Genomic DNA, 72,089 nt, shown 5'->3' on the forward strand with positions numbered 1-72,089 from the left:
TGAACCTTTGCACCGGTGCAAGTGCAATGTTTGCACGGTATAAGCACTAGGGCAAAGTATGCCCTATTTTTAATGTGTCCCAGTATTTTTAAAAATAGGGCAAACTTTGCACTAATGCTAATATTGTGCAAACTTAGCACTTGCACCGGTGCAAAATTTCAGTAATCTGGCCCCTGTTATACACAATGGTGTCTTGGTTTCATTCCTATTTGTCTAATCTCATCCTCCTTACTTGAAAAGGCCAGATCACTGCTTTTCTACTTCAAATGGTACACTGTGGCCACAGATCACAATGTATAGGGCTGATTCTCACTCAAATGCCTTGCTAGCAATGGAGCAGGGTCATTTGCTACGAGAAGCTATTACAAATGGAGTACGAATGCTCAAAATTATTAATGAAGCAACACTAAACTGAAATAGCTAAAATTTGTCCTAGTAATTTTCCCCTTTGTATCATTTTATTAACACAATTCAACTTAACATTGTTTCACAAATTCTTTTGTTTTTCAAAAATTCGGTACTTTTTAGGTATAGAATAGTACCGTCTATTATTTAAACAGCTGCAGTGTTTGATAGAATAAATGCACCTTAGTTGCGGCTTCGGGTATTACGAAGTAGTCATCTTCCATAGACAGTGGTGTATCTTGAGGCCTCTCAATTGCTCGTTGGGTTTGGCTAATGTCGGTTACATGTCACCTCTACACCGTAGTACATGTGTCCATATTTTTGGTTTCCTTTATTGTCAGTAAACGCAAACATTGTTCACAAAGAGGGCTGTCAGCATTATAAACCTATTCTACATGGTTGATGCTTATGGCCTTAGTACACGCCTACAAAGGATGATTGGAACGGTAACTTATTTCTATGCGCTTTAGGATCACTTACTATCAAGTAAGGGCAGGCGCGCTCTCTTTGATCACTGTATTTTTTCCTAAGAGTGGCCTCTCCCATTGCTGGACAATCTTCAATACCCAGCCTTTTGATTGGTTGATCTGGCTCGTCCACTGCTAAACCTACGTCACTTGTTGGTGGAAATTCCATTTTCATGACTGACAGGAAAGTGAGGGTCTCCTGATCTTCTCACTTGAGAATCGAGGTGCTGTACTCTCATACTCACCTGATCAAGATGCACAGACTGCAAACTAAAGTTTATATGTTCCTTGCCCTTGTGTTTGGTTATAAGTAGAGTCTGATACACATTTCCCGAATTCTGCATTTTAGTCCAACACATATCAATAGATATTCTGGATCTGTGTGAAATTGCTGAGTTGCAAAATCTGACCACCAAAAGTCCGTTTTTTTTTTCTTTTCTTTTTTTTCAATTTTTTCGTATATATATATGTATATGTATATATGTGGGGGGAGCCCCCCCCCACCTTACACCTATACATTTTTAATAACTTTACCCACCCCCACATATACATATGCGAATAAATGGGGGTCGGACTTTCGGTGGTAGGACTTTTCTATTTAGGTAATTTCGTCCTAACCCGATATTCTACATCTGGAACTCTAGCATGTATGCATGTGTGCATGTGTGGCAATTATGGCACACATCTAGAGGGGAAATAACAGAGCTCTGTACCTAGGCTCACATCCGCTATTTAGTAGCAACAGAATAGGTTCAAATAAATATAATCACAGGGCAGTGATGTATGTCAGTGTTTACACTGGATCTCAAGTTTTGTACAAAAAGATTTTAAAACTATATTTGGCTCACTTCTTGAACCTCTCGACATCTTTCCAGAATTTTTATAACTAATTTTGGGAAATTAACAGAGCATCTGACCTTACATTGACTAATCTGCCGGAATACTGGCAAAGGGATGTACTGTTACTGTCACTTGTTCAGGTGGATTTACAGCCGGATTACACGTGCTGGTAAGCAGAGTTTCTGCCCATTTATTTTTTGAGTCCATAGTGGATTTTCTGGCATAAAGTTGGAGGATTTTATCTCCAGCATGGTGTGGCGGTATTTTATCTACTCCAAGGCCAAACTCGGAGTATGGTGCAGCAGTATAATTGGCAGTAATCCCATAACGGCCAATGTTCTACCACTGCCCCCTACTCGTAATGAGGCCCATCTGCTTTGGACCTGTTCTGTAAATCCCCCTCTGTTGATAGGCAAGATTAAATGAAGCACCTGCCTGTGGTTCAAGGCACCCGTCTTACCTTTAAGATGCAACATAATTCAATTTATGCATGTTGTGAGTTATCTGCATTGGGAGAGCTCATGGGGGAAACAGTTTTAGAGGTGTACTTTGTAAATGGTCAGCTGGGATTGCAATCGTGGGCAGTTCCACTAACATTTGATTTGGCCATTACTAAAGCAACTGATTTCTCTGTAACATATGATGCTCTCCTGACATAAACAAGCATACATTATCATTTTCCCCATGTTTAACCAATATGTATTGTATAAGTTAGAAGAATGTTGTCCATTTACTCTGTGTGCTTTGTCCTTTGTTCCACATAAGCAAAGGTGCTGGTGCCTAGGATAGTTGTAAAAGAACAGGGCAATTAAATTAATTACATCAACATTGGCCAAGAAATCCAGGGCTTGGAATATGTGACTCGTGGAACATAGCAAGCTAGGAGATTGATTATTTACTAAAATACAGGACTATCAAGCAGCAGAGGCGTTGCTAGGGGGGGGGGCTTTAGGGAGCTATAGCCCCAGGGTCTTTTGGTTGAAGCCCCAGGTAGAATCTCAGGGATTACAACCAAAAGGCTACCTAGCCCCAAGTCCGGACAGTCCCGACATTAGCATAGCCCCGGATCTTTTCCAGACCTAGCAACACCCCTGTCAAGCAGGTTTTTCAATTTGAAATCAATATCTGTATACATGCTTCATTGATTGGGCACATTTCTGATGAATGTTTTCCTTTGGTCTGCACGCTGTTATCCTGGTCCTCTTGGATGACTTCAGCCTCATTGGGTGCCCAATGGATTCGGTACGCAGCAGTTTTCATTCCCATAACCGCAGCTCCCGGTGGTGTCTTCAGAATCCAGGCATGGTCTAAAGTGGCACTTGCCGTTGTTAGCCAGGCATATGAACGAGTCCTTTGCGTAATGTGCTGTGGAACAAAATAGCAGGTCAGAGTTGATTTCATACTCTAGGTACTCTATTCTTTCTAACAGGTTTTGTGAAAAGACATGCATGACACAACTTTCTGCATAGTTCTAAGTTGCCTAAAAGCCTCTCTGTGCAATGGGGGACAGGTAAAAAGATAGGTGCAATAGAAGTCTTTACCATTTGCAGTATTGTCATACCCTTTAATGATCTCAATTCTCAATCCATAGGTGTGATGCTGCTTATGTAGATGAGTCCAATCCTCCTGACCCTTGCTCATCTCATTAAATCAACCCTCAATCAGGAATAATGCACAACCCCCTGCTTCTGCCTCATCTCATTCAATTACCCCTTCCTGGATCCCTTGTGTCAATCAGGAAAAATGCACAACCCCCTGCTTCTGGCTCTTCTCATTAAATTAACCATTTTTGGATCCCTTTTGTGAATCAGGAAGAATGCACAACCCCCCTGCTTCTGGCTCATCTCATTAAATGAACCCTTTTTGGATCCCCTGTGTCAATCAGGAAAAATGCACAACCCCCTGCTTCTTGCTCATCCCATTAAATTAACCCTTTCTGGATCCCTTGTGTCAATCAGTAAAAATGCACAACCCCGCTGCTTCTGGCTCATCTCATTCAATGAACCCTTTCTGGATCCCTTGTTTCAATCAGGAAAAATGCAAACCCCCCTGCTTCTGGCTCGTCTCATTAAATTAACCCTTTCTGGATCCCTTGTGTCAATCAATCCCCTGCTTCTGGCTCATTTCATTCAATTAACCCCTTTTGGATCCCTTTTGTGACTCAGGAAGAATGCAGCATTTGGTGACCTGCATAGCCTTATTTACTTTGGAGTTCATATGAAATTGCTCTTCCCTTGACTAGTGTTATCTTTGAATTACACCAGTGAACCTATACCCCTCTACCATTACCCAGATTTACATCAGCTTACTACGGGACATTTTCTGGGTGCCACAAACTGGGAAAAGTGGCGATAAACTTTTACCACCACTTTTTCCAGACAGTAGGATTTTCCTTTATTTAGTAGGCAGAGGTGGAGGGCAGAGCAGACCTAACGTGTCCGCTTTCGCTTCGCTGTCCTGTTGTCAAAACTGCCCGGTAGGTTCATGCTGGTGGAAAACCAGTTAATCCCTGTGGAATCCGTCTGACCTTACCACCTGACAAAAGCAGATGAGTTCGGTAGCAATTCATTGTAAATACCTACTGCAATAGTTCATTGCTTGAGGAATTTACACTTTTCCACAAACGTAATGGAAAAGTAAGGTGTAAAGCAGATTGTGCCTGTTTTCCACTATTCCACTACATGGTGGAAAAGGTGAAAATTGCATTGAGGGACCTTTTGCACAGAAGTGAAACAAAAGGTGGACCGCCCCATTGCCATTTAGTTTTTTTTTTAAATGACTATCTTTGACATGTATTGTCAGTATATATATGTTTGCATTTTCCTCTTTATTAAATACAGGCTGAAGTTCAGCTCCTGCACCAGTGCTCAGTATTCTAGGGGTATATGTTTGGGTGGCCAGCTCATTAGAAGTGCTAATCTTGCCTGACATAGAATTTAGATACATTTGAAAAAAACTATCTCAATTTTAATCTCTCCTACAAGGGACAGATGAAATTAAATGAAGTTGCCAAATAGGATAACAGTAAAATAACTAACGTTTATAAATACATGATGGGGTGTACTTCATAAAGGAATTGCATTGGAAGCTATCATACTTGTGCCTTGAAAAGCAATAGAATGTACATGGCAAAAAGCCCGCAAAGTACAAGTATCCAAACATGTATGTTGTGCATTTTATGAATTGCACAAGTGCTGGACATACTTTGCATATGCAAAAATGACAGCAATGCAGTTTTCATGTTCATTCTCGTAGTATGTCTGTGCATGTGGAACTGATCATGGGAAGTACAGAAGCATATGTAGGAAAAAGGCTCTGTGGCACTTCTGGTGAGTAGACGATGCCACTGGTTTTGTGTCATCGGCAACTAGACATAGATGAATACTATGAACGGGTCATTCTTTGGTGCATGGTGTGCAGTACTGATGACATTTTCAAGATGGCCTCCAATGAAGGTCCTAACATCGTCAATATCTATGTTATTAATGGACACATTTGTATTTCTAAGGTCTCATTTGAAAGATATTGTCAGGCGTACAAATAAATTGTCCTTACAGCATTTACTCGAAAGTCAGTGTCTACATGATGGTAGAAATCTTAGGTCCCATCTGTAATTTGTTAAATCCTATACCGCACAATTGGGGATGGTGGAACTAGCATAAAGTTGGCTATAATGCTGAACCCATACATTATTAGAGATAGGATTAGCCTGCCACCCAAGCTAGTTCTTTTCTATACACCCCTGTCAAGCAGGAGGCAACCGTTTGAGTCTTGTTTGGCCATTAATACCTTTAGCATCCCCTCGCTATCCTGCTGTAGCAGATCAGACTTATGACGAGTTTTCTGTATCAACCTTGCTTCAACCGACCCCTCTACTAAACTCCTTTTTATATTTTTTATTTCTGCTCACTTTTTTTGCTGTAGCATTGTGTGAAATACACAAGCGTGTGACGATATCCTTTTAATACTATTGGCTCCCAAGCTCCTGTTCTTGTTTGTTTGTGTGTTTGTTTGTTTATTTGTTTATTTATTTATATAGCGCACCAGACCCAGGGGCGCGAAGGCAATAAGAGGATTGTTCAACTTAGGTTACAGGTTACAGATTTAAACATAGGGGTACAGCTACGGTTACAATGCTGTAGGCATGTGAAGTCAGGAGTCACAAAGTATATACAGTGTCTTTACAATAAGACAGAGGTAACATATAAGTAAGGCAGAACAGGTATATAGAATATACATGAGATCCTAGATGTCAGTAAGGTGAGGTTAGGTATCATGTTCTTTTAGCCGTTGGATCAGATTAGATCTGAATTGCCGGTAGGGGAGATCTTCCCTTAGGGCAGGAGGAAGGGAGTTCCAATATTGTGCTGTTTTGACAGCAAAGCTACTTCCCCCAGATTTAGTGAGTTTGAATCTGGGTACTAGTAAAAGGTTAGAGTTGGCTTTTCTTAAGGGGCGAGAGGCTGTTTGTCTAGTGAATCTGTCTATAAGATATTGCCGGGCTGCTTGGTTAAGGCATTTATGTGTAAGGGAAGCTGTTTTAAGGAGGATTTTGTCTTTTGTAGATAGCCAGTTAGTAGATCTCCTGAGGTCTGAGATGTGGGCATTTTTAGGGAAGTTTAGGGCGGCTCTCAGGGTGTTGTTTTGAAGTGTCTGTATTTTGTCGGTGATTTGTTTGTTGCTGCCTATGTAGAGGGCATTGCAAAAATCAAGTTTCGACAGGATTAGTGCTCTTGCTAGTGTGACGCAGTTACAAGGAGAGAGGAAAGGCTTGGCTGCTCTAATTAACTTGCAGGTGTAGGAGGTGGCTGAGGCCATGGCACTCACTTGTTTACCGAAGGAAAGCATAGAGTCTATGTAGAAGCCCAGGGTTTTGACTACTTTGGCCACCGTAATGATATTGTTGTCAATTATGAAGGAGTCATAGTTAGGGCCTAGATTTTTGATGTTGGAGGGGGTGCCTAGGATGAGGAGTTCCGTTTTGTCATCATTCATGCATAGACTGTGAGAAGCCATCCATGCCTGGATGATGAGGTAGATTCTATTCACAAAGGCCAAATCCTTGTCACAATCTCCCGTCAACGGGATGAGGATCTGTGTATCATCTGTATAATTAGTGTAGGTGATACCTAGACAGTCTAGATCATCGTGAAAATATTGTAAAGGGTAGGGGATACGCATGATCCTTGGGGTACGCCGCATGAAATGGGTGCAGGGTCTGCAGCTGCTAGATGAGAGAAGACTCGCATTGTCCTATTGTCTAAGAAGGACTGGATCCATGCGACAGCTTCATGGGAGAAGCGGGCTACCGTGACCAGGTGAATGCAGAGTATTGGATGGTCTACCAAATCGAATGCGGCAGAGAGGTCGAGGAGTAGTAGGAGTGATGTTGAGCCTTTATCTCTTAGTGTATCTATTTGGGCTTTGAGGTCTAGGAGTGCAGTCTCCGTCCCGTGCTGTGGTCTGAAGCTGGACTGTCGAACTCCTAGGAGATGGTTAAGTTCCAGGTGGTGCTTAATTTGTAGATAAGCTACTTTGTCTACGATTTTCAATAAGAACAGTACAGTGGTTATGGGGCGGTAATTTGTTGGGATGGAGGGGTCCAGGGTTTGCTTTTTGAGGAGGGGGAGGACCCAGGAATGTTTCAGGTTGTTGGGTATTGTGCCTGACATGAAAGAAGCGTTATGAGTTTAGTGATGAAAGGTGACAGTTCACGGGTGGCGTCTTTTATGATTTGGGCTGGACATGTGTCGCCCTGGCAGTTGGAAGGTTTGAGAGTGAGTCTGACTTTCTCGAATTCTTTAGTGGAGACTTTAAGAAAGTAGAAGATGGGATGTCTAGTGAGGGTGGGGAAAGGGTGGATTTCAGAGTTGGTAGTGAATTCATGTTAGCCTTGGAGGTGGCAATATTTGGGGCAGTTATGGAGGCTTCTTTGCTGTTGATCATAGTCTGAAGCATTGTTATCTTGTTGGCTAGGGCGTTTTGTATGCTTGTGCACCAATTCTTATCCTTGAGGCAGGAGTCGGGAGCTTGGATGGGGGATTCTACCTCTTTTAGGATGGCGAACAATCTTTGGTGTTGGATTTGGCTTGGGTGATGCGGGTGTTGTAGGATGTTTATTTCGCATGGATGATTTCTTTTTTGTAAAGGGTAGCTAGTTTCTTCAGGTTATTTTTATTAGTGTCTCAGGGGTCTGATCTCCAGGTTTTCTCGCTGAGGCACTTCTTTTGTCTGATGTCTTTCAGTAGGGATGTGAACCAGGTATTTAGGTGTTGACAGGGTTTGCTCTTCCTAATTTTCAGAGGTGCGATAGTATCGAGGGAGGCAAGCATCACTTCATTGTATTTGTCTACCATGGAGGCTGGGTCAGACTGATCAGAGATGGCGTTTAAGGTAGGGAGAATGAGGGGCATAAGATTCTCAGTGGTAATGTTTTTTTTAAATTTCTAGTGGGTACAGTGGGGGCTAGGATGCTATTATTCATGGGTGTGGTGGCTTCTAGGGTGAAGGATACCATATAGTGGTCGGACCATAGCTGAGGCATTATAGAGGTAATAGTGATTGGGCAGTTATGTTCAGCAATCCAATCCAGGGTCCTACCTTATCTCTAAGAAACACTGCCATTAGGTTAGGAGAATAGGCTATGCTCTTCCATTCAAAAGTAATATTGCAGTAAGCTTCTGCAATTAGTTGATTAAATGTATCAACGTTTTTATTGTTTCAGGTCACTCTATTCTCTGCTGCATTTACTATCAACTCGCTTGGACAATTCAAATTAATTTCTTTACCTTTAATTGCAAACTCAGCAATTGGCATATTACATTGACTCCAATTTGTTTCCTCTATTTTAATGGCTTAACATTTGTGGAAAAGATCAGGCATAGTATAGTCATCGTCAATACATAAGGACGACTGTCCCCTGTTGGATACCTATGCAGTTCCCCATAGACGCATTCATTACGCTTAATGAAACACCAATCATTCAAAATACAGAGGCCCACTCTGATCCATTGAGATGCTTACTTCTTGCACACACGTATGCAACTTCATCCTCTTCAACAGCTACATTGGGGCAATATGAATTAAAATGACCAGCAATCAGAACATTCTTGGTAATAATGACGCGTTCTTCCTATACAATATGCAATTCCCTTAAGCAATCTTTAAATAAATGCTTTACAGGATTCCAATAGATATTATTAATTAAAGATCAAATCTTAAACTGGCAACAACATTAATTGCTGAAATACCATCACTGTTTGGGTGTATCTTTTCAATGGTAAAACCACACAGATTCTTGATGGCAACCAGGAGCCCACCAGAGGGTATTCCTACAGTGCCTCTTGTTGCCAGTTGGAAAAATTGTTGAGTAACCATGCAAAATTGAAGTGTCTCACAACCAAGCCTCCTATAACATAACAATTGAGTACTTCGGTCAATAGGACACATAATTTGGAGTCTGTTAACAATTGGCAATGCCCCCTTGTATTCCACGATATGGTTTTAAACGGCCAATCTTACTACAGGTAGTTATTTAATGCTCTTATAATGCTCTTTGAATTCAATAGAACAGAGGCTAGCCAAGACCAATCCGAACTATGCACATCCATTTGCGTAGGGGACTCATTGGTCCCTGTGACTTCTTCCATGAGACCAGGACCCTCCTGGCATGTAATGTTCAAGTCAAACATATCTCTCTGAAGCCGTGTTTTCACTGTGGCATTGTATATATAAATCATGACCTATGGTCGTCATTGTACAATGTTAGGTCATAGTCAGTCGATCGAAATGACTCCGTTTCAGGTAAGATCATGCCAAGCACAATCTTGCATTGTGTTTCCATGGTGACAATATCAGTGCATGTTATGTCTATGAATTCAATGAGAATGATATCTTTAGATATAATTAGTCTTAATCTCGGAATATCATGCATAAGGGCTTACCCAGTTGATCTATTAAAAAGGGATGATTGCCCCCCTGCAGTTGATCTTTATTAAGAGGATGATATAGAGGTTAGCCTGTGTAGAATGCCCCTGACTAGCTATATTAGCAATCATTACATCTTGCTTGTCTGCCCAGTCCCGAGATTGTGTTGCCAATCTCTGGTCATTTCTTCTTCCTAGAGCAACCTTCTCAAATTGAAGTGGGGAGAGTAGGCTCACAATAGCCGACTCCATTTGTATACCAGTATATGTTTTAAGTTGTGGCTCTATGATCTTTTTTTCGCCACAAGATATGAACTTGGCTGCCTCTCCATGTTAACCTCTACTTCGTTCGCCTCAACAGGAGGTGAGTCCTTGTTCTTTTTCTTAAAATTCCTTGCTTTATTTGGAACACATTACGTGATTTTAATTTGCCTTGTATCCTTATTGGAGACATCATTTTGCTATTTTTCTTTCAGAAATATTGCACAAAGACATTTCCTAGATGATTTATATGTTTTGCCCTTTTTTCTTTTTTTCTTTTTGGTCTTCTTTCCTTGAGGTCGGGTGTTAGTTCACTTTCTAGCGCACTACATCATTTCGTTGTCCACATTTGTCCTCTCTGTATTTATAGGGTTAAGAGATGAATTTTCAATGCATGGTTGGGATCCCTCAGATGACTTATTAGGGAGCACACTATTCTGTTTGTCCTTTCCTTTTGATGTATTACCTCTCCGTCTCACAAGGCTATTTCACGCCTGCAGGATTTTACACAGTTCAGGGCTGATGTAATCATATTGAGCAAAGTAGGATGGTATTTAACCTCTACATGTATATTATCATAGAATTTTACAATATAGTTAATTACCATATTTAGAGGCGATATTGATGCTGGACCCAAGTTGGTGTCTTCACTTAATTTCAGAACCTCAATATTTGTGGACATATTGCTCTCCGTATTTGATGTAATGCAAAAGTCAAGAGACGGGTCCATTAGAAGATCTGTAAAGATAGTAGGAGTATCAGGTAGCAAGCCAAAGGAAGCATGACCCTTAGATGGTTTCCTATTTTTGGGGGATGGTTTCAAGCTCCTGGAATCTCTTTGTGTATCCCAGGGCAAACCATTCTTACTTTCTAGTTCCTTATCTGGCTTATTGATTTTCCTGGCACAGGCTCCTGCGCGTCCTCTTTCATTGGACCCCTATTACAATAGTCGGCTGTAATCTTTTTATAGCTGATTTCTTAGAGGGGCCTGGGCGCATGGTGGAATTACCTTCAATAACTTTCTCTGTATTTGCCATTGTCTACTCCTTTATTTGATGGGGAAGACATGGGACCAACGTATTGTTTACCAGATTGCAAGAGGCAGAGGTCCTGCTACATCAGTTGTACATTTTATAGATGTTACCTATGACACATGTTAATTCGACAGCCTGTAATCAGCAAATACCATAATGGTAAGATCTATATTGATATGGAGCCTGTTGAACAAGGACAGGCAACTCCTTACGAATTATTAATTGTCCACCTCTTTAAGCACAACTGCATGCAACTACACTCAGTTTGCTCTCTGTGGCACTATTGGTTTTGGATTTGTAGAGGTCTGGTAGAGTTCCAGAGCGAAACACGTCTCTGGTTGCTCACAGTGCAACTGCACTTAATTTACACTATGAAACACATGGTATGCCTTCTACCTGTTTGTCAAGAAGCATCCACGTGCAAGCATTCTTAATAAGCTAAATTAATATTTTATCATTAATATTATTATTAGGGAATCGATTGAGCACAGAGCTAGCTTCAAAAGCAGTGGAGCACTTAACAGGGGATAGGGGTAAGTACACAGTGAGGGAAGCACAGATACAAGGAGTGGTATATAACAACAGTAGAGGCAGATGGTGGATGGGAAATTTGCCAGTAAAGCACCAAAAAGCAACTAAGGTAGGAAACAGGGGGTGCAGAACACCCAGTCCCATAACCTGTTTGATAAGGTGGAGCAATGTCTTGAAGAGTAGAGTCTTGTGTGCCTTCCTGAAATATATAAGCAAAGGAGCATTTCTTGGGTTGAAGAGGAAGAGGTTACAGATTATGCAGCATAGACAAAGAAGACCTGCGTTATGGTTCTTTACTTGCTGCAGCAGTGGAGTTCAAGTCTGCTCATGTCCTTACTTCTGGTGGAACGTAGGCCTCTGAAGATGCAGGGCTTGTCAGAAAGGTAGTATGGGGACTTGAACGAGGACGTTGTGGATAATTCAGCAGGATTTTAAGTTGATCTGTGCTTGCAGCCGGAGCAACTGTAGTTTGATGAGGGTCAGGCTGATGTGGTTGAGTTTGCTAAATCCCTTGATAAGTCGTGTTGCAGCATGTAGGAAATATCTCACGGGCACCAGGACGGTCACCTAAAGGTCTTTTAGAAGGGCACAGATCAGAAGTTGTTTCCTGGGATGCCATGCTTGCTTTCCACAGAAGGGAAAGTTGATACCAATCTGTTTGTGTCATCATTGCTATGTGCTCCTAGAAGGAGAGGTGTCTGTCGATGTCGAACCCAAGATAAATGGCACAGGTAGTTAACTGCAGTTTGAAGCATTTGAGGTCCATACAGGAGAGCTAGGTCTGGATGTTAGGCTGTTTTTTCTTTTTTGGTTAGCAGAAGGAATTCTGCCTTGGTGAGGGTGAGTTTCAGGTATGAATTACAAACCAAATGTACCAAGAGATGGTATATTGAAGACCTGCTAGCTACCCTGTAGCAATGTGATAGTCCTGAACATAGCTTCCAAATAACACCATAGACATTCTAACCACTCCGTAAATAACAGAGCTAGTGATGATTTTATGAATGTCATTGGCAGCCATTCTGATATCTTTGTTCCTACACACCATGCGCCATAGTATTACACTAGCGAGTGATACAATTACAAGTCCAGCCTTTCCTTACTAAAATGGCCACAAACTTACAATTGCTCCCCCAATACTGATGTTTGCAGCCATTCTATCCTAACACCAAGTCCTGAGGCTGTCAGAATGGTTATATATGATTCAATGTTACAAACCTTTTAATGTACATGGGTGGGTTGTAAAAAATGAAATGACCCAAACCCAATGCCCTTTATGGAAGGCATGTGTTGTGTGGTGTGGTGTATGATGTGTGGTCGTTCTTATGTTCCCAGTAGCACATTCTATTTTATGCAAAGCATGCTGGAACCATCATTGATGCTATTTGCCTCTCTCTCCTTCTCATAGGAGTGTTTGCGAAAGAGGGAAATAGGAGTGTAAATGGTTGTACATCCTCTAATTAACTTTAATAAAAAAATATTTAAGTGGTTAGTCTAGGGTTTTATAAGGCACCTAGCTCAGTAAGAAAGTTATAACTTATTATGCCTACAATATATACTTGAAGTCATTGTTAGAAATAAACATTGTATAATTGTAAAAAGAGCCAGTTTACAATGTAAGTACACTTAAATACTGTTCTTTCTTCTTTCAAATTGTTGTGTTTTCTAAATAAACGCAGCCCCCAGACAAGATATCTGTTTTTTTCTGTGACTTTTAAGTGAGCCTGCGAAAGGCAGGAATAGTTGGACAAACGGAGGGCGCGAGAGCGAGATGAAGACAGAGAGAGGTAGGTCTGATAATATGCTCGTTAAAGATGGTTCACCCGAGTAAAATAAAAAATGTATCGATGTTATACATTAAAACATTAATTAAATCAAATTACCATTGAAGGCACCTTCAGAATCAAAAGGAATGAATTTGAAAACCAGGCAAATTATCCATTGTATATACACATAATGAAAGTGGTTGCAGAAAAGCAGCAACATATTGTGAAACCCAAATTAGAACTCTATGACACTAACTGAGTGCTCATTCAGAACAGTAGAGTAAAAAAGTGCTTTTACCCAAGACAGGAGCAATCTATATGAGAGCCTGGAAAACCAGGTTTACAGTATCCAAAATGGCAGCACCAAGATACAATGCACGTATCCAGAAGGATGAAGGAATCGAGTCAGAGGTAGAGTCACATTGTATTGAATGTTCAGAGAGGAGGAAGTTCATGCAGCATATATTTTGCAATTCCTTCCCCCAACCCTAAAGAAAGAGGTGTTTCGGAAGACATAGGTCACATCCAAAACCTAGCCAGAACATGCCATCGCAGTCCAGGAAAAGTGCTTGCATTACTTTTTTGAGTGTAAAGGTTTTATTTTATTTAGTACCAGGATAAACAATTACAATCTGAGTATATTGATTGTATGACATAACATTTCACATAATTAAAATACATTCTGTAATATAATAACTAAAAACAAATACGGCACGAAATTCATTAACTTTGAAGATAAGTTGTAATGTAGTAACCAAGAACCGAATCATCATGAATATATTTACATATACGTAAGTTAATCAGATTGAATAAGAGGAAAAGAGGGATAACAGGGCAGATGGGAAGAAAAAAGGGCTAAGGTGTTTTATTTCAGAGAGTTGATAAGATAAAGAGAAAGAGCCATATAACTGTAGATATAATTAGCAATACAGGTAAACTTCAACATTTGTATTGTTTAAATATTCAACAAAAAAGTGCCATCTTCTATCATGTCTGGAGGAGATAGAGGGTTAGTTAGCGATACACTTCTCCAGTCTGTGGACATCACATATATTGTTCCACCAGCCCTTTATGGAGGTTTTAATGAAATCTTTCCAGTTTGATGTAATTATGTGTATTGCCAGAAGTATAACCAGGTCAAGGATAACAATGGATGACCTAATCTTGCCATCATTGAGAGCTTGGCTACCAAGTAGGATATTAGTTAAATTTAAGAGAAAATTAATTTTAAAGATCTGTCGAGGAAAATTCCAAACTTGGTTCCAAAGCATATTTAACAAGGGGCATTCAAAGAACATATGTCTAAAGGACCCAGAGGTTGAATGACAAGACCAGCATAAATCAGCGTCTGACAATTGTGATACAGTACATTTCTTGGGGTGATAAATGCTCTATGGATGAAAAAGTAATGGGTCTGGGTTAGATTCGATGTAGATATAAGTTTAGTCTTGTACCAAATCATGGACCACAATTCACCCCAAAGTGAATACCATAGTCTTCTTCCCATTGCAGATCAAATGACCATATATTATTGGGAATTATTTCTGACCTTATAACCTTGTACAGATTTGATGCTTTGATTCCATCAAGGGATTCTATAATACCCATTCCAGCAGGTTCTACAAGTAATTGCTGGGAATAATTTCTACTGCTAGCATATAAACATGCATTAATTAAATTAAAATATTGACTCAAAGGAAATGTTGGCAATAAGAATTTGGTTTTAAATTCTTCTGTGAAGAGGATATTGCCATCTACAATTATTTGATTAATGAATTTGATTCCTTTGCTAATCCAGATTTTGCGGGAAATAGGTTATAGACTTATTGCACCAAATAAAGGAAGAGAGTGCCTTGGCCGGCATATTGATTTGATGAAACAGAATGTCCTTCAAGTAAGAACTAGGAAGACAGATTGTTTTGGAGAAAACCAATTTAGATCCATTGAAAATATATATTGTATCTTTGATAGCAAACAGTGAAACAAGATATTTTTCAACAATTAACCAAGTAGGTGGGTTTATAACTTCATTGACGGTGAACCAATTTCTGGCTTGTTTAAGAACAAAGGCTCTATCATTGTTTTTAATTTTAATTTTAATTCAGGAAGTTGACACCACCATTGGCAAATGTATATCTTAGTTTGCTAGCAGCAATTCCTTTCCTTTTCTTAGAACCCCATAAGAAATGTATAAGTATTTTATCAATAGATTTAAAAAATGAAACTGGCAAGGGAATGTGAAGCATTTATAGGTTGCACAAAATCACAGGTGTGAACATCATTTCAATGGGCTCTAATCTTCCGTACCAAGACAGGTAAAAGGGGGACCACGTGTTTACAAATTCATTTGACTTTGATTGTAGTTTTTGTAGGTTAATTTTAATCATTTGAGGAAGTGGAGAGGCAATTGAAATACCTAAATAATCAATTGAGATAGGATTCCAGCTAAGACCAAAATAGACCAGATCTTCTTTAACACAGTAGGCATTAAGTGGAAGCATTTCTGATTTATCCTTGTTCAACCTGTACCCCGAGAATTGAGAAAATAAATTAATTGAATCTAGTAAGTAAGGAAGTGTTGTGGTCAGATTATCAAGGAAGATCAATATGTCTGCATAAGCAGCTAACATAAGTTCAGATCACCCACATCTAATACCAGCAATATCTTTATTGGCTCTTATTATATATGATAGCGGTTCCAGGGCCATCCCTATGGAGGGAGAATCTAGGAGGGAATGTATTATTAATAAAAACAGAGGTTTTTGGGTCTGAGAACAAAAGTTTAACTAACTTAATATAACCATCCCAAATGCCGTGCCATGTTAGGGCTTGAAATAAGAAATCCCATTCAACACGGTCAAAAGCTTTTTCAGCATCTAGTGCAATTACCATATAGGTTTTTTTGGGGTGATTCTTCTTTTGTATATAATGCAAAAGGTTCATAAATAGTCTGGAATTTGCTGAAATAATTCTGCCTTTGACAAAGCCTACTTGATCGGGATTCATTAATTTGTACATAAAGGATTCGATTCTATTGGCCAAAATCTTTGCAAAGATCTTGCAATCAGAGTTAATTAATGAAATTGGTGTATAGTTTTTGGGCAATTCACTGTCTTTATTGTGTATGGGAAACCGGATCAGAAGGGCTTCTGTGAAGGAGCCTAGTGACTTATCTGCCCTAGAGAAAATTGTATAAAGTGATTCTAGCTTAGTTGAAAGGGTGGAAGAAAAGTGTGGGAAAGAAATTCATATAAAACCCATCAGGCCCAGGGGCATTGCCTTTTTTAATAGCTTTGATGGCCCTGGTGATTTCATTGATATGAATAGGGCCGTCTAGACTACTTAAATCCATATTAACAGGGTGGTTGTGTTTCAAGTGATAAAACAATTCATTGAAATTAACATTAGAGTTAGTATGATCAGAAGCACATACATTTTCATAACACTTTGTGAAAACACCCATGGTATCTGCATCAGAGGTTACTATTTTGCTGCAGTCATTTTTAATAGCATATATCCTGGATCTTTCCTTTTTGATCTTATGATGTGAAGCCAAAGCTTTACCAGCTTTATTGGATGATTGGTTTACTTTGGACTCAAATTTCACACCACACCACAAACTTGTTCCATGTACTTTTTATTAATAGAAAAATGAAGAGTTAGGATTTGTTTAAATAAAGCATCACTAGCTGCAGTATTGTATCTTTTCTCTAGAGCTCGTAAATCATTATATAGCGCATCTAAATCTTTCCTGGCCTCCTTCTACTTTTTGGCTACAAATGAGATGCTATGTCTCCTTAGGACAAACTGATAGGTATCCCAATTATTGGCCAGATAGGTGTCATCAACCTTGTTAATATGGAGGAAGAAATGGTGAAATCGAGAAAATCATATTCTTATATTATTTTTAACGCATCCCAATTCTATATTAGTGACTACAGGAGAATGGTCTGATATTAGTGAGCTGTATATAGTGGAATCAATTATTGTACATGCTAAGGATTTGGTGACACAAATGTAATCGATATGTGATAGTGAGTTATGTGTGAAGGAGTGAAAGGAGAAGTCCAGATCAGTAGGAAGTGAAAGCCTCCAAGTGTCAACAACTGCTATCTTAGCTAAAAAGTTAGCACAATTGGTGTGTGATTTGCTACATTTGATTTGACATGTGGATCTTCTATCCAGAAAGGGGTCAATAACATTATTAAAATCTCCACATATTATCAAATTAGGAAGGTCTGAGTGTAAAATAATTTACTTCATTTGCTTCCAACACTCAGGGTCAGGGTTATTGGGCCCATAAACATTAAGAGTTAATTGATAATTTCTCTAAAACCCATCTGCCATTTGTATCTGTGTTCTTATGTAGGACCTGATTGTTGGTACTCTTTTTGATTAGGATAGCCACTCAGTTTTGTTTACCATCTGTCTGACTAGCTATCACCTCACCTACCCAAAATCTCTTCAATTTAATGGATTCTTGTAATGATAGATGTGTTTCTTGCAAGCAAGCAATAGTTGGTTTAAATCTACTGATGGGAGCGAATACCCTTTGTCTTTCAATTGGGTTGTTAAGACCTTTAACATTCCATGTCATACATCCCTAGGCCATAGTCTAGAAAAGGGTAATAATAGTAATATTAACACCAGGCAAACATGAAAAACGTGTCCATCGTCAAAGTGCCTTCCGCTTATCCAGAGATTTTCAAACTCTAGAGCAAAGGTAGGGTTCCAAAATGTTTTATAAAATGATATAAATGAGTATTAAAAAAAGAAAAAAAAGACCAACATTGCGATGTCTGACAGTAGGGGTCATCAAGTAGGAAGTTGTAGCTTGATGGTGATCGATATATTCCCATCCTAGTAGATATGAGAGAATAAAAGGCTCAAAAATCAGAGTCGCAGTGGCAAATGCCATAATGGGGTGTAGTCGCATCCCACAGAGGCCGAAACAGCGAAGAAAAACCAGAGGAAAAAAATCAGCTCCAGAAGATCCTTAAATTGACAGTTCCAGAGGGATACTTATTCCAAGGAATTCTTCTCGAAGTAAGTGATGAGGCGGAAACCGGTGAGGAAGGAAGGAGAATCTGGTGTGACTGGTGTTGCCTGTATCCATCGCTTTCATCTTTTGCAGTCTTATGTAGTTCTTTAAATCAAATGGGTCCTCGAATGAAGATGCCTTAGCATTAATGGTGACCTTGAAAGTGAATGGGTGGATTAAACCATATCTAGCATTTAGCTGCTTGAGCTCAGGGCGATATGAGAGTAGTTCTTTTCGCCGCTGGGCTGTGATTTTGGACACATCTTGTGAAATAAAGATCCTGTGGCCATTCCAGATTAGATGATCCATCCTTTTAGCATGTTGCAGAATCAATTGAAGTTGAGTATATTCAAGGAGCAAGAAAATTATTGTTCTTGGTGCATTTTTCTTATATGATTTGAATATTAAAGGCAATGGGCTGTTGCAAGTTCAAAATGTTTGGAAGGGTTTTTTAAAGAAAGAGAGCTACATCCTCCCCTTCCACTCACAGGTTATTTCTACGATTTCTGTTCTCCAAATCTTCATTTTGTTTCTGAAGAGTAAGGATGGATTGTTCCATATGGGTAAATCTAGTAGTAACATCTTCAGCTACGCTCACTCTTTTTTCTACTTCCTCAATTCTGCTCTCAATACTCACCCATCTTTCATCTAATTGATGGAGTTTAGTGTTAGTGGTTTCCATAAAGGGCTTGAGTGCTCTAATTTCAAGTACAATAGTTTCCATATTTGATTCCAAAATTGTTTGAGCAGGAGGAGGGGAGTCACTTTTGGGCCTTTTCAAGGTGGCCGTTGCTGTCTCTTTATTAACAGAGACTTTTATTTGACTTTTTTGTGAGGACATCTTGAGATGTAGCTCAGGGCAGCAAGGGCACCTTAAAACTGCACCAGAAATGGCGAAGCTTATACGTCTCCAGTATGTATTAAGTGCTTAGGTCAACAGAGCTTATCATGCCAGGTTTGGGGTGAAGTAATTTGCAGAGGACCGCCATTAACTCAACTTGAATAGAGGATGTGTAAGGCACAAAAAAAGCACACTGTGCATAGTTCATCCCAGAAGACCAGTTAGCCACCTCTCTTATATGAGAGCACTGGAATCGTTTCCTTATAGAATATTTATTTAGTCATTGGATATTCATTTATTGAATAAAATCAATTGCGCAATAACAGTTCCTGATATCATTGACTAAGCAGGTAAATGTCACTTATTTTACGTTTTAAAATGCCTAGTGCCAGTTTTGAGGAGATATAACCAAATAAGAAGCCGATAAAATCCTTGTTCATGAATTAAATGTACCTCAAGTGCTTAATTGAAGTGGAAAAAGCTGTTATTCTGTAACACCCTTTGTTGTGGAGAAATTGTGTTTCCCAGTGAAAGTGCAGCATCTTCAACTACTGGGCACCGGTGCTTTGGACATCATCGCTTCATCCCTCAAAACAGCAAGCTGGAGCTGGGAAAAACGTTCCCCATATTCCAGAGGACGGGACTTCAGGGCATATGAGGAGGAAAGGTATTAATTAAAGACTGAGTCCCACCAAACTTAAAGGAGCAGGAGCTCTGATTCAAGCTGCCATTCTGTGCCACACTTGGCCACGCCCCCCCTGCTTGCATTTCTAACGTTTGTGAAAGTGGTTTCATTCGAATGAACCATTTGCACCACTGTTATATCACAGCTAGGAGTATGTTGCACTTGCCGGCCCTGAGCTATGCGGATGACGCCGTTCTCTTAGCCTAAACACCAAAGTCCTTGCAGATTTTGGTAGATGGCTATACAAATGTTATGCCTCATCTGGGACTTAAGGTGAATGAGGGAAAGTGTTATGTTATGTCTTTTACTGTAGGCAAAGAACATAACCCCAGGGTCTATCTGCATGGCCATAAACTTTCTTCCTGTAAAGACTTTGGCCCTCATTAGGACCCTGGCGGAGTGGGTTACCGCCAGCGGTAATCGCGGCGGACCCGTCCGCAGTACTACGAGTTCCCTTAGCGCCATGGAGGTTTTCTCCGCCTGGTTTTACCGGGCGGAGAAAACCATGGCGCTACGGGACCTCGTTGTTAATTACGCCGCCGTACTTTACGGCGGCGTAATTAACTCCTTCCCCACTCCCATTATACCCTATGGGGCAAGAATGGGAATGGGGAAGGGTAAAATGGGGATTGGGGATTTACCGCTCCGCCAAGGTCGGCATGGGGTGGTAAATCCGCCAACCCCCATGGCGCTATCGGCGGCTTTCCGCCATGCTCCGCGGTGCATTTAGCACCGCGGATTCCGCCAGGGTCGTAATGAGGGCCTTTGACTATTAGGGGACGGACTTTAATAGTCGGCTAACATGGAAGGACAATTTAATGGCAAAAAGAATGAAAATGAAGCAGACTGTAGGTTACCTGATTAGATTTGCTAATATTCTACAAAATTCATCAGTGCCACATTTACTTATAAAGGCAGAGTGGGCTGAGAGTGGGCACCTGTGGCAGTTATGGGGTACAAGGGATCATATTGGGCTACAGACAAAGGAACATCTTTTCCTCTCTCGACTTTGGAAGGTGCCTAAAACAGCTGCAGCCCACATTACACATTTAGAGACAGGGTTTTATCACTGATAAATTGCAGCTAAAACCGATCCTATTCTGGCACTCATTGTGGAGCACAGATGCAGACTGACATCATTTTTGCTGAACACATTCTAACTTTCAGCAGCTATTATAGAGTTGATTGGTTAATTTATATTAAATGGACTCTTAACTCCGTAGGCCTGTGTTCTTCGTTCAATAATCCCCAGAGTATCACAATGGTTCTGATCTCTGTTCTAAAGTCACTGGTGCTGGCACATCGGGCCAACAACAGAGAAGAACACAGTCTTAACCTGTCTACGGTTCAATCGTACCTGCCACTCTCTCTTTCTGAAGGCATGGCCCCATATCTTAATTTTGTGATGAATTCATAATACAGCTCATTACTGCCCTGTGCGAGTCTAAATGTAATACCTGTTAAGGAAGTAGTTGCAAGATGGGCTGCAAGGCCCTTGATACTGCCTGTTTATACAGCGCTGTTGAAACATTGGCTCATTCAGTGATCTTTTGTTCTTTGTATAAAAATTGGCGTAATTTCTTTCTTTATGATCTTTATGATTTAGGCAATGACACCATGCCTTCCTACTGTTGTTGTCAGCTATAGACGCAAACTGTGCTTTTAAATTTGCATTGTTTTTACAATCTGCTTTGAAAAGAAGAACTTTGCTTGACGGATTACACCACAACACTGATTGATTGTGATATTATTATTTTTACGAAGGTCTGTAATGAATTTTCTGTGTTTGTAACTTTAGATGTGATTGTATTGCAATGTTTAACATGAGTTTTATGACTGTATATATGTATGTTTTATGGATATAATTTGTATCTGAAAATTAACAGTTGCGGTCGAAATATTTATATTTTCATGAGACCCATGTCCACACCGAAAAGTTCCTGATATTGCAGCACTCCATCAGTGGGACAGAGGACTGAATATCAGATAAGATATTGTGCAGGTATCTTTCACCTGAGCATAAATGTCCACAGTTTTCATGACTTACAGATCACATCTCTCATTTCTGTCAATGACGTTCAATACTGATGCTGAAGACCAGATATCAGTATCTGTGAAGCCGATGTCTGTGTTTTGGTTACAACTGCAAGATGGACCAATGTGACCTACAAGACCACGTGGCATCACATGTTAGCAGGAATGCAAATGTGTAAACATAACACTGAATTCATCTTGTGCATATAATTCCTCATTTTTTTGTGTGCTCCATAACAAGCTCCTTCCCCTTCAGTCATAATAGTGTGGTAAATTAGACATAGGAGATGGACAAGAGTACATGCTTTAACAATGATCTGTATTGAGAAATTAAATAAATCCTCCTCTAACCCTATTTATTATGAAGGGGTCCCTATTCTACAAAACATATGGGTGCTCACCAGGACGTCTCACAAATAAATAGTGTCCTCTGTCCACATCTATTATAGCCTATCAAGTAACCTACCACCAATGAATGAAAAGAAACGAGAATCTAAGCTTGAGATTAGGATAGGCTTGTTTCCACCTGTTAGTAACTTAGTAGAGGCTGGCATTCTGACCCTCACCAAAACAGTTGCTACAATCTCCTCAAATTCTGGATTAAGTGTCAAAGTTACAAAAAAAATGTCTCTCAGCTTTCTTTTAGGTCAAAACAATGGGCCCCATTACAAGTTTGGCAGTAGCCTTGCCGGTAAAACCGGCAGGCTGCTGTCAAACTTGCAAATGTTTCCAGCCCCTGGCAATGGGGAAATACAGGGCCATTACAACCCTGGCGGACCCTGTATTTCCCCATTGCCAGGGGCCGGAAACTTTTACACTCCAAACCCATTGAGCCCCTATAGGGCTCAATGGGAATGGGGAGGTCGGATGCACCGGCACCATTCAGAATGGTGCCGGAGGATCTGACATGCTCTGCTCACGGGTGCCGTTCCGCCCGCCAGGTCCAACCTGGTGGGTGAAAAGGCACGTGCGAGCAGAACTCGTAGTTCGCTGGCCCGGTAACTACAGTACCGGCAAGCTTACTGGTACTGTAGTCACTGGACCGGCAAACTTGTAATGGGGCCCAATGTCCTTGTCATGTAATCCAGACAACCTTTACTTTATCACATTTCTTGTGAAATCTCTTCTGAACCGTGACAGGTTGGTAGTTACAACTTCATTCCTCGTCTTGTCTGAAAGTTTCTCGTTGTCAGCTTTAGGCAGGCTTCAGACTTGATCAGCCTGCTTGGTGTGTCCTTTCATTCAGCCCCCTGTGGGGTAATTAGTAGCTTGTTTCTCTCGACCTTTCCTGGGGTACTCGTGTGGTTAGTCCTACATGGGCTATGGGTCTGTTAAGCCCTGCTCAGTATCTTGCTTTGTTCAATGCCTCATGGGGTCCTTGCATACTCTGCCCTCCATGTTCTATGGGCCTGCTCAGCCATGCCCAGTAGCTTCTTTCTCCCAACCCCTTCTGTGGTACTCTTAAGCTCAGCCCTGAGTGGGTACAGGCCTCTTCATCACTGTCTGGTAGTCTCGCTCAACTCCCTCCTGAGGTATTCTTATGCTCAGACTTGCATAGGCTTCTGGTATCCTTAATCCTTCTAGGGTCCTGCACAGCCCTTCAACTCCCTTTTGCGGTATACAGATGTGTAGCCCAGTCTGGGCTTTGCAATGGCCTCTGGCGATAACCCCATTAAGGAGTGTGCCAATGGTGCTGCGAGCCATTGGACTTAACACTGGTTGTGAGTGGTCACTGTTCGCTGAAGGTTGCTGATAGTGTATCAGTTATTCTTCAGACATGTACTTGTATTAATATCAATCTGACTGGCAATATATGACCTAGACTACGCTTATTATGATGACAAAACCCTCCAGGTTGTCCTTAGGGAGCAGATGAATCTAGGACAGGGGTCTGCAACCTTTGACTCTCCAGATGTTTTGGACTGCAACACCCTCAGTTATAGCTACCTGTGGGAATAATTAAAGGCAAATGAAGACTACTCAATTCAAAGCGAGAGGCGCCGAAAAGTTGCATTGCTTCTTCAAGTATGACACATATGATCCAACTGTTTGGATTAATATTGCGCTGACAAAGCAAGTGAACAGATGCCTCTTTTTGAAATGAACAGCAAGTGATACAAGAAATTGAGACTGCCTCAGAGTAAAGTCAGAGGTGTCAAAAGAATGCATAATTGCATTCATTAACATTTTCACCAGACACTTGATTCCTTGAGAGACAGCACCTGACATATGGTTTAGATAGTGCCAAAGATTAAATCTCCCCAGTATAAGGCCTTGAGTATATGCCTCCCCAAAGACAAAGGTGGTCATTACGAGTTGGGTGGTAAGGGTTTACCAGCACCGTTAAGGATGCCGGTGCTGGTAAAACCTTACAGCCCTATTCCGAGGTACCTTAGCGGGTCCCAGCAGGAACGGCTGGTCTGACCAGCCGTTCTTAGCGGGACCCGTTGAGGGGCCTAGGAGCTAATAACAGGCCTACAATTTGTGGCCCTGTTATTAGTGCCTTCCCCATTCCCATTGAGCCCTATGGGGGCTCGAATGGGAATGGGGAATGGTATTTGGAATGGGGACTTACCGGGTCCGCATAGGTCGGAATGTCCCGGTAAGTCCCCATTCTGCCTACACGCACCCGGACCCGGGTTTGGAGGCAGCCATGGCGCTAATAGGGGGGCCATTGCTCAGACGCTTTTAATTACTAAATTTGCCATTGAGAACGCAGGCTATAGCTATGTTGGGAGAAGCATGCTGTATAGACAAAGCTTAATGCCGACCATTGTCTATGTCTGGTGGCAGTAAGTATGAAGTACATAAAGGGGCTAAACAATATTAAAGGAAGCTTCTGAAAATCAGTTCTGGGCTTAGCAAGATCTGTACCGACTGAGCAAATCCGATTGGAATTCAGTGTAATGTCACTCGCAGTTGTAGTTCTGAAAAACAGGGGTATGGTGTATATTAAGACCATGAAAGCAACAAATGGCATCTTGCTTCAGGATTTGGGCAATGAAATTATTAAATTAGTCAAAGGCACTAGTATCTGTGCATGGGCAAATGTAGTACTAAGCCTATTTTCTAAAATTGAATGGGCCCCTAATTGGACAGAAGAGTATTTTGTATTGAAAGACTCATTCGAAATAAGAGCTTAAAGATTTGGACTGGACCAACAACTACAGTCATATGGAGCTATTGCGCAGATACCCGACCCACAGCCTGAAACAAAATGCATACCTTAAGCCTCAATGTTACTTGAAGAAATGTTTGGTGGTAATCCCCCGTTCCGAGCAGCCTCACGGCTGGATGCCGCCATCTTCCCCCTCTGGGGAATGTGGTAAGTGGTGTCCCACTTCCCCTTTCCCCTTCCACCTCCCCCATCCACAGAATTCCCTCCTCGCCCCCCATCCCCACTTACCTTCGTTGAAGTCCATTTTGGAAGTGGACACGCTGGTAACACTTCTGTTCCCAGCACGTCCACTCCTGATCTGTGACAGGCCATCACGGAAAGGAAGAAGGGACTACATGTAGCCACTTTTCGCCTTTCCATGGCACCCATTTGTTTTGTTTACATTTTTTAATGGGCGCCATGGAAAGAGAGAATGGACTACATGTAGTACCATCTCCCATTTCCATGGCGGACATTTTTTCTCTTTCTTTCAATGGTCGTCATGGAAAGGGAAAACATACTTTTTCTGTTCTGTTCCTAAAAGCCAGAGCATTTCGGAACAGAAAAAATATACTTTTATTACCCCAGTCTTATGACCAGGTAAACTAATAGCAATAGGGCACATGCAGGGTGGGCATTACCAATTCAGGTAATGCCCCGGGGCTTCACTCGGGCCTATAACGATGGGCACCATGTCTTTACCTGAAGTTGTAATGCCCCTACTGCACGGGGCCTATTGCTTAATTAAGATTCAATCACTTGCCAATACTAACGACATAAGACCTCATAGGGGGTATTCCATGATTCCAGCGGACATGTAGAATATTCAATGATCCCTTGATACAAGAAAATGCACGGCATGTGTTGACAGGATCTAAAAAGTTATGTGAAACATATAGGAAACTATTCGGCATTCTGGAGATATTGTATTAACTCTGACAAAAATAGCTTGCTGAGAGCTTTATACAATGGGCCTCATCACGAGTGGGGCGGTAGCCCTTAAATGCGGTATTAATGCTATTACTGCTTCATTTAAGGGTCTGCCCAATCACGAGCCTGGCAGCATTTACCCCCAGCTCCAAGCAGGGGGTAAATGTGCCGACTTAACGCCCATTTTCGGGTGTAATTAGCGGATCACTATTAATGTGCGCTAATTGCACCGAAAATGTCCCCAATGGGAAATGGGGAATACCCATTACCACCCAACCCGTGATCCGGCGCCAATAGGTGGTGGCACTCTACTAGCCTGGGCGGTATCCCGGCAGTAAACTTGTGATGAGGCCTAATGTGTGGAAATTGAATGTTAGGGAGAGAGTCCAAGGACATGACGAAATTGGTTAATAGAGGAACGATTTTAGCTATGAAGATTATAATGTAAATACTAATGGCATGTCTGTGTCATAGGATGTGAAATAGTTCTGTGAACTAATAACATATTATTTTAAAATAAATACAAACAAATGAAGCGTTATGTAAGAATTCTATCATTGTCTGATAAATTGTGCGACCCGGCTTTCCATGTTTTATTCATCTGATTGGATTCACGTAGATCTGGATTGACAGGCCAATTCATGGAATTAACGTGCACCGAAAATTGCCGCACAAGCGTGCGAATCGCAGTGCAAGCATGAAAATCGCAGCACAAGCGTGTGAAAGTCGCGCACATCGATTCATGGGAGTCCGTGCGCGTGTAAATCCTGGGATGTGCGCTAAAATCGTGCGTGGTGCACGCGGGTGCAAACGTCATCAAACGGCGTGCGCTACGCTCACAGCGAAAGCACACATAGCGCGGTGCACACAACAAAAATGGGCAGAGCACAGGGCGTAACACACGGAATGGGGAACAACGCCTGAAAATGTGGGCGTTACGGGGGAAGTACAGGAGGTAAATGCGCGGAACACCCACACGCGCGCCTACAACACGTAATCATGGAATCGAACAGGGGAAATGCGTGCGCCAAATAAGACTCACTAATCCGAAAACACGTACGCCAGCAGGAAGCAGGCGTACGTGGCCCCGCGCAGCATAAAAGTGCGTGCAAACAACAAACAAGCTCAGATGCTACAATGAATATACCATTCCTCGCAGCAGTGGTCGTGGGACACCGCAGGAGGAGGAGGATAGCCAGGCCCAGAATTTTTACACCCAGGACCAGCCTGTTTGGGATGCCTGATGACCAGGTGTATAGGAGGTACAGGTTCCCACCACACATAATACTCGACCTGGTGAGTGAGTGGGAGGATGACCTCACATCACCCACCCTGTGCTCCCAAGCACTGAGCCCCTTGGAAAAGGTGCTCAATGTACTGCACTTCTTGGCCACTGCTTCTTTTCAGCGGACAAGTGCCATAGTGGGGGGCTGTGCACAGGCCATGCAGTCACGCTGCCTACACCAGGTGTTGGCCATCATGCCTGCATGCTCTTCAGTCCACAGGCACATATACATGCCCAGAACACCTGCAGAAAGGCAGGCTGCCGTCCAAGACTTTTAAGGGGTGGCACACTTCCCCAAAGTGCTAGGTGCCATTGATTGCATCCATGTGGCTCTACATCCTCCCAGGGCAACTGAGCACATCTATAGAAACCGCAAGCACTGGCATTCCATCAACGTGCAGGTAGTATGTGATGCCAAGGGAATCATCACCTCAGTATATGCCAACTATCCAGGGTCCACCCATGACAGCTTCATTTGCAGAATGTCACCCCTAAACCGGGACCTAGAAGCTGGACAGCATGGCAATACATGGCTGCTTGGTGAGTATAAATGCCTCTGCACATGCATGCATGTCAGATACTGAGTAATGTCACAACCCCACTAATGATACCCATCATCACCTCCCCAGGGGACAGTGACTACCCTCTGAGCACCCACATGATGACGCCAATTTGGAACCCCACCACACCACCCGAGGTAAGATATAACACAGCTCATATTGCAACTCGGGGTATAGTGGAGTGCACATTCGGAGAGCTCAAGTCACGCTTTTGCTCCCTTGACCGCTCTGGTGGGCACCTGCTATACGCGCCCCCAGTAGTGTGCAGGATCATAGTGGCAGCATGTGTCCTGCACAACGTTGAAACCCGCCGGGGCCTGCCGGCGGACATGGTGGTGCCCCCACATCCCCAACCACATGCACGGCCGCTGCGCATGGGAGGGGAAAGGGCACGTGGTGAGGCATCCCGTACGCAGCTGCTGGCTAATAACTTCACCTAAAATCACACCCCTGTGGAGTGCACACAGCCCTGGCACATACCAGCTGACAATCAATGATGATGACATAAGGGACAGTCAACTGTCACAACCATACCAGCCTGAGATTGGTCACCTGGAAGTGTTACATTGTGTGCATCCCTACCTACTGAAAGACAACCAATGCTGTGTCACAAAAAATACACACATTTATGCTGCATGAATGACTACCCTCTTGCAAAATACAACAGGAAAATAGTGCCATGTCACACAAGCCCTCCCCATCTCAGCTACCTAACACACCATGGCATGTCATGCAATGTGAAAGCAACCAAATGAATGCGCAACACATGACACAAGTGTCACAAAGTGCACTGTCCCAAATGGAAACAGGCCACAGACAATATGCTCCCAGTAATCAATAACAAACAGCACACATGAACAAATACTTACCAGCAACACAATACAGCAACACAGTATGAAACAGTGGCAAAATACGACAGTACAAAATCAAAGTAGTGCAAGTCTTACAACCTGAATAAGCCAGCACATTGACCCCTTCCAACAGCAGAGTGTTGCTGTCAGGCAAATGTGTCAGTGTGCTGCATACAACATGAACTGCATCTGCAAAGGAGACGGCCTTGTGAAGACATGAAGAAGGTACCTGTGAATAAGGAGGAAGACATGGATGCACAAGCACATATCAATACACCATGCAGTGTTCAATACAACAACAATCCCCACTAGCGATATCCACACAGTTTTGACTACAGACTGCCCACACAGCTCATGGGAGCCCAATGTCACTGTGTAAGTCACTGTCACCTGGTCACACCCTTTGCAAGCCCATGGAAAGGGGAAGCAAGAGGGGTGTGTGTGTCATGAACCCAAGCATCTAACCCAAAGACAGGACAAGCCTTCATGTCCCAGCTGGAATGTGCCCAGCTGGAATACACAGTGAATGCCCACGGGAGCCACACAAGGCAACACACGGTAAAAAAATAAAAAAATAAAAAATACAAAAATCAAAAATGGCCATGTGTGGACCGGGGAGGAGGCCACCCAGGAGGTTCGAGGACAGGGTGCACCCCAAAACCCACCTGCGTGGATGTTGCGAAAAAATAAATACCTCCATGGGCTCATGGCCTGCTCAGCTATGCCAATGTGGGAGAACTGCTGTCGCTCTCTTCACCCTCTGCTGCTACATCAGGAGGTGGCGGTGCTATGGGAGGCAGCCCACGCAAAGCCCTGGCATGGTCCTCCATGGCAGCAAGCATGCAGGTGTGGAAGGTCTCGTTCTGGAGGATGATATTACGGAGATCCCCATGCAGCACCTCACGGGTTGCCTGCATTTCTGCATGCATGGCCTCGTATGATGCCCGGATCTCCTCACGGTTGCCTGCAACTCAGCTGAAAGCGAACATGTGAGCTGCTCCAGCTGCTGTTCTGACCTAAAATTCCAGGAAGCCTCAAGTTCACCCACAATCTCCCTGAGGAAATGGAGTTCTAACCTCAGGGTTTCCCTGTGGCCTTGTGACTCTACAGATATGGCTTCACGCAGAGTCTCCAGTGTGGCCCGTCGGTCCCTGTTGGACGCCAACATGTCTTCCCTGTGTGATTGGCAAATGGTGTCTGTTGCCTGCTGTTGTTGCTCCATCTGCCTTTCAGGGGGGAGAATGGAAGTGGCCACCCTCTCCATTCCCTGAGCCATCATTTCAACCGATGCTCCCTGTTGTGCTGCTATACTGTACATGGAGTTTTCCCATACAGTATTGCCTGGTGGCGTACGGCCACCGCGTCGGCGGCCACCACACCTGTTTGGGGCAAGGCGATCTGCACCTTGCTGTGCTGGCACTGCCTGAGGCTGCAGGACTGCACTCCCCCTCTGATCTGCTGGCCCAGGAACAGGATCAGATTTAGTGGAGTGTGACCCTGCATCCGTAACGGCCAAAGCGGAGTTACCAACACTGGCATCCACATAGAGGGGCCTACCCCCGGTGCAGGTGGGACAGAACAGCATCCCTGCCAGAAACACTCACCTGCGACAGCACATACGTCCCACTGTCTGATTCAGCACCTGAATCATAGAGGTCTGGGGAGGTGCACCCAGAGACACCCGTGAACAGTATGGTCTGCAGGAGGATAGGGTTTTTACCCACCACCCCACAACATCCTCCACTGGTGCCCGGTCGTGGCTGAGATTCTTCCTGGGTCTGCACCATCTCCTCCACCTCAACAGCATCAAGTGCGTCATCACCTGCAAAAACATGAAAGACAACAAATGGAAACAGGCATGAGCACCATAGCACACACATAGGCCTGACAAGGCAGAGATCTAGTAGATGAATAACACATGTCCCACATGACTATAACCCTGGCATGCATGCACTGTCAATGAGTTGGAAGGGAAGGCAAAAAGCAGACACTGAGGACTCCAAGATGGAAAAACAACACATGTGCTGCATGCTGGATAGCACTGGCATCACAGATTAGCCTGTGAGTGGCATGGGCAATCCACATACATGACACATGCCAGCACACAGATGGCACGTAGCATAGCCATGGTATATTTGACATTTTCAGCCATATGTCAGTGAATGAGTACTGTCACCCATCCATGTGAGATGGACATGATAGATGAAAAATGCAAAATAGTGTGACAAAATTTGCATGTGCCACACACTGCAACCCATCCAGTGTGCAATAATACAGTGATGACAGGCAGATGGATACATCAATGGTTGGTCACTTCAACATGACAGGAAACAACAATCATGTTCCACATTCAAACAGGCCCCAAAAATTAATGTGAGCAGGCCCTTACTCAATCAGCCTGAATGGTCAACTCATTCTCATAACAAGGTAATGAATGTGTGCCAATGTGGGTTGTAATCCATGACAGAAGCATGTCACATATGTGGCATTAGGGCAGAAAAATGTGTTGCAAAAATGGGAGTTTTGAAACAATCAGGCTGAATGAACACTGGAAAATCAGAACAATGTTGTGGCAAGATGACAGTTCAAGGGCAACTGCAGTAATGTGGTGCTAATTGGCTACTGTGGTCAGAAGGGATACTGTCATACCCAAACCCAAGGCCGGTGAATGGTTTGGAGGAAGCACATGGGTGACCCATACCACTCAGGAGTACACACCCTCACATGGCACTCAATCATTACACATCACCCAAGAAACATACACATGGATTACACACACTTGCATGGGCACTCACAGGACAATGCCTCATATTCTGGTAGGTCTCCCACACCTTGGATCTGTTCCTCTGTGACGAAGGTTCCAGCAACAGACTCATGTTCAGTGAGTTGGTCGTCCTCTGGTGGAGACCCACCGCCAGTCAGCAGAGTAGAGGCATGATTGGAAGCCAGCTTGTTCTTTGCTCTGCGTTTAAGGTCATTCCACCGCTTGTATCAATCATCAGCTGTGCGCCTCACAAATCCAAGGGCACTAATGTGGTCCGCAATGGTCTGCCAGTGGGCTCTACGTTGAGCAGTCGTAGTCTTACAGCCTGCAGTCAACTACATTTTGTGGCTATGTGCCGACACATAGGCCACAAGTACATCAAGTTTGGTGTCATTGAAGCTAGGCTTCTTTGACGTGCCGGAGTGTGTAGCCGTGTCTGGGTCTCAGCCTGTAGTGCAAGAGCACCTTTCTTCTTCTTCTTGGGAGGTGGTACGGATCCTGAGTGGCTTATGCCGCTCTGGTTAGTATGGGCAGAAGTGCAGGTGGACTGGGTACTAGAAACCTGTAAAGGCACAATGACCATAGGTCTTGGTGCAGGTATTGGCTGCAGGGTGATGTTGGCAGGGCCAATGTTGGTGTGATGGACCTGGACTGACACTGTCCCGGCTGGGAGACTCGGAGCTGGGGTGGATTGAGCTGCAGCTACCCCTGCAGCCTCCCCATTCTGGCTACTTGGGGCAGCAGATGACATTGCTGCCCCAGATCCACGTGGCCTGGTGACAGCAACTTTCACCGCCACACATGGATTAAACTTGTTGACCTGGAAGTCAGCCTGGCAGTCATCCTGTGCCGGTTCAGGTGACAAAATGAGCCGGTCCAACAAGGGCTGAGATAGGATGGTGTCAGCTATGTTTCCCACAACCATTGGCCATTGGTGGGGCATAGGTTGCCCCGATTGGTCCTCCACACACTGGGCTCTAGGGCACCCTGCAAATCCTGGCCACGTCCCCTACCGTGCCCACCATGCCCACCTTTTGGGGTCGGCCTCCTTTGCCTCCCTTACTGCTTGGTCGCCTCCCAACCATGTCACTGTTGTTGTTGTGCGTATGGGAGTTGCAGTAAACAATTGTCCTGGGCAATTGTGTTGAAACGGGTAGGGTACTAGATGGAATTCGTACCCTAGTGCTCTAGCAAGGTTGTATGTGACCCCTGGGGGAAGATGACGGGTCACGCAATGCACATGCACCCCAAAAACAAAAGTACACGTGCACGCAACCGCTGGTAGACCACGTGCGTGGAAAAATGAACCCGCACTACGCTGTGGCACCCAGAAACACAAAAATAAGCATACACGTGTTACACGCAGCCTACAATGACCTCTGAAGGAGTATGCAACACACGGGGGCACTCACAGTTGGAAAATACGTGTGTGACTCACCGTCTGCCTTGAAAAAGAACATGAAAAAGACGAGTGTGTGTGCATTGGCAACACCCCCGCCAAAAGAACAAAAGAACGCAGTCTGAGGAAACAGGGAGTACGAACTGGAAATGTTGTGAAGTAATCGCGTGTGAACCGACAAGAAGTACAAGAAACACCCGCTCGCTCTCCACAAAAAGCACGTGCAAGAAAATAGCGTGATACTCGTACCTTTTAAGCCAGCCTACACTTGCAACGTCACTTAAGCGCTTACGCGCTAAGGCCCTTTCCTCCAATAGCACGGTGACGTTGTTAATCTGGAAAAGTGAATACCCTTAATTTGAATGATAAACGTATCTTGATGGCCGAAGGCCAACCGTCTTATGCACAGAATTATAGAAATACAGACTGCTATGCTTGACCAACAAACGGCCATTTTAAACGTAGCAAGAATCGCCATTTTGCTTGTTAACCATTGCTCATTACTTTCTGTCTAAACTGCTTTGCAGCTTTCAATTCTTGCAAATTCTGCTTTCTCTGCTCGACTGATAACATTGTTGTCTGAATATGAAAGGACAAGGTCGCCGGACTGAGGAGTTCGTTGAAACTCCTCATGAGTAGCCTAGAAAGGAATGCCCACGCTCCCTCTCTGTAGCCTTGAGGGAGAGCTGCAGGGCATTTAATCATTTCACAGCTGCCAGCCAGTCTCGTACTGTGGTAGAATATGTTACAATAAAGCAGCTAAAGGCTTGAATTATGCTCTTCTTACGGCCCCCCTCACAAAACCCTTTAGAGCGTGTCGGCTCCCAGGACACGAATAGCACCTCATAGATAGCAAAGCTTGGAATGTGGCTCTTCCCCCGTGTGCAGCTTGCTTCCAAGAACAGAAGCACCGTGTTCTGTTCAACAACTAGAAGATGCCTCCGCACTTTCTAAATTGCACATTGTTACTAGAATAGACATCGAAAGTGTCATAATTGTCATCTCATCGGAAATGTCCATCATCATCCCGAGTTCAAAGAAATTTTGTATATATGTAACTGATGTATGTAATTCGCTCTCTTGTGTCCCTCGAGGTCTAGAGAATACACGTTGCGCGGCGTGAGACCACAGCTGACCAATTGGGACTTGCTTGCGGGAATTTGAACCTCGTGTCTGGCGCATCCTTTCGTGTATGGTTATTGCCTTGTTTCCATAGATGGCGCCCAAACAGGGACCCTCCCCCACTTGCCCCTTCGTAGACATTGTAACGGAGTAGAGGCTTAAGAACGGCGAGGACGGGACGATCGAGCCGGGATCATGAGGTGTACGGGGCAGCCTGTAGAAGTGAGGAGAGATTCCTTCGCAGATCTGCACACATCTGATCCCTGATCGACGTACCGGGCCAGAGGGCAAAGGAGGCGAGGGTCCCGAAACGAGGCAGAAACCAGAGAAGCGCAGACACGACAATGGGAGAGGTTGCGTCAGGACAGGCAACTTGTTTTATCAGGTGAGTCATTCCCCGATTCAAACGAAAACCTGATTTTTGGTAGAGTGTTGATTTTGCAAATTGAAACGTCCAGGTTAAGGTTAGTTAACCAAGGGGAAGGTTAAAAACATGCCTGGAGTATTGTCCACGTTAGCGGGGCTTTTCCGCTGCGGTAGACAGTCCTTGGAAAATGGCCAAAGTGCACCGCCTGGGAGAACGCCGGCTTATGACATGTATGCAAAATATGGTGTGGGTGCGATAATATTTTGTGAAATTTGGCATAGGCAAACTAGAAAGCAACAGGACCATCAGTGGCCGATTAATGGTAGCTTTGAGATTGCGAGGATAGATAACCTAGAAAGGGGGTTGATAAGGAAAAAAGCACGACCCGCAGCTTTTGAGACTATCAAAGATTGGAGGAGGGAAGCAATGCTCCGACTTAGGAGTAGAGAGAAGCATGCGCGTAGGCACAAATCGAAGCTTGAGGTAGCAGAAGAAAAAGAGGAGGAGGAGCGGACGGCAAGTCTAAGACGGGAAGGGAGACGTGAGCAAATGAACATAGAAGGAATATACCCGCAGCGGGAACTACACATAGCAGACGAATTAATGGAACATTTGTTAACCCATACGGGTCGAGGCCCAAAACCAGGATCGAAACCAAACACGCCAGTAGTGGCTGCGCAGGCCCAACCAGTAGCTCTCATACCCCCTCCCAAAGCCCAAACACTTCCCCTCACGCAAGCATTAACCCATGCCCCAACCACAGCTCGAGCCCTCCCACAAGCGCAGACCGCACACGCGCAATTTCCCAGCACCCAGCAAGGCCCTTCACAGATGCCACCTGTGTCACTTGTCCCATCCGCACCTCCCGCTCCAGGAACAGATTCAGCACCATCCGCCCCTCCCAAAGTCGAAATTGAGACCGCGGAGGTGAGAGGCGGGGCTGAAGGAACAGGATTCGGACGGGTAACTCGCAGCGCGATCAGCAAAGAAAGAAAGATTGAATTACAGCAAGAGGCAGAAAGGTACATAGAAGGAAATGATGGGACAGCAGCATTGGCTTCATTATATGAGTACCGAAGGAGCAACGAGAGACAGGTAGTGTTGAAATGCATGGGGGAATTTTTGGTGGGAGAATGGAAAAAGTTACTTGGGAATTTACCGCCACAACGATTGTTAGATTTGAATAAGTTAGCACGCAGTGAGCAAAGAGATGAAGATGTAACAAAACATGTGTACAAACTCATTGAACTGAAAAATGAAATGCAAGATAGATATGCTGAAATGTTTGCTACACCTGAATATAGTCGTGAGTGTATTAAGAAAGGTAGGAAGGTGGCGTCGAGGTTGTATATGCAAAAATCAGGTGGTGCAAAGCATTTGCCGGCACCGGGACAAACAGGTGATAAACAAAGATTGAAGGCATGGGTGGGGGAAACAATGCGATGGATGTCGAACAAAAGAACGTCAGTGGAGGAAGTAAGTGAGATGTGTAATGGGTACCCATTGGAGATGAGAAAAGAAGCGATGCGAACGATGGTAGTGGTGTTACTGCAGCAGGTCATTGGATACAATAGAGGTAGAGGAAATGCACAAGGCAGGGTAAATTTGAATAATATGCACGGGGTGTCATTGGGATTAAATCAATGTGCGTACTGTAAGGAGGAAGGACACTGGCAAGCGCAATGCCCGCACCTACAGAATAGAGGTGGGTTTGGCCAGAGAAGGCCTCATAGAGGACATCATGGGTCAAATGGCCCAAGCAGAAATAGCATGCAGCAACAGCAGGGATATACCAATGGAGGTAATCAAAACCAATCCCATGGTTAAAATCAAGCTCAACAGAACCAGGCATTGAACCAAAGTGTTCCGAACCAAAATCAGGGCAGGCAGAGCCAACAGAGAAATGATCAGAGTGGAGGACCGCGAGGAGGAAATGGGAATATTTTTGATACACAGCCAAACACGTATTATAGCAGCAGCGGTGACTACACATCGTACAAAGTGTTATTTTCGCAATAGGACAGCCCACTGCAGGGGTCGGAATCAGTGCCTATTCCCGTGAATCAGAGAGGACCCTACGTAGAAATGAGAGTCGGGAATAAGGAGCACCGTTTCCTTGTAGATACAGGGGCGCAAAAGTGTTCGATAGACCACCACTTGGTTCCGGAGATCCCACTGTCGGGGCAAAAGAATATTTCTGTAGGGTTCGCAGGTACACCAGTAATTAACCCCGTGTCCGAAGCTGTCCCAATTACAATAGGACCATTTACGGAAGAGTGTCCATTTCTTCTGACAGAAAATTGTGGGGAGAACTTGCTAGGATTAAATTTGTTGAGAAAATTGGGGGCAGTTATACATTATACGGCAAATGGGGTGTTCCTCACGATTTGGCCTCACGATGCACCGGTGACGGAATTTATGTCAAAAGCGTTACCAGAAGAGCTGAGTAGAGTACCAACTTGTCTGTGGGCAATGCATGATAACGATGTAGGATGCTTGAAAATAGAGCCAGCAAAAATAACTTTGAAAGAAGGTGGTACATTACCACAAATTCCCCAGTATAAAATTTCTGTTGAAGGTGAGAAGGGATTAAAGAGTATTGTTACTGACCTGGTGAGATTGGGGGTGGTTGAAGAAATTGCAGGTAGCACGTGCAACAGCCCGATTCTTCCAGTTTACAAGAAAGGAGGCAATGAAGTACCATATCGTTTCATAATTGATCTGCGCGCATTGAACAAAGTGGTAGACCCACAATTCCCTTTGGTCCCAGATGTCACAACAATACTGACAATGATACCGGCCACTGCAGAATACTTTAGTGTAGTTGATTTGAAGAACGTGTTCTTTAGCATTCCAGTGGATAAAAGCAGTAGATATCTGTTCGCGTTCACTCTAGGAGGTCGATCATTCACATTCCACGCATTCCACAAGGATACACAGAAAGCCCGAGCATTTACAGCAGGTCACTAAAAGAACAGCTAGATATGCTAGAACTACCAACAGGTTGCGCACTCTTGCAGTACATAGATGACTTGTTACTAGCTGCTGACACAAAAGAGATCTACAAAGAAAGTACTATATAACTACTTTCGAAAGGGAGAAGATTAACACCAGAACGCATAGAAAGTATTTCTAGTATGCCTATTCCAAAAACTCAAAAACGAGTGAGAGCTGTAATAGGCATGGCCTCTTATTGTCGGCAGTGGATCAGGAATTTTGCCTTGATTGTGAAGCCGATGATAAAATTAACTAAAAAGGATGCAGTGATGCCTTTACAGTGGGATGAGGAATGTCAGAAAGCGTTTGAACAATTGAAATTGCATTATGTTCCGCGCCAGTTTTAAGCACACCAAACTACAAAAAAATATTTAGACTATTTGTGAACGAGAGTGGAGGATGTGCATTGGCGGTTTTGACACAGGAACAAGGTGGAAGAAATAGGCCGTGCGGCTATTATTCTTTCGCGCTGGACCCTGTAGCGCGCGGACTACCACGATGTTTGTGATCCATTGCAGCGGCTGCTGCATCTCAGTGAAACAAATGGAAGGAATGGTATTGGGGCATACTTTAATTCTGATGGTGCCACATGCCATAGATGTTCTATTAAACAGAACACAGACGCAACACCTCACCTCTGCTAAACTAACAAGATATGAGCTCATCTTGTTTGCACCCCACATCCAAATTATGAGGTGTAGCGCATTGAATCCTGCAGAATTAATGATACTGCCCATAGCATAAATTGGTGGCAACAAATCACCACCCCATGATTGTTTAATGGTCACTGAAGAAGAGACAAAGGGAAGAGTTGATTTGAGCGACACCCCACAGAAAGAGCCAGATGGAGAGTTGTTTTGTGACGGCTCTTGTTTCAAATTACCAGATGGCACGTCAACTGCCGCATACGCCATCACTACTCTAGAAAGGGTTGTGGAAAGTAAAAGAATCCCATATAATTCAGCACAAGCCGCAGAAATTATAGCCTTGACTAGAGCTTGTGAACTCTCTGAGAATTTGAACGTGAATATTTATACTGACAGCCAGTACGCCTTTGGCGTGGTTCATAACTTTGGCCGACTCTGGACTGAGAGGGGTTTCTTGACATCACATGGGGCCAGGATTTAGCATGGGCCTTTGATTGTACGATTGTTGTCTGCACTCACGTTTCCAAAGCGCTTAGCTATAGTAAAATGCGAGGCGCATAAAAAAGTAAGATGTAAAGTGGGAGAGGGAAAACGCATTTGCAGACAGGATTGCGAAACAAACAGCCACTGATTTGAGTACTAGAATGATGACAGTACAAACAGAAGAAGTACCTTGTATGATAGAGAATGGAGTTGCCACAGTCAAAGAAATACAGGCTGAGGCCACGACCAAAGAGATTCAGGGGTGGGCTGAGGGCTCTGCTGAGTTAGATTTGGAAGGATGTTGGGTGAACAAAGAGACCAAGAACTGGATGTTGCCAAATTGTTACGTAACCGCAATGGTTACAATGGCACATAGCCCTACCTACATTTGCGCGAAGAAGATGGTACAGCATTTATCCACAGTATGGAAAAATGAGCACATAAAAAAGAATGCAGAAAGGCTAGTGCAGAATTGTATTACGTGCCTGCAACACAATGTAGGGAAGGGAACCGTGACTCCAGTAGGTAGTTTTGGCCCACCCTCTATGCCATTCGAGGTGATTCATTTTGATTTCATAGAAATGGAAGGGTGCCAGAACTACAAATATGTGTTAGTGGTGATTTGTGCATTTAGCAAGTGGGTGGAGGCATATCCTTTAAAAGACTATACTGCCATGTCAACGGCAAAAGTAATGTTGAAAGAGTATTTCTCCCGGTTCGGGCTGCCCCGTGTCCTTTGGTCAGATAACGGCCCACACTTTGTGGGCGCAGTAGTACTACAGATCTGTGCAGGTCTGCAGATTGACAAGCGATTCCACAGCTCCAGGCATCCAAGTTCCGCCGGACTTGTTGAGAGACATAACGGTATCTTAAAGTCAAAGATAGCTAAAATCTGTGATGGGAGCAAGTTGAGTTGGGTGGATGCATTACCCCTAGCGCTATTGTGCATGCACACGTCTGTGCAGGCTAAAACTGGGCTCTCCCCCTATGAAATTATAATGGGGAGACCAGCAAATGTATGGTGCGCGCCTCAGCCCAAAAGACTACGCGAGGTAAAGCACTCTGTGTTAAGCACGTACTGTGGCCTTTTAATGCAGAAGTTGCGTTTGATTCATCAGCAGGTGTAGGAGGCGTTACCAGTGCGATACACCGTACCGGGGCATACGCTGGAGCCTGGAAGCCGGGTCCTGATTAAAAACTTTCAACAGAGGACGTCATTAGCACCCAGGTGGTGCGGCGCCGACCAAGTACTTTTGGCAGCATAAACGGCCACTCGAGTGGACGGTCGTAAGGCATGGATCCATGCGACACATGCCAAAAGATTCCCAGGACTGCTGACAACTTCCGACGACCAGAGAAAGGAGACGGTCTCGGAAACAAAAGAAACTGTTGCCAGTCCACTGCCACAGCATCAGCCTGAGCGAGAAGTGAAAGTTGAAACAAAGCCTAAGCGAGAAGTGAAACTTGAAACAGAGCCTGAGGAGGCTGCCAGGAAAGGGAAAGGGTGAAAAATGCCCCAACGTTGCTCAGCAGAAACAACATCACTGCCGAGCGACACAAACTCTGCATTGCAAACACGAGCAGAAACAACGCGTGTACCCCTTTGGCGCCCACCAGCTTCTGCAAATGCACCAAAGCCAAAGAAAGAAACTACATCATTGCCACGGCACTCATCGCTACCCATCATTGTGCCGCAGGCTGACACTGAGCCTGATACTGGAAGTGCAACGGCACTATTCACGGATCATACAATACCAGGAGTGAAACGGTATAATTTGCGGCCTTGACAGGCAAAGTGATCCACAGATCTTTGGTGCTTTTCTTTTGCCTTTGGTTCCACTCACGGACGGAGTAGGAACCAGGGGCGTAGAGGAGAGAAGTGTGAGATTTGTGCAAGTCGGACAATTCAAGACTCACGGCTCCTTGTGCGCTTATAATAAAGTACATGTGTCAGGCGCCAGAGCAGGACAAGCTGGACGCACATAAGTACTAAGGCTGATAGAGTACATGAGTCCTAAGCCAGAGCAGGACAAGCTGGATGCACATAGTACTCTATCAATAAAGAACTGTTCAGAAAACGTCTGAGCAGTCTGAGAAAGAACAACTAATCTTGCTCGCAGTGGATAAGTGATCAAGGCTGTGAAAGGGCTGGCAGAATTGAACTGTGACATTTTCGTTGAACTTTTCTGGCATCAAGAACGAGAGACATTTGCGACGAACTTTGCCAGCAAGAAGAAGGAGGATGAAGAACAAATCAAGACCGGTTTCAGCCTCCTCCTGCACCCCTGCTGAAAAGATGATAGTTTTAGAGACTGTAAATTTAGGGGAAAGAGCATGGTAAAAGGAATAAGGTATTGATTTGGACATTGGTCCTGTGTTTCTTAAGTATGGTAGTACCAACAATAACAGCTATTACACTATGGTTCCTGGAGTCCGCGCACCCATTAGAAACACTTTTACCAAAAGCAGCTACTGAAAGCCCGGTTCATGTAATCACTGGTACTTTGTCCCCAATGGAAGAAAGACATAGAAAAGGATATGGCAACAATACATTGTTGCTCATCATGAACATGACCCATGCGGTTTTAAAGAAAAAAGATTGCTGGGTTTGTGCCCATTTACCACAGCATGGTGGGAAAGGGATAGGCTGGTATGTACAACCGTTATCAGTGGTTTATACATGTGAAGTATCGTTGAGTGCAATGTTCTTTGGGAAATGGAACAAGAGTAATACGGGTCAGCTAGATGAGACCAATATGAATGAATTTCAGGAAGTGATCATGAGACCTGTGGGTTGTTCCATATTCCACAAAGCTCGCGTTTTTTCACCAGATCCCATGAGTAAAAATACACGAAAGACAACAAGACTAGATAGATTACATAGGCAGAATAGACCGACCCCCGCCAACAGAAGAAACATCAGTAATGACATTTCGAATGAGGGATGAATGGAATAAAGATGCTGTTCCCCCTGCCTATACAGTGGATCACAGCCCCAAAACTGCTCCCCTATGTTTAAAGAAAAAAGGTTCCTATAAAGTAGGAACGTTTAGCAGCTGCCTGAACACAGTGGTTTTAAAGCACGAAATAGAACCCGTGTACGTAGGGGACCCTGTTTACTTTATATGTGGGGCAAAAGCATATCCATGGTTACCTAGGAACTGGGGAGGTACATGCTACCTAGGTCTACTGTTTCCAGGAGTGTTCCTCTTGGAGACAGCAGAAGTAGCCAGACAAACAAAAGGTAGAACTCAAAGGAGTAGTGAAGATGGAATGATAGCAATAGATGTAGCCAAATCGTTTATACCATTCTTGGCCCAAATAGAAAATTCCTATAATATAAGAAAACTGTCTAGAATATTAAAAAATACAATAGATTCAACAACGGATATTTTATTGAATATGACGTTAGAAGAGAAAGGAATAAGACTAATGGCACTACAAAACAGAATGGCGCTTGACATACTATTAGTTGATCGTGGGGGAGTTTGCAAACTCGTAAAAACTGCATGCTTTGTCTTTATAGATGATTACTCCCCTACGATATTTAAAGCAATCTGGAAATTACATGTCCTAAGTTCCACACTCTCTACTGAAGAAGGGGGTTGGGGGATAGGATCCTGGTTGTGGGGACTATTGCGGTCCTGGGGATGGAAGCTAATTTCGATACTAATGGTGGTACTTAGTATATTCATAACATGTTGCTGTTGCATACAATGCCTACCAATAGTTTGCACTGAGACAACTGAGGGATGTATTAAGGGATATATGCACATGGTGTCGAGAGGAAAACAAACGCATGGCCGAAATAACAGAGACACTAATGAAACAAAAACAGTAAAACAATTCATGGCTATAGACATTAATGATGAAGATGATGCTCATGATAGCATGAAAGGTTCAGACATAGATACCCCAGACTTATCCTCATCAGAGGAGGATACAATGAATGGATAAGACGTTTGGCATACGGCCAAAAGGAGGGTTTGTCAATCTGGAAAAGTGAATACCCTTCATTTGAATGATAGACGTATCTTGATGGCCGAAGGCCAACCGTTTTATGCACAGAATTATAGAAATATAGACTGCTATGCTTGACCAACAAACGGCCATTTTAAATGTAGCAAGAATCGCTATTTTGCTTGTTAACCATTGCTCATTGCTTTCTGTCTAAACTGTGTGGAGTTTGCAATTCTTGCGAATTCTGCTTACTCTGCTCGACTGTTGACATTGTTGTCTGAATATGAAAGGGCAAGCTCGCGGGACTGAGGAGTTCGTTGAAACTCCTCATGAGTAGCCCAGAAAGGAATGCCCACGCTCCAGCTCTGTAGCCTTGAGGGAGAGCTGCAGGGCATTTAATCATTTCACAGCTGCCAGCCAGTCTCGTACTGTGGTAGAATATGTTAGAATAAAGCAGCTAAAGGCTTGAATTATGCTCTTCTTACGGCCCCCCTCACAAAACCCTTTAGAGCGTGTCGGCTCCGAGGACACGAATAGCACCTCATAGATAGCAAAGCTTGGAATGTGGCTCTTCCTCCGTGTGCAGCTTGCTTCCAAGAACAGAAGCACCGTGTTCTGTTCAACAGCTAGAAGATGCCTCCGCACTTTCTAAACTGCACATTGTTACTAGAATAGACATCGAAAGTGTCATAATTGTCATACTCGTCGGAAATGTCCATCATCATCCCGTGTTCAAAGAAACTTAATAAAAGGGGGGTGTTAAACATGACATAGCTGATTGTATGATATGCATTTTGTATATATGTAACTAATGTACTTAATTCGCTCTCTTGCGTCCCTCGAGGTCTAGAGAATACACGTCGCGGGGCGTGAGACCACAGTTGGCCAATTGGGACTATTTTGCTTGCAATAAACCCTAGCATTGGGAATTTGAACCTCGTGTCTGGCGCATCCTTTCGTGTATGGTTATTGCCTTGTTTCCATATCGCGAGGGACCCCTAAGGGCCCCTTTCAACGTGCAGTTTTCTCCTGTGCTGATTCACAATGCACCCGTGTTGTGGGGAACACCCACGCGCGTAAAGTCACTTACGCGCTTACGCGCTAAGGGCCTTTCCTCGGATTTCACACTGACGTGCACTTTTTTCATGTGCCAAATCACTCCGTATCAAGCTGGCCCAGCGAAAACACATGGAAGACCACGCGACTGCCCAAAAGGCCATTTTCCTGCCCCCAAGAGCCCCGAGCACGCTCCCACCAGCCATCTGCTGCTGCCTGCCTGCTGCCCACGTGCCCTGCTATTTGGTGCCTGCACGTCAGCCATCTGCAGGGGTCCAGTTGCTGTGTCCACCCCTGCTGAAACAGAAGACTTCGACTGGGATACCATCGCTCCACAGCCCAGCCCCAGGACCCAGTTGCCCACCCACGCCTGCCTCGGGGGTCGTCATGTCGGGGCAAACACCATCTGAGACCACTGGCGACCCCCAGCCAGAGAGGCAGAGGACCACCAGCTTCAGTGAGAAGGAAGTTGGGGTCCTGGTGGAGCATGTTCTGGGACATTATGATGCCCTCTTCGGAACATCACGCGCCAACAAGGAAGGACAGGAGAGGATCTGGGAGGACGCAGTGGTTGCCATCAACGCGGAGGGGGTGGCAACCCGCGACATCAAGCACGTCTGGAAGCGCTGGGAGGACTTCAGGTCCAGGACCCTCTACAAGGCCCGGCGCCTCGCGAAGGCAGAGGATGCAGAGGGGTGCCGGGTCAGCATGAGCAACGTCCAGATGAGGGTCCTGGAACCCGTAGGCCTAGCGCTCCATGCCCAGATCCTTCAGAGGCAGACCTGTCTGGAGTTGAGCGGTAAGTGGCCAAGCATTGCTGTGTGAGACAAGGCATGTTGCAGTATGCTGGTAGTCTGATACTTGCTTCTTTGTGTGACATAGGCCATGTATGGATGTGTGTGTGCAGGGACATCATGGTCATGCATGTGAGAGCAGGAATGTGTGAACCACATGGATGGTGCATGTGTTCCAATGTAACATGGGGAGCTGTATGCGGAATGCACACATGAATGCATGCCAGTCTCTGTTCTTGGACATGGAGGTGGGGTTAGGGGTGGGTGCTGCTCTCATGTACATGTATGGTGCACATGTGTGTGTGTGTCTGAGAAGTGTGTTTGTGACTTTGAAACACCATGGATGCATGACACATGTCCCTGATGATGTGTAGATTCACTCATGCAGTGCGGTCACCATTGTATCCACTGTGTTTATCCACTGTGTCTGTGGTGTACAAGCCATGATGCATGACCCTTCGGTGATGTGTGTGCATGGGATCAGTGTGAGCCATGATGCATGTGAGTTTGAAGGCAACATTTTGGTTAAAAGAGGCCCTTGTACTGGATGCTGATGTTGATTGCAGGCGCCGTGCCTGTTTCTGCATGTGTGTTGCATGCTTTTACCCATCTATTGTGGTGGGACAGGGTGGAAGTGACATTTGACAGTGCCACTCATGTGTTATTGCTTCCTGTCTAGGGGAATATTGTACTGTACCCTGATGCTTGTGTTCTATGTCTCCCTCTACGCAGCGTCAAGTGAAGAAGAGGGCAGAGACGGCGCTGTGGAGCCAAGAGGCGGGGTTGACTCCACCGGGTGGCGCCGCAAGGCCTAGCCACCCTCGCAGGAATTGCCATCATCCGGGAGCGAGGGGACTGGTGCCGCGTCTGCCACTACGGCTGTAGCGGAAGGGCCGGGTGAGTCCCCACAGGGGCTTACAATGGCAGAAGACGGTGTGGAGACATCCAGGTTGGTGGTCTCCACAGAGGAGGAGGAGCCTGCTACTGAGCCGCACATGGGGCCAGGTGGGGGTAGTACCACTGGTGCAAGTGGTGCAGTCCAGGGCCAGGGTCAGGAGGCAGCACAGGTCATCGCGGAGGGGCCTGTGCATGTCGCTGTCCTTGGCCCTGTGACTGCACCACCATGCACCAGCAGGGATGCCCCGTCCCAGGCCTGTCCGCAGGTAGGGGGGAGTGCCACATCATCTGCCTCTCCACTACCTGGAGACGAGGGGTCCCATGAACGTATGGGATCCGTCCTGACTGGTGTTGCGTTGCGCACGCGTGACATTCGTGATGACGTGCGTGCTTCCGGGGTGGAGCATGCACGCCATCACGAAGAGCAGCATAGCGACGTGGCACAGTTGATTGTGCATCTTTATGTCATGTAGGGGGGGCATGATTTGCGGCCTGCTGGCAGGTGCCCGTCAATGCTGGGTGGGTGGGGGTGCTGGGGGTCATGAGTCGGGGCCTAAGGCTCACTGCTGGGTGGGTGGGGGTGCTGGGGGACATGAGTCAGGGCCTGAGGCTCACTGCTGGGTGGGTGGGGGTGCTGGGGGACATGTGTCGGGGCCTGCTGGCAGGTGCCCGTCAATGCTGGGTGGGTGGGGGTGCTGGGGGACATGAGTCAGGGCCTGAGGCTCACTGCTGGGTGAGTAGGGGTGCTGGGGGACATGAGTCGGGGCCTGCTGGCAGGTGCCCCTCACTGCTGTGTGGGTGGGGGCGCTGGGGGACATGAGTCGGGCCTGCTGGCAGGTGCCCCTCATTGCTGAGGGGTGGGGGTGCTGGGGGACATGAGTCAGGGCCTGAGGCTCACTGCTGGGTGGGTGGGGGTGCTGGGGGACATGAGTCGGGGCCTGAGGCTCACTGCTGGGTGGATGGGGGTGCTGGGGGACATGAGTTGGTGATCACTAGTACAAGGTGACATGTGGGCTGGCTGGGGGGCATGCCCATGGTGGATGGGCTGCGTGTGGGACATGAACAGGGGTGCTGGGTAGTCCCCTGTGGTGTGAGCTGCCTGCAGGGGCCATGGAGGGGTTAGTGGGCACACCTGGGAGGATCCACACTGCCAATTCACGTGTGGGACTCCCCGCGCACCCCACTGGATACACGTACCCCACGCTGACAGCGAAATCACGGGTGAAACTGCCCGCGAACCCCCAAAATACACATACCCCGCTCGCACAGGGCCAATCACGTGTGAAACTCCCCGCAAACCCCAGTAATACACGTACCCCGCTCGCACACGGCCATACCCGTGTGAAACTTCCCGCGCACCCCCAAAATACACATACCCCACTCGCACAGGGCCAGTCGCGCGTGAAACTTTCCGCCCACCCCCGAAATACACGTACCCCACTTGAACAGGACCAATCGCGTGTGAAACTTCCTGCGAACCCCAGTAATACACGTACCCCACTCGCACAGGGCCAATTGTGTGTGAAACTTCCTGCGCACCCCCGAAATACACGTACCCCGCTCGCACAGGGCCAATCGCATGTGAAACTTCCCACGCACCCGCGAAAAACACATACCCCGCTCGCACAGGGCCAATCGCGTGTGAAACTTCCCGCGCACCCCCGAAATACACGTACCCCACTCGCACAGGGCCATTCGCATGTGGAATTCCCCGCCAACCCCAGTAATACACTTACCTCATTTACACAGGGCCAATCGCATGTGATTCTCCCCGCGCAGCGGGGTACGTGTATTCAGAGGGGTGTGCGGGGAGTTTTACAGGTGTTTTCGTGGTTGGGGGCCTGTATGCTGGTCCACTGGCCTGTGTGCCATGTACGGGATTTGAGCGCTGTACATGGCGCACGGGGAGGGGTTGGTGCGTAACTGGCGCTGCTGCAGTGTCGCTGCGCCACTCTGCACCACGGCTGGTAATGGATGTTAAAATCCATGAATACGCTGTGCGCGGAAATGGATTTTGGCGCACGCGGCTGGTGCAGACTGTCGCACGTGCACACTGTGCACCAGCCGCGTGCGCCACTTGTGCGCTGAATTCTATGAATTACCCCCTTAATGTCTAAGGCTTTCATGTGTTTGTAAGCATGTATATTTTTATGGCCTTTGGGTTGTGTATTGTATCAATGTTTACTATTATCAAAATGTATGGAATAAGTGTCGATTTTAATTGATGGAGTTTGATAGAATTTCACGTTCTGAATACACATATTTACACACCATCTTTTCAAGCGGGGTAGGAGAGGTTTTTGCGGTTAGTGCTTGGAGGTTTTTTGATGAAGGTCCCAAGGCGGATATTCAGCAAGAACGGGTAAGCAAGTTGGAGTTACAGGAAGCACTGTCTCAGGACCAGGACGGATGTACTAAGGAGGGGGAAGAGCCTGTGGAGAAGATCACACGGAGGCCATGTACCCACTGTAAAATATAGGCACCACTAGTTTGTGTATGTAGGATTAGGAATTGCCTAATGGGATACTAGTTGCTGAGATCAGTACAGGGCAGGTCTGCACAGAATGCATATGAGGTGCAAGTTACTCATTCTACATGGCTTTCATTAACCACTTCGGGTAATGGTAGAAGGAGATGTATTGTAAATGTAATCCACATATCACGTTTTCCTGAGAAGCCAGTAGTGGGAAGAACGAGGTCACCTTCAAACCTTTATATGTTGCAGCACTTGTGCATGTGGCTTACCAAAATCCTCGTTCATCAGATTTTTATAATACCCGTGATCACGGAGTAAACACCCACACACGTGTCTGTCCGGAGTCATAACAGGTTTGTTACTTCCTGGACTGCTGTGCCACACAGTGAAGGCAGTGATAGAGCAGCAATGCCAACAATGCCCAGCTGATGGGTATGGTGTGTGCCTTGTGTGTGGAAAGGGCATCATCTAGAAGGGATGGGAGGAATGTTAGGATGCACAGGAACCAGCATTGCCTAAATCTCCCAACTCTTCTACATGCATGGGGAGGGTTAAAGAGGTCATTCGAAAATCACTTATGCAAGTAGTTTGGAGAGGTAGACGGTGTTCATTTCAAAAGGTAATTAGAGCATGCATTTATATGTGTGCATGCTTATCCTTACTATTTATATGAAGCAAAGTCTATGCATGTTGGGAATTCCAATGTAAAATGACATACACCCTAAAGTTGTGTGTTGCTACTCACATACGAATAATATATACATTATAGGGCGATAGCTGCTGCTTTATATAGAAGATACAACCTATGTGCATTATTTTTTGCTAGAATTCTATTTCTAATAACTTATGACTACTGGATGGATTTGAATGCATTTTTTGAGTATCTATTTTATTATTATTATTATTATTATTGTTATTGTAATTATTGAGAAGCAACAGAGCGCTTTACAGAGGTATACAACAATACAGATACAATAGTGATGTCATCTGTGATATTATCATTGTGGTTATACGCTGTGCAACAGGTGGCGCATAGTTAAGGTGGACTTGTTAGAAATGCGATTGCTGAATTTCAGATGTTTTGTTCTGTTAAATCTGATCACTTAACACTCTCTACAAAGGTTTTTTCACTGATTTCAAAGATATTGTTGCTATGTATTTTTCACGTTAAATCTGATCACCTTAACTGTCGCCTAACTAAAGCAATTTCACTGACTTTCAAGGGTTTTGTTAAACTATAGTTTCTTCAGGGCCCACTAGACATGGCCTTTAACCATGGACACTGCACATGTTACACCAATAGGTTTCTTTGGGGCCCACAAGCCATGGCCTTCAGCTGTGGCCACTGTATGTGTTGTACCAGTAGGTGTATTCGGGCCCACCAGCCATGGCCTTCGGCCGTGGAGACTGCACGTGTTACACCAATAGGTTTCTTTGGAGCCCACTAGCCATGGCCTTCGGCTGTGGACACTGTACATGTTGCACCAGAAGGTTTCTACGTGGCCCACTAGCTACGGCCAGTGGCCACTATGTTGCACCAATAGGTTTCTTTGGGGCACTTAAGTCATGGATTTTGGCCATGGCCACTGTACATATTGCAGCAATAGGTTACGTTGGAGACCTCTAGCTATGGTCTTTGGCCGTGACCTCTGTACATGTTGCAGAAATATGTTTCTTTGGGGCCCACTAGCCATGCGCTTGGGCACAGAGATCCATTACCCTGCCTAGAAGATGTGACCAATATAGGTGTAAGATTACTTTTTTTAAAATTCTCTCCCCATTCCCGTGGGATTTCCCCAGTATTCCCCGGATAATGCTTGAAAATCTAAAACTCTTCCCTGTCCTCACAGGCACTCACCAAGTGCCCCCTCCACCTTCCATGGTCCCTCCACTCCCCTTTATTTCCCTGGCCTTATTCTGCCCATTACCCCCTATCACTGTTTGATTCATGTGACAAATGTTTGTTCTCTGATGTGGACTTGATTGAAATGCGAGTGCTGAATTTCAGGGGTTTTGTTGCATCAAATCTTATTACCTTAACTCTCTCCTAACAAATGGTATTTCACTGAACGTTCATTTTCTAACTCCTTATTCCTGCAATAATTATACAGTAATCATTTCCAGTAACATAAATTCCTATGATACAGTAGAGGTTCTCAAAAAAATGCTGTTGCACCCATTCATGGCAAGGGTGTAGACTTGGTGTAGACTTGGTCAGGATTGAACCGTCTGGTCCATTGAGGCAGTGTCCCATGAAATGATCCACGCCATGTAAGGTAGTAATTGTTTTGCCTAATTTGGTGAGAACAGATGATGGAAGGTTTTGGAACATGACTAGACAAGTGACAAGAGGGAGGTATGAAACAGTGAATGAGCATGTGGAGGAGAATGAGAATTTCACAGGTAGCAATGATTTGAGGCGTGGCGCCGACAGATCACGCAGGTCAATGAATAAGCCTGTGTGTCGTATCCAGCATCTGGTATGCACAGTTTTAATGATATGCAGTAGGGAATGCCAAGGGCTGAAGGCTCTAGAATGGAAGGCAGAGAGAGAGAGAAAGAGCCTACTGAATTGAAGGACGCTGTGCTGCTGGTGGTTTTATTGATCTTATCTTTGAAGAATAAACATGATTTTAGAAAGTATTCTGGCCTCTCATCACTTCAAAATGCCAGTCACCTAAACGTATTTTAAAGAAAGCTGAAAGACCTACAGCATCACAAGGCGCCACAATAACAGATCTATGTGATTATTGCGATCACTATTATCACGGCGGCGGAATGTGCCGACTTTTTTTTTGTACATTTTTTTGTAAACCCCCTTACACCACATACATATGAGGGGGGAGACCACGCAGACCCCCTCATATTACTATTATATTACGTACCCCCCACATATATGTATGGTGTAAGGAGGGTCTTAAAAAAACGGCATTTTCGGCCGTCGTAATTGTGAGGGCGACATTTTGGGCCATTACCACAATAACTATTGCCCCATTGAAACAAGGGATATTTTCCTGCTTGAGCTGCCAACACTCTTTCAATTCAGTACACAGGAAAACCTATTACATTGTGTAATTTGGTCACCTGTGACTTGCTACTAACAGAAAGTCCTTACAACTCTCTAGCCAGACCCCTAACACCCAGCTCAGGAATCGATGCCTTTCCCTTTAAGGGAACAGCATTGCAACATTCTGAATTCACTGGTGAGTGTAGACATGCATTTCCTGCTGCTGAAGGAAAGAATTGAGAGCATTAGTCAGTGTAACGCAGACTACGGGAGTCAAACATTTACAAGATTGCACTCAACCCACAAATAGACGTAAAGGAATCTTACGCACATTGTCAGCATGAGGGTCAAAATAAGCACACATTGTTCTGCTGCTACCTCTAGTGTCATAGATATTATAAAAATGTTACCATCAGTCCATACAGCTTCCCTTGCTTACAAAGGCTTTTCTGAATTTTGATTTACATACAGGAAATACAGAGAGGCCCAGTTCAAAGGAGGCAATTTCAGCAGGCCTCCAAAGGGGAAGGAACGAGACCTCACAAATGTGAAGAGCAGTCTTAAAATCCAAGACGGTGGCAATTCTTGATGTACCCTCATGCCACCTCCTTTCATCCCACCTGACCACAAGAACATGGCCCAGTCACGGACCAGCCCAGGCGCATTACACTTGTGCAATCCGCACCCATATGCACCACCCAAAATGGAGGAGAGACGAGACTATGAAGCCAACTTGCACATTAAGATGGTGCTTGAAGTAGATTGGCGAGCTAGAGGCCTATTGAGAGAATGTTTTGGATGAGAGCATAGGGTGTAGGAGGGAGGAAGTTATATTTGAGGATAGCTGAAAGAGATATTTAATGAGGAAGTTGTAGGCAGAGTTTTGAGGTTGCAGGGAGAGTTGCCATGATCTTGAGAGAGAGTGCTAGAGGATGTTGGATTAGGAGAGTTAATTGGAGAGGTTGGAGAAGGCAGGTACAGTTCAATATAGGGAGGTGTACAGAGAGACGCTAGAGTGGGAGATAGAGATACAAGACCTGTGGAGATAGGAGGAGAGCAGGCCCTCTTACTAACCAGATATACTAGGGAGGTTCTGGGGACCAGGCCTTTCTAGGTCAGACTTCAGAGGTGGGAAGAAGTGGTATCCAGTTAAAATGTGGAACACATTTTTTCGAATGCAATAATGTTGAAAAAAATTATGCCCATAAAATTATTTAAAAAAAAATAATTGCATTTTTTTTTCGGCATTTCTTTTTTTACATTATGGCATTCGAAAAAATGTCATTCGACATATTCACTATAAACCGGGAAGAAGTTAAAGATGATGCAATCTCACTGAGGAGCAACGAGACTAGGACAGGTGCAGCCAGGTGATGTGTTCCCCAGGCACCAGGACCGTTGAACAGGTCAGTGGTCAGCTGACAGCAAACTGCCGAGGCCAGTCCAGAAGCCCAAGGAAGCTGGACCAGTGTGAAGGATGAAAACCTCTGTCTAAGACCTCTTGAAGGGAACCAAAGAATCTTTCAAGGCAGCGATGTGTTGGATCCACTGGACCCTTACTGTGCAAACGGTGGCCCCTTGTTTAGCCATGAATACATTTCTAAATCTGAAAAGTTCTGACTTTCCTGCACGGGCTTATAACAGTAGAATTGCTCATCTCTATCACCAGCTTGTCACACACAACCCTCAAAAAACCCATAACCCATCTCGCCCTCAAGCTAGAACATGGTAGTAGTAATCCAAGTAGGATATATATGCACCTGGGACTCCCTGCTGGATACAAATACCCCACGTGCCCACACCACAAGTCTAGAATCACAGAACACAGACTCTTTTAATCAGCACTTATAAACACTGTAGGTTTCACATATTGCTTCTCCCTCACCTCCCAATAACCTTCCCTTCTCCTCTTTTACAACTCTTGTACAGGTCCTGGTGTCAGGAGGCTGCTAAAATGCCAATACAAGCTATGCATGACAAATTTGCATTGCATGACAGAAAATGCAAAAATATCACTGAATGCTAATGCAAAAATAATCTTTTTAAAAATGGTTTGATAAGTGCAAATTGATGAATATTCATTTTCTTGAACTAGACATGCACACACACAGCACACACACACACACACACACACACACACACACACACACACAAACGCACATATACATTATTCAGTTACTCTTTTGTATACACTTTTATGTTTCTAATACGCTTCTGAAGTTTTGAAAGCCTGTGTACTTAATGTGACACAGCCTTAATATCACACAGTTCTGATTCAATCCAATAGAGCTTTGAATAAGGGGGTGCCAGATGTCCTCAACAAGCAGAAAATGAAGCCCCATCCAGTGGTCGAAGTGCATGAAAAGAAGTAGTGGAACTATGTTCCCTGGGGGCCTGCCTTGCACCCCACAAACCACATCGCCACTCCTCCTCCTACACATAAGACACAAAAAACAGCTGCTCTTTAAGGGAATGTTTCAACTAGGTCCCACACTTTTATTTTAAAACAACACCACCATTCTGGAACGATTTCTTTCAAAAATAAAGAAAAAGTATAGGAACAATAAAATGTAATTTACAAAAAAAAGTAGAGGAGTACTGCTCCCAACTGCTCGCGCGCAACTTCAACCACTGTGCCCATCCCAAGAGAAGATGGCTGCAAAATATCACCTGCCCCATCCGAGGCTTACTAAAATGGGCGTATTTTCAGTCCATACCCTTTGATATAGGACCCTTAGTGTGCAAAAGGGAGGATAGTTCGTCGGCAACGTGCTCGCCTTGAAAGCAAGATGACACGAAGCAATACAGGTTCGATCCCGGGTCCGCGCTTAGAAACCTCTGGGTGTTTAAGTGCGTTATAAATACACAACTAAGGCAAAAAAAAGCAATTACGCAACTGAAAAAACAAACAATTCCTGTAACAGCGGCTCAATGCCTGCAGGCTATCTGAGTGCTTTAAAATTGCAAAAATATAAATAATAATAAATACAAAAAATATACAGATGGGTTCTCTGTTCAAAAGAACAGTATCAGCCTGATTCATGGAATTATTTGCGTGAAGACGCAGATTTGTGTGCCTTTCTGCCTGAAAATCCCTGTTTGAAGTATGGGGATTTTCGGACAGAAAGGCACGCAAATCTGCGATTTTCACGCAAATAATTCCATGAATCAGGCACTATGTTTGTAAGAATTACTCAACAGCCACAATTTCTGTTACAGCTTTCAGCTAGATTGCACAAATAGAAATTGAACTCTTTTTAAATAAATAAGTTCATCTCAGATGTCACCCCTGCACAATCACAGTTTTTAGCCATGGATGGCTCATGCTTGCAGGGTGGTGGATCTTACCAGAAGCTCCAACGAAGAAGATGCCGACGACAAATACAAAGCACAGGATTTTCATGGTGGCCTTGAATCCTCAGGAAGACTGTGTGAAAGATGTTCCGATGTTGCAGTCGTTTTTAAGCCAATCAGAACATAAGATCACTCTGCTGAGAGTTTTTGCATATCACTACTACTACGGGGCAGGTTCAACTCTTATATACCGTTTGCGTCACGGGAAGAGCACTTGTTTTCTATGTACTCTGTTGGACCCAAATGTGTCGGATGTTTGATCAATGGATTTCCCATGAGCCAGAATTGAATTTATGGTGATTTATGAATGTTGACTTTTGGAGAGGCCCAAAAGTAAAAGATGGATGATGCACACTGCGTTCGGATTTGCGTAGTCAAACATTTCTGTTGGTATATTAGTTACCTATACGCAACATGTGCAAACAAAATAGAACATTATCACCTATATGAAGCACTGGCTCAAAATTGAAAGATTTGAAATGCAAGGACTTTGAACTATGAAAGAGCTCCTTAAGAAGAAAAAAAACCCACAAATAATAGCTCCAACTTTTATAGTAGCCCGAGGAGGGAAGATTGGGACGTATCGCAATATTGAATTATATGCTTCAAAAATCAAAAACAATATTTGTTATTCGCCCATTGTGCACGTATATTGGCAAGGAAAGTTCTGGCAGAATGTTTAAACAAATACCTGAAAATAAGTATTTGTAGTAAGTGGCATGGGGAAAAGTATTTTGGCTTAACTAAGCTCTTATGGATCAGGGCCAGTAAGACGTTTCATGGAAATGATGGACAGATGTGAAACATTCCTTTGTGCTATACTAGCAAGTGTGTGATGGAAGCTCAGTGTGTGACATGAGTCTCTCATGCTAAAACTTCATTTGGGGCGCATTATGAAAAACAATCTACTCCCCTTCATATACAAAAGAAGCCACATACCCATGTGCATTGTGATAATATATAATCTAAGAATTTAAAGTGTGGTTAATAAGCGAGGTAAATCAGTTACTTATACTACATAATTACATTTATAGTAAAGAAATTAAGATTAGAAAGTAAATAATTAACTATGTAAATAGCAATGGTAATACTAATATTTTTAGTCAGTTCTTTTGAAAAACAATTATGAATTTGTATTCCAATGTAACAGATTACCTTCCAAAGAACATAATTACTTACATAGGATTCTTCTTTTTAAAAATGTATGTATGTGCCTTTGAAGACCTCACTTTACATTGAAAGGAATAAGGGCAGAATACATTGTACTGTGTAAGTATGAAATATGGACATATATGTTATGTTAAAATTTTGAGTTGTCATATTTCAAAATGTAATTAATCAAACCAGTGACCTAGTTATTTATTTATTTATTTGTATACTGCACCGAAAGCCCACAGTCATCGGAGCACTACAAATACATATTAGGTACAAAACAAAAAAGACAGGACAGTCAGATCGGGAGAAAAGAGTTCAGAGCCGGTTTTGCCTCATTACTTAAACAGTTTTGAGACTTTTGCGGAAAGGCTTCAAGCTTGCCTCAAGCTGAGGACTCAGTAAGTAATAGGTCATCATTGAGGATGGCAGGAGTAGGGTTTGCCGATTCTACTGCTTCAACCTTGAGTGGGTTTTGTGGAAGGTGAGTGGCAGGATTTGAAGAGAGCCCCTTCAAATTGCCAGTTAATGGCAAAAGGGTGTTCGTGGCATCAAGTATGGTCATTTTGAGCTTGTTAAAGAGGGCAAGATGGTTGGCACTTTGCAAAGCCAGTGACAGTGATTCTTTTCAGGGGTATCCATTATTGATATAGAGGCAAGGCTGGATAATTGATGTCATGTATGATGTAACTAGTGATGCAATCAGTGATCTCACGTATGATGTAATCAGTGATGTCATCTGTGATATTATCATTGTGGTTATACGCTGTGCAACAGGTGGCGCATAGTTAAGGTGGACTTGTTAGAAATGTGATTGCTGAATTTCAGATGTTTTGTTCTGTTAAATCTGATCACTTAACACTCTTAACTAAGGTTTTTTTCACTGAATTTCAAAGATATTGTTGCTATGTATTCTTCACGTTAAATCTGATCACCTTAACTCTCTCCTAACTAATGTTTTTTCACTGACTTTCAAGGGTTTTGTTATACTATAGTTTCTTCAGGGCCCACTAGACATGGCCTTCGGCCATGGCCACTGTGCATGTTACACCAATAGGTTTCTTCAGGCTCATTAGCCATGGCCTATGGTCGTGGACACTGCACATGTTACACCAATAGGTTTCTTTGGAGCCCACAAGCCATGGCCTTCGGCTGTGGACACTGTGCATCTTGCACCAGGAGATTTCTATGTGGTCCACTAGCCATGGCCAGTGGCCACTATGTTGCACCAATAGGTGTATTTGGGGCCCTTTAACCATGGATTTTGGCCATGGCCATTGTACATATTGCAGCAATAGGTTACATTGGAGCCCTCTAGCTATGGCCTTTGGCCGTGACCTCTGTACATGTTGCAGAAATATGGTTCTTTGGGGCCCACTGGCCATGCCCTTAGGCACAGAGATCCATTACCCCTGCCTAGGGGATGTGACCAATATAGGTGTAAGATTATAAGGATTTCCCCAGGATTCCCCGGATAATACTTGAAAATCTAAATCTCTTCCCTGTCCTCACAGGCACTCACCAAATGCCCTGTCCACTTTCTATGGTCCTTCCACTTTCCTTAATTTTGTTTTCCTCCCTGGCCTTATTCTGGCCATTACGCCCTATCACTGTTTTGTTCATGTGACAAATGTTTGTTCTCTGATGTGGACTTGATTGAAATGCGAGTGCTGAATTTCAGGGGTTTTGTTGCATTAAATCTGATTACTTTATGTCTCTCCTAACAAATGGTATTTCACTGAACGTTTATTTTCTAACTCCTTATTCCTGCAATAATTTCACAGTAATCATTTCTAGTAACATAAATTCCTATGATACAGTAGAGGTTCTCAAAAAAATGCTGTTGCACCCATTCATGGCAAGGGTGTAGACTTGGTGTAGACTTGGTCGGGATTGAACCGTCTGGTCCATTGAGGCAGTGTCTCATGAACTTTTATTTGCTAACTCCTTATTCCTGCAATAATTTCACAGTAATCATTTCCAGTAACATATCATTCCTATGATACACTAGAGGTTCTCTGATTATATAATGGGAAAGGTTCCTCAGAATTAAAAAGTCTTCCACGTCCTCACAGGCACTCAGCATGTGTCCCCCTTTGTTCCAGGTGCCCTGACTCCCCTAAATTGCTTTTCCCCTCCCTAACCCTCTACATTACCCCCCATAACTCATCACTTGTGAGCACGGCTTGCAGCGTTACTGCTGTAATCTCATGACATTGCTGCGGTCTTCCCATGACCAAAAATGCTGTTGCACCCATTCATGGCAAGGGTGTAGACTTGGTCAGGATTAAACTGTCTAGTCCATTGAGGCAGTGTCCCATGAAATGATCCTTGCCATGTAAGGTAGTGAATGTTTTGCCTAATTCGGTGAGAACAGATGATGGAAGGTTTTGGAACATGACTAGAGTTGTAAAAGTGACAAGGGGGAGGTGTGAAACAGTGAATGAGCAAGAGGAGGAGAACGAGAATTTCACAGGTAGCAATGATTTGAGTCGTGGCGCCGACAGATCATGCAGGTCAATGAATAAGCCTGTGTGTCGTATCCAGCATCTGGACACACAGTTTTAATTATATGCAGTAGGGAATGCCAAGGGCTGAAGGCTCTCGAATGGAAGGCAGAGAGAGGGAGAAAGAGCCTACTGAATTGAAGGACGCTGTGCTACTGGTTGGTTTATTGATGTTAACTTTGAAGAATAAACATGATTTTAGAAAGTATTCTGGCCTCTCATCACTTCAAAATGCCAGTCACCTAAACATATTTTAAAGAAAGCTGAAAGACCTACAGCATCACAAGGCGCCACAATAACAGATCTATGTGATTATTGCGATCACTATTATCACGGCGGCCGAATATGCCGACTTTTTTTTGTGTACATTTTTTTGTAAACCCCCTTACACCACATACATATGAGGGGGGAGACCACGCAGACCCCCTCATATTACTATTATATTACATACCCCCCACATATATGTATGCTGTAAGGAGGGTCTAAAAAAAACGGCATTTTCGGCCGTCGTAATTGTGAGGGCGACATTTTGGGCCATTACCACAATAACTATTGCCCCATTGGAACAAGGGATATTTTCCTGCTTGAGCTGCCAACACTCTTTCAATTCAGTACACAGGAAAACCTATTACATTGTGTGATTTGGCCACCTGTGACTTGCTACTAACAGAAAGTCCTTACAACTCTCTAGCCAGACCCCTAAAACCCAGCTCAGGAATCGATGCCTTTCCCTTTAAGGGAACAGCATTGCAACATTCTGAATTCACTGGTGAGTGTAGACATGCATTTCCTGCTGCTGAAGGAAAGACGTGAGAGCATTAGTCAGTGTAACGCAGACTACGGGAGTCAAACATTTACAAGATTGCACTCAACCCACAAATAGAAGTAAAGGAATCTTACGCACATTGTCAGCATGAGGGTCAAAATAAGCACACATTGTTCTGCTGCTACCTCTAGTGTCATAGATATTATAAAAATGTTACCATCAGTCCATACAGCTTCCCTTGCTTACAAAGGCTTTTCTGAATTTTGATTTACATACAGGAAATACAGAGAGGCCCAGTTCAAAGGAGGCAATTTCAGCAGGCCTCCAAAGGGGAAGGAACGAGACCTCACAAATGTGAAGAGCAGTCTTAAAATCCAAGACGGTGGCAATTCTTGATGTACCCTCATGCCACCTCCTTTCAGCCCACCTGACCACAAGAACATGGCCCAGTCACGGACCAGCCCAGGCGCATTACACTTGTGCAATCCGCACCCATATGCACCACCCAAAATGGAGGAGAGACGAGACTATGAAGCCAACTTACACATTAAGATGGTGCTTGAAGTAGATTGGCGAGCTAGAGGCCTATTGAGAGAATGTTTTGGATGAGAGCATAGGGTGTAGGAGGGAGGAAGTTATATTTGAGGATAGCTGAAAGAGATATTTAATGAGGAAGTTGGAGATGAGTTTTGAGGTTGCAGGGAGAGTTGCTATGATCTTGAGAGAGAGTGCTAGAGGATGTTGGATTAGGAGAGTTAACTGGAGAGGTTGGAGAAGGCAGGTACAGTACAATATAGGGAGGTGTACAGAGAGACGCTAGAGTGGGAGATAGAGATACAAGACCTGAGGAGATAGGAGGAGAGCAGGCCCTTTTACTAACCAGATATACTAGGGAGGTTCTGGCGACCAGGCCTTTCTAGGTCAGACTTCAGAGGTGGGAGGAAGTACAAGATGATGCAATCTCACTGAGGAGCAAGGAGACTGGGACAGGTGCAGCCAGGTGATGTGTTCCCCAGGCACCAGGACCCCTGAACAGGTTGGTGGTCAGCTGACGGCAAACTGCCTATGCCAGTCCAGAAGCCCAAGGAAGCTGGACCAGTGTAAAGGATGAAAACCTCTGTCTAAGACCTCTGGATGGGAACCAACGAATCTTTCAAGGCAGCGATGTGTTGGATCCACAGGACCCTTACTGTGCAAACGGTGGCCCCTTGTTTATCCGTAAATACGTTTCTGAATCTGAAAAGTTTTGGCTTTCCTGCACAGACATAACAGTAGAATTGCGCATCTCTATCACCAGCTTGTCACACACAGCCCTCAAAAAACCCATAACCCATCTCATCCTCAAGCTAGAACATGTTAGTAGGAATCCAAGTAGGATATATGCACCTGAGACTCCCTGCTGGATACAAATACCCCACGTGCCCACACCACAAGTCTAGAATCACAGAACACAAACTCTTTTAATCTGCTCTTATAAACACTTTAGGTTTCACATATTGCTTCTCACTCACCTTCCGATAACCTTCCCTTCTCCTCTTTTACAACTCTTGTACAGGTCCTGGTGTCAGGAGGCTGCCAAAATGCCAATACAGCTATGCGTGACAAATGTGCATTACATGACAGAAAATGCAAAAATATCACTGAATGCTAATGCAAAAATAATGTTTTTAAAAATGGTTTGATAAGTGCAAATTGATGAATATTCATTTTCTTGAAGTAGACATACACACACACACACACACACACACACACACACACACACACACACACACACACACACACACACACACACACACACACACACACACACACACACACACACACACTCACTCTTCAGTTACTCTTTTGTATACACTTTTATGTTTCTAATACGCTTCTGAAGTTTTGAGAGCCTGTGTACTTAATGTGATACAGCCTTAATATCACACAGTTCTGATTCAATCCAAGAGAGCTTTCAATAAGAGGGTGCCAGATGTCCTCAACAAGCAGAAAATGAAGCCCCATCCAGTGGTCGAAGTGCAGGAAAAGAAGTAGTGGAACTATGTTCCCTGCTGGCCTGCCCCACAACCCACAAACCACATCGCGACTCCTCCTCCTACACATAAGACACAAAAAAACGGCTGCTGCTTAAGGGAATGTTTCAACTAGGTCCCACACTTTTATTTTAAAATACCACCATTCCGGAACGATTTCTTTTAAAAATAAAGAAAAAGTATAGGAACAGTAAAATGTAATTTACAAAAAAAGTAGAGGAGTACCACTCCCAACCGCTCGTGCCCATCTTCGACCACTGCGCCCATCCCAAGAGAAGATGGCTGCAAAATATCACCTGCCCCACCCCAGGCTTACTAACATGGGCGTATTTTCAGTCCATACCCTTTGATATAGGATCCTTAGTGTGCAAAAGGGAGGATAGCTCAGCGGCAACGGAAACACCATCTACTCCCCTTCACATACAAAAGAAAGTACATACCCATGTGCATTGTGATAATATATAATCTAAGAATTCGAAGTTTGGGTAATATGTGAAGTAAATCAGTTACTTACACTACATAATTACATTTATAGAAAATAAATTAAGATTAGAAAGTAAGTATTTAACTATGAACATAGAAATGGCATTACTAATATTTTTAGTCAGTTCTTTTGAAAAACAATTATGAATTTGTATTCCAATGTAACAGACTACCTTCCAAAGTACATAATTACTTACAAAGGATTCTTCTTTTTAAAAACATATGTATGTACTTTTGTATACCTCACTTTACATTTAAAGGAATAAGGGCAGAATACATTGTACTGCGTAAGTATGAAGTATGTACATAAATGTTATGTTAAAAATTCGAGTTGTCATATTTCAAAATGTAATGAATCAAACCAGTGAAATATTTATTTATTTGTATACTGCGCCGAAAGCCCACAGTCATGGGAGCGCAATAAATACACATTAGGTACAAAATAAAAAAAACAGGACAGTCAGATCAGTAGAAGAGAGTTTAGGGCCGGTTTTGCCTCATTACTTAAACAGTTTTGAGACTTTAGCGGAAAGACTTCAAGCATGCCTCAAGTCTGAGCGTGGAAAGAAGTGAGTTCCACAAATTTGCCACTTTTACTGGGAAGGATCTCCCTAAGCCCTTAGCCCGTTTGAAAACCGGGCAGGACACATGCATCTGATTTGAAGAGCGCACTGTCCTGAGTGGGTTGTACCCAGGAGTCCATGCTTTGAGGTATGATGGAGCTGTTCGGAAAATGCATCAGTGTATCAGAGTACATGCTTCAAAATATATGCGTTCCTTTATCAGAAGTCAGTGAAGGTCTCTCCTGTGCTCTGAGATATTAAACCTTCTTGGAATCTTTTTAACAAAGTGTACAGCGTCATTCTGGATAATTTGGCATTTTTTCAGATTGTACACAGAGGCTCCTATCAGTAACGATTTACAGTAATCGAACCTCTATAGTACAGTTGCTCGGGCAATGATGGCAGAGTTGTTTTCTGTAATATATGGACAAATATTCTTGCACAGGCAAAGGTGGTATTTACAGTTTTGGGTTGTCTGGTTGATGTACGCATCTGCATTAGTGATGCCTCAAACTGAACGCCTACATTTTTCACCTTGTTTTGTGATGATGCTATTTTCAATGATGAAACTTTTAGACTCAGCGCTCAGTTTGGCCAGGGCCTGCTGGGATCCAAAGGTAAGAAGCTCAGTTTTACTGCCATTCAGGCATAGCCAGTTTATAGACATCCATAGCTCAATTTGTTCATATACCATGGCTAGGAAATCAGAATCAGAGGTGTAGTTACCACTAATTTCCAGAATCAGCTGGATGTCATCAGCGTAATTTGCAAATAGTACCCCTACTTCCTCCAGAAGCGAGCATAGTGGCCTGATGTATAGACTGAACAGAACGGGTGACAGGCACACTCCCTGCAGTACACCACATCTAATAGGAGCCGGTTGTGAAGATGCTGGACCCCCCCTGTATTCGTGAATCTCGATTTGCAAGAAAGGAGTACAACCAATCTACAGCCTCTTTGGAACAGTGTCCAAGATGCGATAAAGAATGTAGTAGGCATATGTGGTCCACCAAATCAAAAGCTGCTGATAATTCCAACAAGACCAGCAGCCCAACTTTCCCCTAACTCATGGTTTTCAGCATAGGGCGAGAGCTGTCTCTGTACTGTAGGATGGAGGAAATCCTGATTGTCTCTTATGAAGGATACCGTTAAGTTCAACAAACCTGTGGAGCTTAGAGGAAGCTAGTTTGTCTAGGATTTTGAGGAGAAAGTTGCAAGTCGAAATTGATCTAAAGTTGCTCGGTTCTTTAGGATCAAGGTTAGGTTTCTTAAGGAGATGAGTGATGGTGACTACCTTGATGGAGTCTGGCACCTAACCGTCTCTAAAATAGGCGCTCGCAAATCTGGTCAGAAATGGGGCGAATAACTCACAATGTTCCAGTATTAATATTGGAGGGATGTTAGGCGATCCTCAGCACATCAGGCCTCCCCACATCAGAACACTGCTCACATTCCCCAAACACCTCCACCCCAGCTTCGAGGCTCAAGGGATTCGGTGAACCCACAGAACCGAAAACACCGTTCCTTCTTTGGTGTACGGGCTCGCTTACAACCTTTCCTGCATTGGCAACTGCCTTGGAGGATGTATCGCAGAAGGGACGGCGATACGTCATCACGTCGGTCACGTGATACAGTGTGGCGTTCCTCACGTGATCTTGGTAGACGTCACATGACCCAGGGACACACAGTATAAAGAACTGAGAGGCAGGACGTTCATTGCTTCTCAGCTGGCTTCGGACCCTGTTTGGCGTTTATACTTGCTCCTTGCTACCTCGACCACGGAACTCTATCTTGGACTCTCTTGGACACCCCTTTGTACCTTTGCTCGGAACTGTTTACCTGTTGCTGGATTTTTGGACTGCATATCGACTTGTCTTTGGATCATCCCTGAATTTCTTGCTGTACTTCTACGCCCCAGTCAAGCCCTATCTTACAGGTGGCCTACCTGTATCCACGCTTACCTGCGGTTCTACCACTCCAGGGACCGCTGTATCTTTTTGAGCCTCGAACCTCCCTACTAGGTTACCTGGGTCTTCCTTACACCAGATAGGTAAGACACTTTAGATTCTTTTGTTTACCTGCCTGTATTGTGATTGCCTGGTGCTTAACCTCATTCCTTCTTGACAGCAGCATCAGTGTTCCAGAGGCTCCGTGGATCTGGGAAGACATCTCTCACCTGTGGCCTCAAGGGTCGCACAGCGGGTTTCTATTTTGTTCCCCTGTGCGTCACTTGGGGACGGAGGTCTCATCGGTCTACACAACACTCAAGTCAGAACAGACTGAGAAGCCGTATAGTCGTGTTAGACGATGCAGGGATCCACGGACGAACCCATAACTGCTCTAGTTCAGGCAATTACAATATTAAGGGCAGATATGGCCGCCGCGAACACAGTGATCCATCAAAGGTTGGATACCATACAGAGCGTTCAGCATTCCCTTCCTGCAGACCCGGAGTTTGGAGATGGCAGTTCCTCCACTACACCCCCAGTCCCGACCCCAATAATCCTCCCAACTCCTTCCCCCCTGGCTGCTCCTGAACGTTACCAGGGTGATCCCAAGAAATTCAGAACCTTTGTTAACCAGTGCAAGTTACATTTCTTATGCAGGCCTTTGGCTTTTCCCACGTCCACTGCTAAGCCCGCCTTCGCCCTTTCCCATTTAGCTGGAACAGCTGCCGCTTGGGCTAATCCCCTGTTAGAAAACAATAGCCCGGTTCTTTATGACTTTGATTTGTTGGTCCTAGAAATATCCCGAGTATTCGATACTCGACACAAGGCACAGTCTAGGGATTTGGAGTTGTTGGAATTGACTCAGGGCAAAAGAACTCTGATAGATTACATCACCCGGTTCAATCAGCTAGTTGCGGAAACATCATGGCCAGAAAACAAGCGGGCGGTGGTCTTTTATAGGGGGTTGAGTAACACCATGAAAGACGCTTTAGCAGTGATTCCTTCTATGCCTACTCAGTATCAGGAATTGGTTGATCTCGTCCTGCAGGTAGATGCACGCCGATCGGAGCGTAGAGCTGAATTGGGGGCCTCCTCCTCTCCTACTCTTGTTAATACTCCCGCTTCCGGTACTGAAGAACCTATGCAAGTGGGAGGGGTACGCAGTCCTATTACAACATCTGAGAGGGAACGAAGAAGGGTAGATAATGCGTGCTTTTACTGTGGCACCACTGGACATTTCGTGAAAGAGTGTCCTCGACGTCCCAAGAAGAGTCAGGTTTTTCGGATGGCTCGACCTTAGAACCGGAGACCAGGTCGAGTGTCCCATCATCTTCTCCGGGAACCCCTCTTGCCTTTGCTCGTGTTCAACCCATCTCCGTAAAGGCTACTCTATGTCCCTCTACTGGCCTTCTACATGCAGTCAATATCATTATTGATTCCGGTGCCACTGGTAATTACATAGATATTGATTTGGCCCATTCCCTCAATCTACCCTTAGTGGTAAAAACACGACCGGAACATGTCCAAGCATTGGTTTCTGGTCCTGTTAGACATCAAACTGCACCCCTCTTGTTGAACATACAAGACATACACACAGAAACCTTATGTTTTGATTTGATCACCGCACCTCAATTCGGTATCATACTAGGGATTCCCTGGTTACGTGAACATAATCCACTGATCAATTGGCAAGCAGGCACTGTACTCTTTGAGTCCGATATTTGTCAGAATTATTGTCTCCCGATCCATCAAGTCCCTGACACACCCTCTCGGGTCTTGGGAGCCTTAGCACAACTCACACTGACAGTGGACGATCCAGAAGTCATACAGTCCCATACTGTTGGGGGTTGGTGTCTGGGATTCCGCCAGAATATCGGGCCTTCGAATCAGTTTTCGATCGTGGCTCGTCTGAGGTACTTCCTCCACATAGGACTTATGACTGCCCAATCGAATTGCTTCCTGATTCCACTGTTCCTTCGGGCAGGATCTACTCTTTGTCTCCTTCGGAAGAACTGGTGTTAAAAGAATATGTACAGAACACCCTGCGTCTAGGACACATCCGCCCCTCCACTTCACCAGCGGCAAGTCCTATCTTCTTTGTACCCAAGAAGGAGGGGGATTTACGTCCTTGTGTGGATTATCGGCGTCTTAACGCGATCACCAAGAAGGATAGATATCCCATCCCGTTAATCACTCCACTCTTAGATCATTTAACACATGCTTCCGTTTTTACCAAACTCGATCTACGCGGCGCATACAATTTGGTACGCGTTCGCGAGGGAGACGAGTGGAAAACTGCTTTCTGTACTCGTTACGGCTTGTACGAATATCTTGTCATGCCCTTTGGCTTAGGTAACGCCCCGGCCACGTTCCAACGATTCATGAATGACATTTTCAGGGATATTCTGGATGTGTACATGGTTGTGTATTTGGACGACATCCTGATCTTCTCTCGTGATCTGGATGACCATGTAAAACACGTCCGAGAAGTATTAACCCGTTTAAGCAAACATTCCTTATTTGCCAAACCTGAGAAATGTCAGTTCCATAAGACCTCTGTTGAGTTTTTGGGTTTCCACATCACCCCTGGGGCGTTATCCATGAACGAGTCTAAGGTCAAAGCAGTCTTAGATTGGCCAGTACCTCAAACACTCAAGTCCTTGCAGGCCTTTTTAGGATTCGCCAACTTCTATAGGCGTTTCATTTCTTCCTTTTCCACGATTGTAGCCCCACTCACAGCCCTGACTAGTCCTCGGGTACCATATCAGTGGCAGAGAGAACAGCAGGAGGCTTTTGAGACTTTGAAAACCGCCTTTACTACCGCACCGGTACTCCAACATCCCAATCCTGATCTTCCGTTCATAGTCGAGGCAGATGCCTCTTCCTTTGCCCTCGGGGCGGTACTGTCACAAACATGTCCTAATACAGGCAAATTACATCCAGTGGCATACCACTCCCGTAAGTTTTCCAGTACTGAGTCTCATTATACCGTTACGGAAAAAGAACTCTTGGCTGTCATGGACGCTTTCCGTGTTTGGCGTCATCATCTTCTGGGGGCTAAATATCCTATCACAGTATACTCCGATCATCGGAATCTACAGGATTTGGCCTCTCTGAAATGCATCAATAGCAGACAGGTCCGATGGCATCTTTTCTTTTCCTCCTTTGACTTCCGTATTATGCACCGTCCTGGAACGGCACATGGGAAGGCGGATGCCTTGTCACGTTCCCCGGGGGGGGGGTCCAATTGCCTACATTCCCCGACACTGTTCTCGGAAAGAGTCATGTGATTTCTCTCTGTACTCCCTCATTGTCACTGATAGACTCGGTTCGATCCTGGACTAGCGATCATTCTGACCAGTTGCGAGAATGGGACCCAGTGTTCTCTGATGGATTACCGTTCGTACATGAACGCCTGTTCCTTCCCACACCTGACACACGTAATCTGGCCCTTGAGTGGTCTCATGACGCTCCCTTTAACGCTCACCCCGGACAAGAGCGCACTTTAGATCTTCTCAAGCGTTGGTGTTGGTGGCCTTCTATGAAGCGCGATGTAGAATGTTACGTTAGATCATGCGCAGTATGTGCTCAGGCTAAACATCAAAGGGGTCGACCAATTGGGTTGTTGCTTCCGCTTCCGGTACCTCCCAGGCCCTGGCATACGTTGACGATGGATTTCGTTACTGATCTCCCCAAGTCGAAGGGCTTCGACTCCATCTGGGTGGTGGTGGACACGTTCACTAAAATGGCCCGTTTTGTTCCCTGCAAAGGTATCCCTTCGGCTCCTGTATTAGCGGATTTGTTTTTTGAACATGTGTTCATGCTATTCGGCCTTCCTTCGGTCATTATATCTGATCGAGGGTCACAGTTCACCTCTCGGTTTTGGAGATCCCTGACGAAGCTATTGGGCATTGATACCAGGTATTCTTCGGCCTACCATCCTGAGACCGATGGACAGACCGAAAGGACGAACCAATCTATGGAACAATACCTTCGTTGCCTTATTTTACAACATCAGACCTCTTGGTTGGCCGCTTTGCGGCTTGCGGAGTTCGCATATAATAATGCGGCTCATTCAGCCACTGGTTATTCTCCCTTTTACGCCCTCTATGGCCAACATCCCAAGGTCTTGCCGGTCCCTGATGCTTCTGATTCTGCGAACCCTGCGGCCACGACATGTCTTAGGGATCTTTCTGCCTTACACGCTAGTACAGTGGTTCATCTCACTGAAGCAAAGGCTGCTATGAAGGCCCGTGTGGATGGCAAACGTCGGGCTGCTCCCCCTCTGGTGGTGGGTTCCAGGGTCTGGTTGTCTTCCCGTCATCTTCGCCTAGTGGGTTGTCGGAAGTTGCTACCTCGCTTTGTCGGTCCCTATGTGATTTCAAAGGTTGTTAATCCGGTGGCTTTCCGTCTAGTGCTTCCCAGCTCTTGGCGCATCCATCCTGTGTTTCATGTCTCCCTCCTCAAACCTTGTCCCGACTCTGTCCGTCTTCGTACCCCTGTTGCGCCGGTGTCCTTGTCCTCTCCTGATGTTTTCGAGGTGTCGGCCATTTTGGGCTCCAGGTGGTTTAGGGGAGGGATCCAGTATCTGGTAGATTGGAAGGGTTACGGCCCGGAGGAACGTTCATGGGTTTCCTCCTCTGACCTGAACGCCCCTCGCTTGGTAGCCCGTTTCCATTTAGACCATCCATCCTGCCCACGGGGTCGTGGGCCGTTGGGGAGGGGCTATGTTAGGCGATCCTCAGCACATCAGGCCTCCCCACATCAGAACACTGCTCACATTCCCCAAACACCTCCACCCCAGCTTCGAGGCTCAAGGGATTCGGTGAACCCACAGAACCGAAAACACCGTTCCTTCTTTGGTGTACGGGCTCGCTTACAACCTTTCCTGCATTGGCAACTGCCTTGGAGGATGTATCGCAGAAGGGACGGCGATACGTCATCACGTCGGTCACGTGATACAGTGTGGCGTTCCTCACGTGATCTTGGTAGACGTCACATGACCCAGGGACACACAGTATAAAGAACTGAGAGGCAGGACGTTCATTGCTTCTCAGCTGGCTTCGGACCCTGTTTGGCGTTTATACTTGCTCCTTGCTACCTCGACCACGGAACTCTATCTTGGACTTTCTTGGACACCCCTTTGTACCTTTGCTCGGAACTGTTTACCTGTTGCCAGATTTTTGGACTGCATATCGACTTGTCTTTGGATCATCCCTGAATTTCTTGCTGTACTTCTACGCCCAAGTCAAGCCCTATCTTACAGGTGGCCTACCTGTATCCACGCTTACCTGCGGTTCTACCACTCCAGGGACCGCTGTATCTTTTTGAGCCTCGAACCTCCCTACTAGGTTACCTGGGTCTTCCTTACACCAGATAGGTAAGACACTTTAGATTCTTTTGTTTACCTGCCTGTATTGTGATTGCCTGGTGCTTAACCTCATTCCTTCTTGACAGCAGCATCGGTGTTCCAGAGGCTCCGTGGATCTGGGAAGACATCTCTCACCTGTGGCCTCAAGGGTCGCACAGCGGGTTTCTATTTTGTTCCCCTGTGCGTCACTTGGGGACGGAGGTCTCATCGGTCTACACGACACTCAAGTCAGAACAAGGGAGGCTGTTTTCTGGGCAGGAGGTGGGGTGCATAGAGGATAGCATTTCTTGCATGCCTACTATAGAAATAGTAAAAGAGAAGATGGGTTGTTTATGAGACATAACCTGTAGAACCTGAGGGTCACTGGTCAGCGTGGTAAAACTCAGTGAAATTAAAATGTTGTCCCTTGCATTGTTGATTTTTGCCTCAAATGCCGTCTGGATGTTCGTACAATCTTGGTGAGTGGGCTGAAAGATGGTATGGTGTGCCTTTGGTTTTTCTAGTGATTTTATTATTTCAAAGCATTTTCTAGTGGGATTAAAGATTCATCAATCAGTGTTAAAGAAGTTCTTTTTTGTGTCCACAATTTTTCATTTGAATGATGTGTTGGCCTTTTTTCCAAGCAGTTTTGTTTTCCTCTGTTTGATGTTTCAGCCATTTAGATTCAAGTTTACGCTTCTGTATTTTTATGTCCCCCCAGTTCTGGAGTAAACCATTTTTGGTGTCTGATATTGTCTCTTACTAGTTTGGAACTAAGAGGGGCAAGTTTGTCCAACATCTTTTTAAGATTGTTTCAAAAGAAAAATACCCGATGGTCGGCAGAGTCAGAACTTTGGGTGTCGTCCATGATTGACGTTAGACAATCTTGTAAGTCTTGGCGGCGCACATTTTAAGTTATGACTAATGACTTTCTTCGAAGAAATTGGTGGTTTAAGAGGTGGATCTGCGAAAAGGACATGAAACTGAATGATGTAATGATCTGACCAAATACATGGTCTGGTTTGATCAATGATAGTGTTGAGGTTGTTAGTAGCCACCAAGTCCAGGATATTGTTTTTTCCTGTAGTGGGTTCATTGTTTTGGACATGGAAATGGATAGTGGATAGTGCACATTCCAGCTCAATTGCTTCTTCATCTATCTTACTTCCATGCAACTGATTCAAGTGACATAGATTTGGGGCATGGGAGTGGCTGTGGTTCCTCTTTTAAGGAGTCAACAGCAATTGGTCCCTGTTTGACCTGAGAGGAGAGCAGTGAGTTAGGGTTTGTTGTTCTAGCTGAGGACTTAGTACGTAATAGGGCATCTTTGAGGGTGGCAAGAGTAGGGGTTGGTGAGTCTACTGCTTCAACCTTGAGTGAGTTTTGTAGAAGGTGAGTGGCAGGATTTGAAGAGAGTCCATTCAAATTGCCAGTTCATGGCAAAAGGGCTTCCGGGGCATCAAGTTTTGTCATTTTGAGCTTATTAAAGAGAGCAAGACGGTTGGCACTTTGCAAAGCCAGTGACAGTGATTTTTTCGGGAGTAACCATTATTGATATAGAGGCAAGGCTGGATAATTGATGTCATGCATGATGTAACAAGTGATGCAATCTGTGATCTCACGTATGATGTAATCAGTGATGTCATCTGTGATTTTATCATTGTGGTTATACGCTGTGCAACAGATGGCGCATAGTTAAGGTGGACTTGCTAGAAATGTGATTGCTGAATTTCAGACGTTTTGTTCCATTAAATCTGATCACTTAACACTCTCTTAACCAAGGTTTTTTTCACTGAATTTCAAAGATATTGTTGCGACGTATTTTTCACATTAAATCTGATCACCTTAACTCTCTCCTAACTAACGTTTTTTCACTGACTTTTAAGGGTTTTGTTATACTATAGTTTCTTCAGGGCCCACTAGACATGGCCTTCAGCCATGGACACTGCACATGTTACACCAATCGGTTTCTTTGGGGCCCAATAGCCATGGCCTTCAGCCGTGGCCACTGTACATGTTGTACCAATAGGTTTATTCGGGCTCACTAGCCATGGCCTTTAGTCGTGGACACTACAGATGTTACAACAATAGGTTTCTTTGGAGCCCACAAGCCATGGCCTTCGGCTGTGGACACTGTACATCGTGCACCAGCAGATTTCTATGTGGTCCACTAGCCATGGCCAGTGGCCACTATGTTGCACCAATAGGTTTCTTTGGGACCCTTTAGCCATGGATTTTGGCCATGGCCACTGTACATGTTGGAGCAATAGGTTGCATTGGAGCCCTCTAGCTATGGCCTTTGGTCGTAACCTTTGTACATGTTGCAGCAATATGTTTCTTTGGGGCCCACTAGCCATGCCCTTAGGCACAGAGATCCATTACCCCTGCCTAGGAGATGTGACCACTACAGGTGTAAGATAACTTGTTTTTTTCATTCTCTCCCCATTCCTGCAGGATTTCCCCGGTATTCTCCCAATAATGCTTGAACATCTCAAACTCTTCCCTGTCCTCACAGGCACTCACCAAGTTCCTCCTCCACTTTCCATGGTCCCTCCACTCCCCTTAATTTTGTTTTCCTCTCTGGCCTTCTCTTGGCCTTCACACCCTATCACCGTTTGGTTCATGTGACAAATGTTTGTTCTCTGATGTGGACTTGATTGAAATGCGAGTGCTGAATTTCAGGGGTTGTGTTGCATTAAATCTGATTACCTTAACTCTCTCCTAACAAATGGTATTTCAATGAATTTCAAGGATTTTGCTATGCCTTAGTTTCTTCAGGGGCCTCTAGCCATTGCCTTCGGCTGTGGCCACTTAACATGTTCTATCAATAGTTCGCTTTTGGGCCCACTAGCCATGGCCTTTAGCCCCGGCCAGTGGCCACAGCTGAATATATTGCATAGTTTCTTGAAGTCCCACTAGCTATGGTCTTCTGCCGTGGCCTATGTGAAAAATCTTTCTTTTAGGCCCACTAGTCATGGCCACTGGTCATGTCAAAACATTAATTTGTTACCAAACACCCACCAAACACCCACGGTCCCCTGCCCAGTAGATTGAGGCACTGCAGACGTTAAACCTTTTATTTTCTAACTCCGTATTCCTGCTATTATTTCACAGTAATCATTTCCAATAACAGAAATTCCTATGATACAGTAGCGGTTCTCTGATTCACACATAACGGGAAAGGTTCCTCAGAATTAAAAAGTCTTCCACGTCCTCACAGGCACTCAGCATGTGTCCCCCTTTGTTCCAGGTGCCCTGACTCCCCTAAATTGCTTTTCCCCTCCCTAACCCTCTACATTACCCCCCATAACTCATCACTTCTGAGCGTGGCTTGCAGCGTTGCCGCTGTA

At 44.6% G+C, this 72,089-nt stretch overlaps 1 long non-coding RNA gene across 1 annotated transcript; it reads right to left on the reverse strand.

The window, feature by feature from the left end:
* Positions 1-439: 439 nt before the first annotated feature.
* Positions 440-54,277, reverse strand: LOC138453158 (uncharacterized). Its single transcript, XR_011260370.1, has 2 exons — positions 53,931-54,277; positions 440-3,077 (listed from the first exon to the last, which is right to left on the reverse strand). It is a non-coding gene; the product is annotated as an uncharacterized lncRNA (long non-coding RNA).
* Between the last annotated feature and the right edge of the window lie 17,812 nt (positions 54,278-72,089).

Source organism: Ambystoma mexicanum, chromosome 4p (assembly GCF_040938575.1).
Source record: "Ambystoma mexicanum isolate Mex_15411 chromosome 4p, UKY_AmexF1_1, whole genome shotgun sequence".
NCBI classification, from domain to species: domain Eukaryota; kingdom Metazoa; phylum Chordata; class Amphibia; order Caudata; family Ambystomatidae; genus Ambystoma; species Ambystoma mexicanum.